At 41.0% G+C, this 72,089-nt stretch overlaps 3 pseudogenes; 2 read left to right on the forward strand and 1 right to left on the reverse strand.

Annotated features, from left to right (window-relative positions):
- The first annotated feature begins 600 nt into the window (after positions 1-600).
- LOC119231475 (tigger transposable element-derived protein 1-like) lies at positions 601-36,594 on the forward strand (annotated as a pseudogene).
- A 14,395-nt stretch (positions 36,595-50,989) lies between these two features.
- On the forward strand, positions 50,990-51,224 carry LOC119232578 (translation machinery-associated protein 7-like; annotated as a pseudogene).
- Positions 51,225-61,098: 9,874 nt separating this feature from the next.
- LOC119231476 (SH2B adapter protein 1-like) lies at positions 61,099-65,387 on the reverse strand (annotated as a pseudogene).
- Between the last annotated feature and the right edge of the window lie 6,702 nt (positions 65,388-72,089).

Here is a 72,089-nt window from a genome sequence, read left to right on the forward strand (position 1 = left end):
GCATTGTCCTGGTGTGACAGTGAGACAAAGCAGAGCAAGAATCACTTTAAACTTCAGGGCACATCTAAGCACCTGATTTGCTGAATGAGGCGGGTCAGTGCTGGGTCCAGTTCATTTTTCATATGCTTGAGCATTTCCTGGGGTACCCCATCCCTCTGGGGTTCAGTGGCCTGGTGACATTGTATTTGTCAGATAGGTCCCATCCCAGTGATAGCAGGGCCACCAGCTATGCAGGGGTGTGGGAGGGAGATCCATGCTACCCCGATGCCTCCTCCACCCTCAGGCCTCTTGGAGTGAGTGACTGTGTAACCAGATACCTCCCGTGACCCACCCAGCCCCCTTAATACCCTTCATGGACAGATGCCCCCACAACCTGGGGCAGAAGAGGCATCAGGGGCCCTAGAGGTGTCAGTAGCAACAGTCACAGCAGCCAAAGAGAGGATATAGAGACAGCGGGCAGTGGGAAGCTTCCAGGAAGAGCTGGTGCCTGTGGTTGAATTGGAGGAGGCACCTGGCACAAGCCCAGGGAGGCTCTGGCTGGGGTGGGAACCCCAGGATGAACCGGGAGGGTGCAGCTATAGAAGGTACCACCAGGGGGCGATGGAGAAGGGGCGATTCCACAGTCATTGGTATCCCGGAACAGCCTTTATGGGAGGCGCCTGTCCTGCCCTTTCTCACTCTTCTTGCTCCCAGCCCGCAGTTTGTGAGGCTGAGGCTGAGCAAGGACATGAGGAGTGGCAGGTGTCCCCTCCCACGTGCTTCCTGACCCTTGATGGCCACCAGCAAGTATGTTGGTACAAGGAAAGGTCCAAGGCCCTGTTAACTCCTCAGTTCATGCAGTGCAGGTGCCCTGTGCCCTGAGCAGGGATCCAGGCTTGGTGACTTCCCCGAGGTGCTCTTAAGGTGAGCCCCACCCCTGGGGGCCATTTCCCCACTGACTATCCTCCAGCCCAAAGAAGGGGAGAGGAAAGGGTTCCTGTTCATTAAGGTGGTGGTGGTGGTTTTTAACAAAATGGGAAGCACAAATAAAGGGTTTCTCTGAAAAAAAAAAAAAAAAAAAAAAAAAGAGTAAATATTCTTTGGGTCTGGTGAATACGCAAATGTGCTGACGCCTGACATTTCCATGCAGGGTGTGCTTGCGTCTCAGGTTGTCAGTGAATATGGAGACTATCTGGTGTCAGGTCCCGCCTGGATGTAGGGTCAGTGCTATGTAGACTAGGGCTGAGAAAATCCTCTAGTTAACTGGAGGGGAATGTGGCCCGGAATCACTCAGCGTTATAAATAAGAAAGCAAGCTTCCTTTCTAGGGTCCTGAAGGAAGACCTGGTATTTAAATTATACTAGAGTACAGAACATGGAAAGTATGTGATTTGAAACTTGCATAAAATGTTCCTTTCTCACGAGTGGATTCATATCATGGCCAGCTTTTTTCAAACATTATCCCAGGAATGATTGAGTCCCTCTCAACGTGAGACAGCTGCTCTCAATGTGTCCCTTTACAGCTGAGGTAACTTTGTTCCCCTTGGTTGAGGGGACTGGCTCCCAGCTTTCTCCACTCTGAAGTTAGTATTCTCCCTGTTGTTAATAAAGATCTTCAAGGGTTTTACTGAGAAATGTGCTTAAACTACCACATTTCATCTGGAATCTCCCCTGTATTCTGAGCTTCCGTTTACTTGCAGTTTTCATTTGAAAAGGAAATAGTGTTTCCTTTTGTTCAGGGGAAATAGTGGCTTTTTCTTCCAAAACTTACAAATTTATCAGTCCTTGACCATTTAAGTTCCCACTTTAGGGCCTCTTGGTGAAGTAGGGTTTAAGTCTCAGCATTACCACTGCTATGTCCTAAGTTTGATCCCCAGCCAGGGAGGTGACCCACGTGGCACAACCGACCTCTCCTGTCTTGCCTGCTTCTCCCCTCAGCAGTGTATTTCAGTAGATCCACCTGTTCTGCTCCCCATTCTGTCTCCAGTGAGTCTTCTCACCCCCTGCACATCTATCTACATCCCAGTCTTCTAGGCCAAAACAAAAAAACAAAGTTTCCACTTTATTCCACAGTCATGTCAAATATTTTATTACTTGTATTTTCAGAAATGGAAACAAGGAGTGTTTATGTTCAGCTATTTTTAAATCTATAATGTAACACAGTACAATTGAATAATGAAATTTAGGAAAAAATGAGGGGTTTGTGTAAAAAAGAAAATCTTCACAGTGTTTCCCTCTTGACATTAACCTTCCTGTTTCTTGAGGTGATCTGCTTCTTCCACTCTAAATTAGTGGTAATTCTAGAGAATCAGTGGAGTAACATTTCAAATATTTAAATCAGATCTGTTCCTCATTTTTGGTTCAGTAGTACTTTGACAGTACATTAAACATCTGCAGATTGCAAACACTCCAATGTGTTCTACAGGGCCTGTCAAAAAGACAGCATTTGGAGAAATGGTACTCCATAACCTTCTAGACTCTTCTAGCGTCTTCTCTGACAAGCACATACTGGATGGGAAATGGTAGAAACCCCAAATGATTCATCTTTCTTTTTATCATAAACAGGTCATGCAATCTCAGACCTGAGCCTGGTCACCTAATAGGAGCAAAGACAAGAACCCTGGCATGAGAAGAGAAAGGAGACCGTGTTTGTAACCCAGGTAGGTGGGGATTGATGCCTCCGATGACACAGATGAGCGGGTCAAGAGGAAGCCCCACCTCCATATGTGGTTTGGGGAGTTTTGCTTTGAAGGGATGATGTTGGGAAGTCTGGGGTTTAGTGATCTTGCTCTCAGAGTGGGACAACGGCCCCTTCCTAATCAAGCTCCCAAATCTTGTGAGGATTCTTCTCCTCCTCCAGTGAACTGTGGCATTCACCGTGAGAGCCAACAGCCTCCCCAGGTAGAGGTGAGTCTGTGTGATCTGACCCCTCGTCCATTGCTTGAAGAGGCTGCTCATGGAATTCCCCTATGGAGGAACCATGCAAGTTTCTTACTATCTTTAGGTCTCCTGGAGACATGCACAAGTTCCCCAACAATATTGGGGATGTAGGCTAGACTGACCCTCCCATCAAATCTTTTGTGAGCAGGTTCCCCTTAGGAAACCTCCAATGGACTAGTACCTGACTCAGTCATCAGGAAGTACTTGGAGCCTCACAGTGTTGGCCTTAATTAGCTCCAGGGTAGAATTTCCTAGTCACTTCATTAAGACATAATTGATGCTGGGCTCTACCAAAGACTAGCTGAATGTCTCTGTGGGTGAGACATAGGAAAGTGTGATTTCTGAAAACTATGCAAGTGATCTCAGTTTGAAGCCAAGGCTGGTTATTTTACACATTGCCAGTGAAGACACTAACAGCTTCTCCAAAGAGGACAGTCTGTTCATACTGGCAAGTTGAGAGGGCACTAGAGAAGGCAGTGGTGTCTGAACAAGGCTGTTTTGAGAAAACAACACATCTTGATCCATGAAAGCAAGGTTTACTGAGCACCTACTATGTGCTCACAGGTATGAGGACTCACTGTTTCCGGGGTACTGTTCTGGGAACTTCACATCTACTATGTGAGTTAATCCTTATACTCCCTCTGGGCTTGGGATTTCTGTGTTCCTCTTTCCCTGGGGTAACAGAGGCCGGCCTTGCCTTGTGTGAGTAGATTTTCTTTCTCTCCTTCATGATCACTGGTCATAAAATAACGTGGACACGATGGCACAAAAGTGAGTGGACAAGTGGGAGACAAAAAGGCGAGGTGGATTAGTGGTTCTGAAGGAATCTTGATGGGTTGTGTATTTGTATTCATCATGTTCATGGTTTTTTTTTTTAAGATTTATTTATTTTTATACAAGAGCTGGGTACAGACCAGAGGCGTGGGAGGGTGAGAGGATTCACCAGAGACAGAGTGGGGAGCAGAACAGGCAGAGCTACTGAAATACACTGCTGAGGGGAGCAGCGGGCGCAATAGGAGAGGTCTGCTGCGCCATGTGGGAATCTCCCTGCGCTGCAGAGGCTGCGGACAGCTTCAAAGTGCTGCGCTTAACCTGTTACGCCACCAGGGAGGCCCCATCATGTTCATTTTTAATATGTGCACAGCAGTGCGCCCTGGGCATGGAGGACATTGTGCTACTTGTTATTTTGGAAGTGCCATTTTAACCAGAAAGACACAAATTCACAGACAGAATCTTAAGATCTTTGATTTCCTTTATTTGATTAACAACATCAGAAATTTGCAATTGTGGATGCCAATTGGACTCCCGTAGCAGATGGCTAAGACTCTGATCTGTTCAGAGGGTTGGGTGTTGATGTGTTTATCAGGGCTATTTCTGGGCCTGAAAGTTCAGTTACACAAAATTGAAGATTTTCTATTAGTTTTGAAGCCCCGTTTAGGCACAGGGCCATATTCTGGATGCAAATTGTGGGGCAGTTTAGTCTGTACTCAGTTTTTGACCTGAAATATGAAATGTGGAGGGTGACAACCACCGGAGGTCACTGTACAGTCCACCGTGCCTGCACTGTGAACTCAGGTGTGTGCATTGGTTGAGGTGCAATCAAGGCTGGTTGTCCTGAGGCCAGTGACCGCAGAGTTTGCCCTGGGCAGCGTGGAGAAGTCCTCTGTGCACGTGTGCGGTGTTGGCGGGAACCTGGAGGTGCACGGGGCACCACGGTGAGCAAATACCGATGAAGTCTGTCCAGTGAGGGCAGAGGTGCTGATGTTCCATGTCATTGGGATGGGGGGAGTCAGCACAGAGTCCTCAGGTCACCCTGCACCTGTGCCATTGTCAGGGAACGAGATGTGCTCAGAGTGAAAGGTGCTGCTGAAGCACATTCTGATTTTCAGGGTTAATTTGAGTAGACATTCAAAAGGATGGTGATGAAGGAAACGTGGTTAGAACCGCAGCTACAGGAGCTGGAGCAGAGGTTTTGTGTGGAGGATGGGAAGCCACGTAAGGAAAGTATTTGATTTACTGTAACTTCAGGAAGTTGTTTTAGTGTTGAAAACTTGTTGACTGTTCTTAACAACTGTTCTTAATTTTACTTTCTCAGTTTGAGTGTGTTGACTCTGGATTACGTGCTGGTAGCCTACACAGGCTGCCAAGGCATTAGATAACCTCAGTCTAGTGGCCTCCTGTGTAATTACTGTAGCCCTGGAAGCACAGATGTAAATTGTCACAATTTTCTTTCATTTGTAAGCGTGATTTAGCAACTGTCCACCCAGGCTAGGAATGATGGTACAGGTGAGATGGTGCAGGTGTGATGGTACAGCAGTCTCGTGTCTCAAAACCACCCGATAATCAACATGCACAAATCATAGGTCCTCCTTCCATGATGCGTGCGATAGCAGGAGAGAGGCACATTCAGTGATGATGTAAATGTGTCGCTGGCGTGTTTCCACCAAGGTGCTCCACTCACAATGATAGTGGAATTTAATAATGTGTTTTAAGGAATGCAATACATCTGTTTCTTCTGGTGTAAAAACATGTTCACAGATTGGTTAAGGAAAACAGCTTAATTGACAGTAAATTAAATATTTATGCCAACGAGTTAAGTACACAATACCTTCTGAAATTGCTAAGAAGGAGCATCCAACTGAAGAAAAGTTTTACAACTGGAGCTCAAATTATTATTGATTGGAGGTCACTTAGGGGGATTTTTAGTTTATTTCAAATTTTATAATTTTACACTTGGTTCAAAAGCTAAATGTTTCTATATAATTGTTTCCTGTCATAACACATTTAACAGTCTAAACAAGCCTTCATTTCCTAAGTCAGAATTCCCTTGGGCTGGGCTGGGCTTTCTGTAAGTGTCTCACAAGCTCAGTCTCATGATTTCACAATCATGAACTCTGATCTGCAGCCGCTAGGGGAGAATCCACTTCCAGGTCCACTAAGTGGTTGGCACAATTCATTTCCTTATGGTGGTTTCCACATGAACCCCTCCTGGTTGTGCCTGGTGTCCTCCAAAGAAAGAAAATATTATTTACTCAACATTTTACCTCTGATGAATTATTATATATTCAACTGACGGGATCACCATGGCATTTTACATAATTTTCTTGTCTCATGGGCTCAAATTAATTATCCATTACAGAAGTTTAAATTGAATGCCATTCAGTGAATTAATGAATGATGATATCCAGTCTTTACCCTGCAACTTCCATCAACCACACCCCCATATCTCCCACTGTGATCTCAATCTCTCCACTCCTGTATTAGTTAATCACGAAGGATAATAGTAGGGAACTCTCTCCAAATCACTGGTTGGTTCTATAATGTCTATTCTATGCATTTATTTTCATTAAAGTAAAATTGGTTTACAACACCGTATACGATTTAGGGATATATATTCATACCTCTTTATATGTATGTGACAACAGCACGCCCAGTACCAAAGCACCCATAACCCTCCACCAGAGTCTTTGGCTCCCTCCCTGCTTTGCTGCCCTTCTCCTACCTCTGCTGCAGGGGCCTTGCTGCCCCAGCCAGGTAAGACACTGGCTAGCAGCTAAGAAAAGGGCCTCACACCGTGGGGCTGAATAAAAAGGGCCTCACACCCTGGGGCCAAAGACTTTTAAAGAGCCTCAGACCGTGGGGCTGAAGATTAAACATCCCTTTGTTTTTTGTTCTTGGTCATAAAAAGAAAAAACCTTATGGAATATACATTGGGCAATAAATTATACGTATAAGAATATTGTAAGTACATGGCACGGAGAATTAGTTACTTAAAAATTAAACATTGAATAATTTGGCCCACTTGACAATGGGAAATAATTACTGTGCTAGGGCATGTCTGATAAGCAACCCAGAGCTGGTCATAATAATATTCCTCATATGGAAGTTCCGTAGAGAAGCCTTGTAATGAATCACGAAGTTGATTACGCTAGGAGTTTCTAGGTAGAAAAGTTCTAACAACTGATTACCGGAAGCAACTGGTCTCTAGCTGTAAGCCATAGAGATAGAGGAGTCTCCTGATATTGTAGCCTTGGCGATGGGCGGTAACAAGGACTGTTAGCTGACCTAGGTAGTTGTTTAGGTGGGGGGCAGGGAAAGGAGGGCTTGGGGTAAAAATAAGGGGGTTGTAATTGTATGGGGAATATAAAAATAAAATTTAAATTAAAAAATAAAAAAATGCGTCTAAGTTTTAATTATCTATTAACTTTTTTTAATTTTATTTTTTAAATAAATTTTATTTTTATATTCCCCATACAATTTCAACCCCCTTATTTTGACCCCAATCCCTCCCCTCCCCACCCCCCACCCCCCATAGAGTGTCTCTGGTTCATAGTTGTTTGTTGATTTTGATTTTCACTTTCTTAGAGTTATTCATTTTCCTGGTCCCTTATTTAAGTTTTCTAGATTCCTGCTATTAACTTTTAAGGTCGTTTCTTCTCTTAAAAACATGTAGGCAACAAAATGTCTATGAGAAAAGAATGTGCTGATTGTTTTTGTTTTGCTTCTATGCATATGATGATGTAACCCATTGCTTGCCTTAAACGTATAAATAAAGACCCGCTGAGACCCTCAGCAGGAGATGCTTGCACCAATGTAACAGTGGATTGTATCTGCCTCACCTTCCCCTTTTCCCTTCCCTTCAGCCCCTAAGAAGTTTCTCCTAGGCCGTCTCATCCTTTCAGGGACACCTGACCCGACATTTTGCTGAAAGCTGGTCTTGGACATACCTCCACACTCCTCCCCCGCCTCATGGCTAGTTCTGTGGTCAGATTTCTAAGTGTTGTCATGGTTTAGCTTTGTCTGTTTTTTTTTTTTTGTTTGTTTGTTTTTCATCTTCCACATAAAGTTCTCTGCTCTTTATCTTTCTGCTTTCTTTTACTTGCTATTAGCCTTTCTAGATCCATCCATGTTGTTGCAAATGGAAGCGTTTCATTTTTTTAATAGCCGAGTCGTAGTCCACTGTGTCTGTCTACTACATCTACTTGCTCTGCTCCTCTATCAATGGGCGCTTGGGTTGTTTCAATATCTTTGCTATTGGAAATAGTAGCACAGTGAACAGAGGAGTGCATGTACACCTTTGATTTTTGTGTTTTGCATTCTTCAGCTAGACACCTAAGAGTGGAATTGCTAGGTCATATGGCAGTTCTATTTTTAATGTTTTGAGAAACCTTCATACTACTTTCCATAGGGGTTTGGCTGGTTTAAATTCCCACCAGTAAGTATATGAGGGCTCCTTTCCCCCACATCCCTGCCTATACTTGTTTCTGGTCTTCTGGTGTGGGCCATATGTATCAGTGTGAGATGGTATGTCGTTTTCATTTGCATTTTCCTGATAATAAATAATAAGCTTTTTAATATACCTGTTGGCCATTTGTATGTCTTCTTTTAAAAATGGTTAGATTTTTCTGCTCATTGTTTGATTGGGTTATTTCTTGTTGCGTTTAATGAGGGTTTTTTTTTTTTTTTTTTTGGTAGATCTTGAATGTTAGCCCCACATCAGAATGATGATGTGCAAATATTTCCTCCCATTTGGTAGGGTCTTTTTTGTTTTAATTGTAGTTTCTTTGTGCAAAAGCATTTTAGTTTGACATTTGTTTTACTTTTGTTTCCCTTGCCTTTGGATTTGAGGCCCCAAAGACCTCTGTGAAGCCAATGTTGTGGACTATCTTGCTTACATTTTCTTTGACTGCTTTATGGTTTCAGCTCTTATATTCATGTCTTTATTCCATTTTATATTAATTTTGTGTATGGCAGGAGATAATGGTATAGCTGCATTCTTTACATGGATAATTTTATTGTCTAGCTCTGGCTCCAAAAGCTATGGAAAATAGTAGGAAGGTATATATTGTACACCTCCTTTATTAAGTTTATTTCTAGGATTTAATTCTTTTTATACAATTACAAATGGTATTGTTTTCTTGATTTCCACCCCCCCAGCTCATTGTATAGAAATGTAGTGGATTTCTGTATATTGATTTTATAGCCTGCTTCTTTTAAAGAAAAAACATTTTCTTATTCCCCTTGTACCTCAAGAGAACACTTTGTGTGTGTGTGCGCGTGTGTGTGTATAAGAACTAGGGTGCAGGCCAGAGGTGTGGGGGGTGAGAGGATTTATCAGAGACAGAGTGGGGAGCAGAACAGGCTGATCCACTGAAATGCACTGCTGAGGGGAGCAGCAGGTGAGACAGGAGAGGTCTGTTGTGCCATGTGGGTTAGCTTAGTGGTGAGAGTGCTGAGACTTAACCCCTAGGCCACCAGGGAGGCCCCGTAGCTTGCTTTTTTACTGCTTTATTGTTTCCACTAGTGTTTTAAAGTGGAATTTTAGGATTTTCTATGTATACCATGTTGTCTGCAAATCTAGTTTTACTTCTTTTCTATTTGGATTCCTTTATATCTTTATGCTGCCTAATTGCTCTAGCTAGGTCTTCCAATTGAATGCTTGTGTGAGAGTAAACACATTCATCTTATACCTGATCTTAGAGGAAAAGTTTTCATTTTTTTCTTCATTGTGTGTGATGTTAGCTATGGGTTTGTCATATATGGTCTTTATTATATGAGGTATGTTTCTTCTACCCACATTTTAGTCAGACTTTTAAATCATAACTGGACACTTAAATGTTTTTTTTCCTGTCTGTTGATATGATCATATGTTTTTCATCTTTCCCTTTGTTGATGAGGTGAATTCCATTGATCTTGTGTGAAATCACTGTTGTATCCAGAGTAAATGTCATAGGTTATGTGGTATGTTCCTTTCAATGTCTTGCTGAATTCGGTTTGGTAAGATTTTGTTAAGGATTTTTGCAAGCTTTGATCATCATGGATATTGGTGTGAAGTGTATTTTTATTTTGGTGACATCCTTATCTGCTTTCGGTATCAATGTTGACCTCAGGTTTTTGGAGACATTTTCTCTTCCTCAATATTTTTCAGAAGTGTTTGAGAAGGGTAGGTATTAGTTTGTCCTTGAAGGTTTTTTAGTACTCACTAGTGAAACTATCTGGTCCTGGGCATTTGGGGTGGGGTAGGGGGTGGGGAGACTTTTGATCATTGTTTCAGTATCTTTGCTTATAAATGGTCTTTATAGGTTTTTTATTGTCCTGATTCACTCTTGGGAAGTTGTATTATTCTAAGAATTTTTCCGTTTCTTCTAGGTTATCTAATTGGCATAAGGATGTTTATATTAGTGTTTTATGACCCTCTGTATTTATGAATTTATGAACTTATTGACATTTGTTTTATGACCCAAAATGTGATGTATCCTTTAGAAAGTTCCATGTGCTTAGAAGTATATGTACTCATGTTTTTGCAGGGTGGAGTACCCTATAAAATGTTAAGCCCATGTGGTAATTCCTCTTTTAAGATTGTTGTTTCCTGTTGACTTTGTTTTATAATGTCCATTCATATATTTGGGTGTTGAAGTCTCCTCCTTTGAGCTTGCTTTCTATGCCTGATTTTAGATTTGTTATGATTTTGTTGAGGGTTTTTGGCATCTATGTTTACTAGAGATATTGGCCTTTGGTTTTCTCTTTTAGTTTCATCCTTGTTTGCTTTTGGGATCATAGTAATGTTGGCCTCATAAAATGTGTTAGGGAGATTTCCTCCCTCTTCAGTTTTTTTCCTAGAAGAGTTTGAATAGGTTAGGTATAGACCTCCTTTGAAGTTTCCTAGGATTCACTAGAGAAACCACCTGGTCCTGGGAGTCTTTTTATTACTCTTTCAATCTTTATGTTTGTGATTGGTCTATTTAAGCTCTCTTTTTCATCCTGGTTCAGTCTTGAAAGATTTTATGATTCTAAAAATTTGTCCATTTCTTCTAGATTGTCCAGATTTTTGCATATGAATGTTCTTATGATCATAGTAGGTCTTATGATCCTTTGTATTTTTGTAATTTGTTGAAATTTAACCTCTTTTATTTCTGATCCTATTTTTTTGTTTGTTTTCTGCTTAGTGAGACTAAGCTGTCCATTTTGTTTATACTTTCAAAGAACCAGCTCCTGGCTCCATTGATCTTTTGAAATTGTCTTTTTGTTTTCAATTTTTCTTCTAATTGTTATTACTAATTTTTAGTTTCATTTATTCTTTTTCTTTTAGTTGTAAAGTTAAATTATTTGAGATTTTCCTTGTTTTTTTTTTTTTTTTTTTTTTTTAATGTGTGTCTCAGTTGCTATGTCTTTCTCTCTTAATGCCAGTTTCAAAGTATCCCATAAGACCTGGTAGCTTGTCTTTCCATTCTTGTTAGTTTCCAGATACTTAATTTTTTCTTTGATTTCTTCATTGACTGAGGAGTTGTTTAAAAGCATTTTGCTTAAACTCTATATATTTGGTTTACTCTGGTAGTCCTCTTGTGATTGATTTCTAGCTTTATTTTTTTGTGATCATTAAAGGTGCTTGGCATACTTTCTATTTTCATGTAATTTTTGAGACATGCTTTGTGTCTCTGCATATAATCCCTGAGAATGTTCCATGTGCATTTGAGAATAATGTGTATTTGGTTCTTTTGGGATGCAAGACTCTAATTGCCTATTAAGTACATATGGTCCGATAATTCACTTAATGCCTTTATTTTCTTAACTTTCTGTCTGGATGTTCTATCCCTTGGTGTAATTGCAGTGCTGAGATCTCCCACTACTAATGTGGTTTTGTTAAAATTTTTAGGCCTATTAATAGTTGTTTTAGATAGTTAGGTGCCCCTGTGTTAGGTGCATAAATATAAATGATTTTATCTTCTTGATGAATTAGTTTCTTAATCATTATATATTAGCCATCTTTATCCCTGATTATCTATTTTGGTGGAAAGTCTAATAGTTCCTGCTTTTCTGTTACTGGTTTGAAGCACCCTGTTCCAGCCTTTCACTGTATATTTGTGCATGTCTTTGGGTTTTGAATGTTGTTTTTTTTGTAAGCAAAGTGTATCTGATTGAAATTTTTTGACCCAGTTTGCCCTTAATTGGTGAGTTCAGACCATTTACATGTAGTGTGATTATTACTCCATAAGGCCTACTTACCTGTCATTTCATCTTTAGTTTTTTTGTCTTTCTGTTGTTTCTTTCTCCATTTGTTTTTCTGTGATTTTTTTTTTTTTCTATTTGAATGCCTTTCTCTGGTGTTTCTCTCAGTTTCTTCATTTCTTCTTTGTGTCTCTTCTAGATTTTTGCTCTGTGGTTATCATAAGACTTATCACAAACTTTCTATATCTAAAAAAGTACTTTATGAACTGATAAGTACTGATAAGTACTAACTTATCATTTGACTATACAGATTATTTTTTAGTTTTGTTTTATACTTCTGATTCTGTGTCTGTATTGTCACTTTGCTCAAGGTTTTTTTTCCTTGTAGAATTCCTTTCAAGGTATCCTCTAATTCAGGTTTGGTGGTAGCAAACTCCATTTTTTTGTTAGGGGAAGTCTTTATTTTGCCTTCATATTTGAATACTAATTTTGTAGGACAGAGCATTTTTGGCTGGCAGTTTTTGTCTTTTAGGATTGTGGACACATCATTCACTGTTTTCTGGCCTGGAATGTATACTGTAAAATCTGAGAAATGGTTTTATTTGAGTACATCTGTATGTTTCTTTTTTTTTTCTACCTAGCAGTCTTATTTTTTCTTTGACTTTTGATAATTTAACAATGCTGTGCTTGGTGTGAGGGTCATTTTGCATTTAGAAAATTGGGTGTTCTTTTTGCTTCCTGAAAATCTATGTTTATCTCTTTCCTTAGGCTCAGGAAGTTCTCAGCTATTATTTTTTTGAAAAGGGTCTCTCTCTTCATACTTTTTGGAATTATTCATGTGCTTCCTCTTCTTATTGAGCCCAATATTTCTCATAGTTTCATTTTCCCCAGATCTTCATTCTCTTTTTCCATTTGTGTGATTTGTGCATTTGCGAGTTCTATTTCTGAAATTCCTTTTTTTACCAACTTAATTATATTGAAAACACTGTCCATATTTGTCCTCATTCCATTCAGAATCTTTTTGTGTTCTCTTAGTATCTTCGTCTCTTTAGTGAATTCTTTTTGTTCCTAGAGCTTTCTAAGACCCTTTACCTTCCTTTCAGCATTTGATTGCCCTTCCAGCACCTCGGTTAAAAAATTGCTATTCTTTGGGGTCTATGGAATCCCCTTAATGAATACCTTGATCTGGTTGTGGTGTCTCGTGAGTACCTTAGACATTCTTTATTTTTCCCTTATTTTTGTATTCCAATGTAGATGTTTTAAAATGAGTTGTCTTCAGTTTTATAATTCATTCTTCTGTTTGATCAAGACTTTTGTTGATCCTTCTAGTGAATTCTAAAATTCCGTTGTACTGTTCTGCATCCAATTTCTGCTTGATAATTTTTTAAACTTTTTGTATATTTTCATTTTCACCTGATTTCTTTAGTTGTTTCCCCTTTGATATAACTGAGCATCTTTTGATGGCTATTTTGAACTTTGTACTATTTCTTTTAGAGCCAATTCCTGAAGATATGTTTCATTGATTGGGCCATACTTTTCTATTCCTTAGGATGTCTTGTGATTTTTTTGTTACAGTAGGCTGCCAGTAAATACTGCTAATTGAGTAAGTGGACAAATTTGTCTTAAGTCAATATTGACCAATCCTTAACATGGTAAATGTTGATACTTGTGATACATTTTGAGACTTTTACATATTACTAAATTCATATATACCACTTTGATTTCTTTACTCAAGTCTCTTTAAATGGAGCAGTAATGATTTATATTTTATGGATAAAATGACATTGGAGCTGAGATGGTTTTTATTATGATTTCCTTGCTCATCTGTTTAGTTATAGGTAACTGTAGATGATCAGCCTAAGGATACTGAGTTTCAAATAACAGCTTCTTCGGTTAAGCAACCCAAATATATTATCCTGGCTGTCACTGCTGCTAATATAGAGTCGGGGAACACCAAAACACGTAATGTTTCAAGTGATGTATTTAGATCCAGATGCTAAGGGCAGATGCTAATGTTTAATAACAGGCTTGGTTAACAATGGCTAATCCATCCTGATAGGAATTTTTCTTTTCAAATGAATATACCCAGTTGTTAATACAGATTTTAAATGTAACACTTTCCTGGTTTGCTTATAATTTCAAATAGAAATTCTACTAGAAAATAAAATTTTAATGGCTACATTCTATACAGACTAGGCAAAAACAGTGCACATAGTGTTCATATTTTGTAATGGTTACCCAATGAAATTAAAATAACAATGATTTTGTAAAAAGTTTCTTGTACATGTAAATAAAATTATTTAGGTTTTCAAATGGTTAACTCCTAAGAGTAAATAACTCATAGTATATAATCATTGTAGATTATTATGGGATAGTAGATAATTAAGGTGTATACTTTTGGCAGAGGTAGAAAACACAGACATGGTTAAGGAAGAGATTTCTTAGAAATAAAGCTTATTTAATGAAGTATTTATAAACCTGGAATTAGTTTAGCTTGTGGGACAGTGTCTGATACTTGACTGTGCATCTTTTAGTGTGTATAAGGTGTCAGCTTGTAAGTCAGTGGTTATTGCTACTGATAAATGGATGCTATGCTCCATAAAGGAGTCCAGTTGTTTTGCCTGAGTATTTGGAGGGTCTGTGGATTGTATCTTGTTTCTCTTTTCCTGTTTTGAAAAGTCCAGTATCAAAGAATTAGAATCAACTTAATGGTGATGTCAATTAAGATAGTAATAGAATATAAAATCATTGAAACATTTTGAGTAATGTAGAAAACTGCTTATAATTGAAAAGCACATAGGTAAATTGGACAAAAATTAGACACTCTGCAGTGTGTGTGAAATTCACATATAGTGCTGGTGGTAATTATATAGCCACTTTAGGAAATGGTTTATCAGCTTCTTAAGTAGTTAGACCAGCAGTCCCTCTCCTAGGTATTTATCCACATTAAAATAAAAACCAGTGTTGCCGCAAATGGCATTATTTGTGGCGATAATGCTGTTGGGAGAACTACAGGAACTACATTGATATAAGAAAATAAAAAAATAAAAAAAACCTGTGTTATAAAAATCTGTATGCAAATATTTATAGTAGCATTGTTTGTTCTAAAACTGGAAACATCTTTTTCAAACTGGAGAATAAATAACAAAATCAAAGTATATCCATACCATGGAAGACTACTCTGCAACTTGAAGAAATGAATGACTGATACAGTAACAAGGAGCACTCTTAAGTGCATGATACCAAGTGAAAGAAGCCAGACCCGAAGGCTATGTCTATGATTCCATTTATGTAGCATTCTGGAAAAGGCAATGCTAGCAGGAGAAAATGGCTTTGTTGGGTATGATGAGAAAAGTCAGGGAGTCATGGGACTGTTTTGTGTGAGAGGTGGGGATGCATCTGTCAAAACTCATAGAATTGTACCATAAAACGGACTAAATTCTAACATATTAAAAAATGTTTACAAAATAAGCCTTAAGAGTTGCTAAAAATTGTGAAAAAAAAATTTTTTTTAAAGATTTTATTTATTTATTTATTTATACAAGCACTGGGTACAGTCAGAAGCGCGGGAGGGTGAGAGAATTCACCAGAGCCAGAGCGGGGAGCAGAGCAGGCAGAAGGACCGAAGTACACTGCTGAGGGGAGCAGCGGGCGGCAGGAGAGGTCTGCGCGCCATGTGGGACCCTCCTCCGGTGGCCGGGGAGCAGCCGGAGATCGAACTGGCGCTGCAGAGGCCGCGGGCAGCTTCGCAACCCAGCGCTCAACCGCTGCGCCACCGGGGAGGCCCAATTGTGAAAAATTTTGAAAAGCGTTATACAATGGTTAAAATTAGTTTTTAAAAAGTATTTGTAAGCAAAGATTAGAAAACCATTTGCAAGTTAATGACAGAGATAATGTTACTTGGATTATAGATATTTTCCTTTAGGAATACTTAGTGGTTTACTTTAATGTATTATTTTCCTTTTTGCATTTACGGGTCACAGAACCCCAGCTGAAATCACTGACCTTGATCTCCTGATGTGGGTACTGGGGCCATGACTGTATTGATAGTGTGAATTATTCCAGTCAAGCTTTGAATAATTGGAGTAGTTAACAGGTTAGAATTCACGAAAGGGATAAGAATGGAGCTTTCTCATTTCAAAGCAAATTTGAAGTTTTAAAATAACTGAAATGTGAATGTCCTCCTTCCTCCCTTTCCTATCACCTTTACTGTAATTGCTGAATGATTCATTGCTCTAAAGAGAGAAAAGAGATTCACTAAAGCCTCCTGTAGACATTTTTAATATGAAATGTTCTTAAAATAGTGTGTATTGCCACAAAATGGAAGATCATTTATAGTCAGACTTTAAAAATCCCTGACTTAGGAGGGCTCTGGATAAGAAAAAGTATTTAGTAACTTGCACTCAGTCAAGAGTTTGTTAAGGGGTAGGGTTTTAATAGACTGGTTTAACCCTTAGCATTAATAATTCTATGTATTTGACAGGATGTGACTTGGAGAGATTTATTTATACAACAACTGGGGTACAGGCCCGAGGCACAGGAGGGTGAGAGGATTCACCAGAGACAGAGCGGGGAGCAGAACAGAAATACACTGCTGAGGGGACCAGCGGGCGAGACAGGAGAGGTCTGCGTGCCATGTGGGTCTCTCCATGGCTGGCCGGGAATCGAACCCACACTGCAGAGGTTGTGGACAGCTTCACAGCTCTGTGCTCAACCTGCTGCGCCACTGGGGAGGCCCTACTTATGTTTTAGACACTACTGTGAACAATTTCCAATGGTATCTCTGATCCTCACAACATCCCTGTGAGGTAGGTGCTGTCTCTGTTTATAATCATAAAACTCAAGTGATAATATATTCTGATGACATGTGGCTGGTGAATGCAGAGCTGGATTCAAGTGAAGATCTGTTCTAGTCCTAGCTTGTTTCATAAACTTGACAGTGTGTATTTAAATGATACTTAACATCTTTTGATCTTAGACCTTTTAAAATGAAAATGCTTTGGAGTGACGTCAACATGGCAGCGAAGAGATGCTAGGATCAAGTTCTCCCATAAAAACATAATGGCGAGTCCCTAGCAGGGCCTGGGTGCATTAGACAAACTTGGCCACGCTGGTGATTCACCCAGACAGGAAAATAGGAACAACAGGGGAAGGGAAGAGAGAAAATCAGCAACCCTTCTCCCCTCCCCTACCCACTTCAGCTAGAAGAGAGAAAGTTTGGAGACCATGACACCTGGGGAGGCCTGAGACATGAATGGTCCGGACAGAGACAGGTGAGCAAACAGGGCCTCGGTGCTGTGTCTTCTAGAAGTCCACGTGCTTTGACACTCACTTCCCAGCAACCTCCTGCTGCTGAGGCTGAAGGTAAGGCTTGTGCTGATTTTCAAAGCCTGCATGCTTATTTACTTGATGCAATGCACTGAAGAACAGAATGTTAACACAGATATTGTGTTAAGGTCTCATTATTTTAATCTAATGGAAATTTAAAATCATAACAATATAAACTTCCTAAGTTATTCACAGGCTTTTTCTTGCAACATAGAAGATACAAAAAGTAATTTAGAGAGAATTATCCTGCATTTTGACTTTTAAGCCACTGGCATTTCAATTTTGCTTGTTAAACTGCATGTTAACATATCTTTTAACAAGATAATTCAGGACAGCAGAAGAGAAACTAAAAATGTGAGTCTCTTGCTTCAGCATAAAAATATCGGTACCTCTGGTTCTCACTGAAACACTGTCCTCACAAACGCTGCAATTCTGTCTGTAAGAGACTTCTAACTCATTGTGCTGTTTTCAATGGTCCTCTTACCTAACTAACCCTCCTAAGAGGTCAGAAATTCTGTTTTAACATTGTTTTAGAAAATAATAAGGGTTTTCCACTGCTTTTTTTTTTTTTTTTTTTTTGGTAAGGAAGATTCTAGAGGTAGACATGATATTTTTGGACATTCTCTTTGAATTGATAACTGTCCAGTACTAATGAATACCATCCTCTCGTGCTTCCATTCAGTTTGCACTTGTGGTCCTAAATAATGTAGCTTCACAGGTACCTCAACAACAAAACTTTCAAAACAAGTGGGGGCTGGGAGAGTTTGAGGCTGTTAATTCTCATTGCCCCTTTTAGAGGAAAATTATAGTCAAACACCTCATTTCTAGTTTTTCTGCCATTTAGCTCCTTTCTTTACCTACTGTCCAGATTTAAGGCTCTGAACCACAAAGCCTTAGCTTAAGTTTTCTAACAGACACTTAAAAACCTAATTGTTCCTTTTAAAAATTAGTATATGGTAAAAATAGAGTGCCTATACTTAGATATAACCCATCTTTCTAATTCTGACTAGAGTTTTGATTCAGAATGCTAACCAAAAACTGATATTTTTCTAACAAACATCCATTTTAAATTGCATTTAAGAGCATTTAAGAATATTAATGTTGATAAATTACTATTTCCCCCACTCTAAACAGCTGTTATTTAATTTTGGTCTTATTTACACTATTTTCTGACGATAATTTATTGCAGTAATACCTTTATAACACTAAAATTCAGAGGTACAGAGTAACACATTTTCAGATGTACATAATGACACCACAACCAAAGCACCCATAATCCTCCACCACAGTCCATTTGGCCTCATTCCCCTCCCCCCTCCCCTTCTGGAAGCCTCAATTGGACAATCAGATTTCTGGGCTTGGTTTTGGTTTAGTTTTGTATTCCTTATATTCCACATATAAGGGAAATGATCCGGTATTTGTCTTATTTCACTTAGCATAATCGCCTCCAGTTCCATGCATATTGTTGAAATGGCAAGGCTTTTTTTTTTTTTTAAATAGCTGAGTATATGTACCTCATCCTCTTAATCCACTCATCTGTCATTGGGCACTTAGGTTGTTTCCATAATCTGGCTATTGTAAACAGTGCTGCCATGTGCATATACCCCTTTGGATTAGGGTTGTTATATTCTTAGAATAGATCCTGAGGAATAGAATTGAGGGATCCTATGGACTAGGTATGATGAAGTGTCAAGCCTCTGGGGCTTGGGGAAAGCTCATTAACTCCACCTGCCACACCAGGGTAGGGATATTTCCACAAACTTAATCTTTTATAGTGGCAATCATCAAGGTAGGGGGTCTGCTGCTGCATGAATATACAGTACACCTCAGTCCTCCTCCTAAGAAATTAAGGACTCAAAGCAGGACAAGGCATTAGAAGTAGACACATTTCAGAACCTCTGCACAGAGAATGCAGTCAAGTCCACCTGCCACATCAGGATAGAGGAAAGACACCTGATCCCTAAATGGTAGGGTAAGGAATGACTGCCAGTCAGATATAATCAGCCCTACCCAGACAGACAGCCTGGGTCAGTCCTCCTGAAAGGGAATTAGAACACAGGGCAGGTAAGGCATCTAGAACTGGGTACAGTGGCCCTCTAGTGCTAGCATATGCTTAGTCAGGAGGACCCTGAGCAAAGAGAATGGAGGAAAAATTCTGAAATTGAGGTCACTGGTATGGTGGGCGGTTCCAGGCAATCCTGGAACATACAGAATCCGTTTCTCTCTGCTTCATAAGAAATTTGGTACTTTGGGCTAGGCATACAGGAAGGTACACATTCTGGGGCCTCTTGAGGAGGGAAAGCTCATTTGGTCTCCCTGCCATACACTTTTCCCTTATTCCCCCAACCAACTAGGCAGGGAAATTTCTCTGAAGCCTAAATCACCATTGCAGACAGACTTTATAGGAGGGTACTGGGTGACCCAACAGTAGATTGCATCCCAAGCCACCTCAGAGGGATCAGGCACAAAAAGCAACACAACCAGGGAACCCTGAACCCAGGGAAGGTTTAGGCAATTCCTCTTGTCATACAAGGAGAGGGGAAATGTCCTTAAATTTTTTTCCTTTGGTCTCATTTTTTAAATTTTATATATTTTTTTACATCGTTTTCATTTTTGCACAATGTATGCATTTTCATCTTGGTTATATTCCCCATACAATTCCCACTCCCCTTATTTTGACTCTAATCCCTCCTCCCCTTCCAACCCCCCCATAGTGTGTCTCTGGTTTATAGTTGCTTGTTACCTAAATAAGGGACCAGGAAAAAGACTAATTATAATAAAGTAAAAATCAAAATCAACAAGCAACTGTCCCTAAATTTTTAATTGATAACATTGGTTTATAATACTATATAGGCTTTAGAGTTATAGGATCTTCCCCTTCTGGTGTCTGTCACCCACCACCAAAGCACCTTTGTCCACCTTCTCCAAGTTATTTTGGCATACAACTGTTTCCATTTCTTTGAATTTATCATAGTATTTTTGAAAAGGTCTTCCATGTCTTTGTGGTTGGATTCTGGAGATTTATTCTTGAAATAGTCATACGAGGATTCAAGTTGCCTAGTGTTGAATTTTTGCATCTCCCCAATTTGTATCCTGTCGGTCTATTTTTTCAAGTGTCCGAAGGGTGTGGAATATTTACTTTTCCAGTAGGTGGCACTGTGGTTTTTAAAAAATAGCTTTCTCAGAAAAGGAACTCTCCTGCACTGCTGGTGGGAGTGCAAACTGGTCCAACCACTATGGAGAGCTGTGTGGAGATTTCTGGACCTACTAAACACAGAGCTTCCATATGATCCAGCAATTCCACTCCTAGGTATTTACCCAAAGGACACAGAAACATCAATTCCAAAGAGCACCTGCACCCCTATGTTTATAGCAGCACTGTTTACAATAGCTAAGCTTTGGAAACAGCCCAAATGCCCAAAAATAGATGACTGGATCAAGAAGATGTGGTACATATATACCATGGAATATTACTCAGCAATCAAAAAAGATAAACACATGCAATTTGCAGCAACACTATGGCAGTCACCAGAGGGGAAGGAGGGTGGAGGGAATAGCTTGGTGAGGAATGTGATTGCACTTTTGGTAGTGGGTGTGTGGAAATATACATTTGTTAGGGTAAAAAACTGTACACTGAACATCTACACAGAGTGTAAATTAAGGTTTATCAATTGAAAATAAATAAGTTTTCCCCAGACTGAACCACAGTCAGATCCTTGACACGAGGCCAGGGAAGGACAGGACAGGGCTGTGCTGTCCTCAGCAGCCCCCTGAACCTCCAAAAAAAGTAGCTTTCTCAGGTTTGGCATTTAATTATGTTGTATGTCAGAGAAGTGATCTGCAGCTGCTCGGGGAGGCTCCTGGAGAGGCTCAGTCACTGGGACAGTGGTATGACAAGAGGCATTGCTTGAACTTTCCTGTTTTCAGAAGTCCTTGTTTGTGTTGCTCTTGATGACGTAGTCCTGTTTTGTGTACCTGATCCCCTGAGGTGGCTTGTGTTTGGTACTGCTGATTACTTTCCTGTTGGGCTTCCAGATCTGCTTCTCTGCAGGCACCACTTTTACAGCGATCAGTTCGAGTTGTAAGGGGGAATGCAGATCTGTCCTCTTCACTGGGGACCCAAGCCACCTGGTACCTAGTTCCTCAGCATGTATCTCCCCTCAGTTAAGGAGGTGCTTTCACACTTATCAGCTCTCTCCTTTCCAGGGCTGCCAGACGGGCACAGGTTTGCACTCAAGGCTCCCACCATGGCTGCGCTCTCTAGGTACCTCTCTCCACCTACCTTTTGTTGAATTTCCTCAGTGTCCCTTCTGGTGTGGCCAGCATTGGTCTCCAGGCTCAGGATGTGGTCCCCAAGTCACAGGATCTTTGGTCCAGAGGGGCACCGGACTCCACTTTCATATTCTCCCAGAAATGAAGCAGGGAACCTCATTTTCATTATTGTTACAGTTGACCAGTGCTACCAGTCCTTCTCAACCCATCCCAGGTCCTCCTTATATATTCCCCCTCAGTCAAGCCACACTTTTTAGCTCTCCCCTCCTCTGGGTTCCTGGCGGATATGGCAGCCTCGAGATGTGAACACCCGGATGGACCACAGCCTTCCAATACTTCTCTGTACCCACCTCCTGTTCCCTGAAGTGTGACTTTCTTTTCTCTCCCTCCTTTTTCTGTGTTGATCTCTGATGTCCAACAGAGTTCCAGTGTTAAGAGATCATAGAGGCGATTATGCTAAGACCAGGATGGCATCACTTGTTTCACTCCTGTCTCTTAAGTTTTTGTCCTGTGTAAAAGCAGAGGCCTCCATTGGGGTGGGGGGGCAGGGATGGAAAGTCCCTCAATTACATTTGCTGATATTTTCCCCTTAAAACAAGACTAACAAATATATCAAAAAGACCACCCAATGACAAGTACTAGAGTGGATACAAAGAAAAAAAGAACCCTATTACACTGCTGGTGAGAGTGTGAACTGGTGAAACCATTATGGAAAGTGATCTGGATTTACCTTAAATTAAAAATACAAATACCATATGACCCAGTAACCCCACTCTTAGGCCTATAACAAAAGAATGAAATCATCAACAAAAATATCCATATGATTTATATTTACAGCAGCATTATTTATAGTAGCTAGGACATGGAAGCAGTCTAAATTTCCTTCAATGGATGAATGGATCAGAAAATCTTTCCTCCAGGGCCTCCTTGGTGGCGCAGGGGGTTAAGTCTCAGCACTATGAAGCTATCCACAGCCACTGCAGCATGAGTTCGATCCCCAGCATAATCCATAAGGCACAGCAGATCTTTCCTGTCTTGCCCGCTGATCCCCTCAGCAGTGTATTTCAGCCAATCCCCCTGTTCTGTTCCCCACTCTGTTACTCTGTTTCTGGTGAATCCTCTCACCCTCCCGCACCTCTGGCCTACACCCCAGCTCTTGTATGCATAAAGTAAATAATTTTTTTTAAAGATTTATCTATCCATGCATATGAGAGTTGGGGTACATGCCAGAGGTGGGGGTGTGTGTGTGAGAGGACCCACCAGAGACAGAGTGCGGAGCAGAACAGGGGTCTGACTGAAATACACTGCTGAGGGAGAAGCAGGCAAGACAGGAGAGGCCCACTGCTCCACGTGGGTTACATCCCTGGTCAGGGATTGAACTCGTGCTGTAGTAGCTGCAGATCTCCTCATAGTGCTGACGCTGAACCCCTTGTGCCACCAGGGAGTCCCCACATAAAGTAAATCTTTTTTAAAAAAAATCTTTCTTCCAGAGTATAGATTTGAGGAACTTGTGTTTAGTTTACATTTCACATTGTAAGGAGCTTAAAAGGCAATTGTGATTATAGTCCTGTTTCTTTTATTTAAAGCTTTTTCTACTTTTATTCATGCCATTTTTGTTGACTATTAGGAATGTAAACTAACTTGAGAAACAGATTAAGGGTACTTTGAAGAACTTACCTGAATGGAAGGTCTGGCTTTCCTTTGCTTTTAATGAGTAGTCGTAAGTACAGCTTAGGCTGGAGAATAGAAAACATTTTGAAAAGTTAGCAAATGACAATGAATAATGGAATTTTATTGGGCAGCCTTGCCAACAATTTACATCAGAACCTCTTATTTACACATCTGTCTGAAGAGATGATACTACAGATGGGGATTGGATGTGTGATCTCCTTGACTGTTAAAGAACATGAGTTTTGGTTAGCAAATGTCAGAATTCACATGGTTGGTATAGGTTTTGGAACTTTGTTTCCAGATTGCATCTGAAGATGGTGGGTTGGAGAAGCTGTTTAGGAACCAAAAATGAATGCTGAAAACTTAAGTTGAAGATTAATAACTGAGTAATAAGAGTAATTAGTTAAGGAATATTCAAAATCAATTCTAAATATGCCAGCCCACAAAAAGGACAAAGGCCTGGATATGAATGACCAAATTAGTTACTTCTACTTCCCTTTGTCTTGGAGCATCAAACACTTATTTAATTTTTTAATGTAAAATATTGCCATTTCAAAATGGCACAAAAAATAGTATTTTTCCCCCGCCCATTCAGCTGGTTCCTGTTGCATGAAAACTATCTGCCTGTGAACGGCGGGATTATGATGCTATTGGACGACTCATTCTATTTTCAAAACAGGTTAGTACCATGTAATATAAATCAGACTATAATGCTGCTGCATGATTTCATCTGTTTTGAAAAAACATGTGTTTAAAAAAATTTAGTATTCTAAATCAAATGGATTACCTGATTGTTTTGTTTTTCAGTGTGCCAAAGGCAGGAATGCCTTCTTTGGTTAATCATGTGAAGGATAAGCTTCAGAGTGAGTAGGCCTGCTATATAAATCATCCTTAGTAGAAAATCTTCTCAACAAATCTGAGAACATGGCATAGCACAGGAAGAAGCAGCCCATATGCTAAAAGTGTCTCTGTGAATTCTTTCACATTTTCATACTTGGGTTGTAGGTATAAACAGTCATTGCCTAAAGTGCATTCTGATCTTTAGAGATATATAGTACTGGAACCAATCCCCTGTGGATACGCAGGGATGAATGTATGTCTTCTTACTGTGATGGCTGGAGTGGACATTGATTGGTTTAAAACTGCCACATATAAACTGGAAAGACTGCCCACACAATTCAGATTCTTTGCTATCATAAATGCTTAGTACATTATCATTTTTTATCTAATTCAGGTACCACAGGAAGCTAAACTATTGCTGATATCTGAAAAAGACTTTAATGAAAAAGAAATATGTGATACTGAGATTTTTGTCAACTCAATTTTCTCATTACTGCCTATTTGAGAAAAATTTTAGGTATGAACGCCTATGTAATCTTCTCACGTAAAGACTGGTTATAAACAAAGTTTTACTCTATCTCAGAACAAACCACATTTAATCTAAATGGTCATTTCTGAAGTTTCCCAGTATTATAAAATGTATCAAGTTTGTCTTGTGACATTTTCATTTGAAGTTAAAAAGAATTGTTACTGTTCTAGTTGTACAAGCAGTTTTCTGTGAAGATAACCTGTGTAATCTGTTAGTAATCTTCAAGCCACTGCCTCCGTCCTTCAGGAAGAAAGACCTAGACAATGAGCCACACAGCTCTAAGATAAGCACTATGTAAGTGATATGGCTCAGATTAGTTTCTGTATTTCACTTTTCTTTCATTTATGGTTTCATTGAGCATCTCTGCAACCTTTGCGTTAGTAAGAAAACAATGTGCAGGAGGATCTGTGCCTGAAACCTTGACAATGATGTAATGTGCAGAATGTGTAGTTACGAAGCCCTTCCAGGCCATAGTCCACCTTGTTCTACTGAAAATATCTTTAATTCTTACTTTAAACCTGGACGTAGTAACTATATTTTTCTTCATTAAGCACAACCATCTAGACAGACCTGTTATCTATTACAGTTAAATTGGGTAATGATACTGTGCTCATTGCATTGTGTCTCATCTCTCTGATAAGCATCAGTTGGTAAGTTACTTTTGCCGCATACCAATTGGTTATTTAGCTGGACACACACACTCCTCACAGCCTACTAAATTGTATTCAGGGGCTACGGTTTAGAATATATACATATGCATTTTGTTAAAATTCCCCAGGTGAACATCTTTTTAGGATTCAGCACTCCAATATCTGGAGTATTAGGAAAACCAAAGTAACCAAAAGATGTGGGGAAAAAGGGAGTCCCAGAGGGGAAGCTGGCATCAGTGGAGGTTTCCTGCTTTGCTCCCGGAAGACACTGGACTCAGGATCCTGTGACTTAGGGAGAAACTAGAGTATACCTGGACATTGGAGACCAAAGTTAATTGTGTACAACAGAAGAGATGCTGAAGAAATTCAACTCCACATAACAAAAGGTGGGTGAGGCATGGCGAGAGGTGGGACTAAGTGTGCACCGAGTATGGGTGTGGTGTGACACCTGAAAGGGAGATCCTGTACCTCTTAATTACAGTGTTGTAAACCATGTTCCCTCAATAATAAAAAAATAACCCCCAGGTGACTCCTAAAATGAATTCATTATAAATATAAATGTATGAGTTGAATTTTTTAAGGCATCCAATTCCATCTCTAGCAGAAAACATCAAGTGATATTTCACAAATATTAAAATTCTGTATTTATGAAAAACTGTTGCAGGGAAAATATGAACATGTCTGTCAACTTTAACTGATGGTACCACTAAGAAACAACAGGCTTAGCAATAGCTTTCACATGTGAAAAACCAGATTCAGCATGACAGGATATGGTATCTCCTTATCTGTTAGGCTACAGAATAGAATATGCATTGCACTTCTTTTAGCGGTTACCCTTTAACAACTACTTAAAAAAACTTGTAGACTAGACCACATGCTACCAAAATGTTGCTTAGTAAACTTGAAAATCACTCTGCCATCATTCAAATTTACTTTTTCACAGTCACGAGACTACCATTTTTTTAGATTTTCGAATCTGTAAGAAAAGAAAAATCTCATATCTTTCTCCCCAAATTATCAGATTGCAAATGGAAAATGTTGGCTTTAAAGACATTCTTTGCTAGTGTTGTACACTGTGCACAAAGAGGCAAGAAACATGAAAAGAAAACCTTCCTTTGTTGCCCTTAAATTGAATGAAGTTCTAAGATGTAGAGATGATTCCTGACATGTGTAACAGATGTGTGTTCTTGCTATGTATAGAAAACTGCTAATGTGAAATGACATGAAAATTTGTTAATAAATGAGTTCTTCCTAATTGTATTCCCAGAGAAAGGTTTAGGTAGGTAAACTATAGCTTTTTTTTTTTTTTTTAAAGATTTATTTATTTATGCATACAAGAGCTGGGGTACAGGCCAGAGATGTGGCGGGGTGGGGGAGGTGAGAGGACTCACCAGAGACAGAGTGGGGAGCAGAACAGGCAGATTGACTGAAATACACTGCTGAGGGGAGCAGCGGGCCAGACAGGAGAGGTCTGCTGCACCATGTGGGTTGCTCCCTGTTTGGCCGGGATCGAACTTGTGCTGCAGAGGCTGTGGATTGCTTCATAGTGCTGTGCCTAACCCCTTGTGCCACCAGGGGAGTCCCCCCGCCTTTTTTTTTTGAACTATAACATTTTTAACATCTAAATCTGCTTTGGAATGTCATACAGCTTATATGAAGGTTTTAGGACTTATCTGCTATTAGATTCTCACTTTGTTGAGGTACTGTTAAATCTCCATTTTTGCATTTGAAGACAGTGACTTACTCCAGGTAGTTAAGTAGCTCGAATTTGAACACGAAAGCCATCCTTGGCTGCCAAGGTTTTCTAGAAGAAATAAGATTATGAACCATTTTGTGTGTTTCACTTGGTACTTAGGGAAAGAAGGTATACCATTATCTTTCCTTCCTTTCCAGATTGGAACCAACTTGCCTACTGTTTCCAGAACTTGATTATAAATCCTGTGAGTGTGACCTGAAAACTTCCTTTATCTGAATCATTTTCTTATAGTCTCACATTGGCATTTCACAATATTTGCCTCTTTTGTCTTTTTGGCTACTTTTCAGTTTATCTCAAATTGCAATCTGCTTGGAGACAAACTTAAAACCCAATTCAAATATTGTCACTACAGTGGCAATATTTACAAAACAAGGCTGTGAATAAATTATATGGAAACATAAGCAAGGGGAAACTGAACTAGAAATCATCTATAAAGTCAAGTACTGATTTTTATTCTTTTGAAAAATCATTTCTACTGCAACTATCATTTCATCTAACTTTTCTCCTTTAATGAGAACTATATTTGATTCCTAAACAATATATTCAGAAGTTTACAAAACTAGCTTCGGTATTTGTAACATGGACACTAGAGACACTGCTGGTGTTAGAACAGTAAGCTACAGACCTGAGAGAAAAGTATCCACAAGTCCTTCTACTTCTTAAGTATCCTTCCTCATCTCCAAAAAGAAGAGCAAGAAGCGTAGGATAGGAAAGAAAACATTTTTTTTTCATGAAATATCAATTTTAAAAAGAATTATGCTGAAAATTATGCTTTTCTATGCTAGTCCTTGAATATCCCATCATTACATAAATACCTTATAAACAACTTATATAAATGATGAAATTATAAGGAGGCCTAGAGTATCGTCCATTCTCTCTTGATTTGCATAAGTGCATAAATTCTGGAACCAATCTTTCAGATGTTTTGAGGATGAATGACAGGGAGTTTGAACAATCAGAAGGCCTTTCATCAGATCTGAAGTCACTTTATAAGGTAGAAATTCCTTTATAGATATAATGAAAGTCCATTCTTAATACGCTGTCAACAACTAAAACATACTCAAGATTTGTTACTTGCCTAAATTTAAACTGACTCCAACTTCTGTTATCTGATAACTGAAAACAGAAATGATCAGTAACTGGACAAGTCCAATCCCTGCAGAGCTCTCCCAGTAACACACATGTATCATTGTTTCACTTAAGTTTGAGGTTCTCTAATGGAAACATTTAGCATTGCTGATTTATCATGTGCCTGCCACCAGATTCTGTGTCCCTTTAATGTTCTTCTGAAGGATCAGAGTTAAGGAATAATGGGGTTTTGTTGTTGTTGTTGTTAATGGAAATCAAATATTTAGGCATCTCATAGCTCTTGACAGAATTTTTCAGTTGGCAGTGGTTTAGAAGTGAATAGGAATGGATCAGAAAGAAAAAGAAAAATACTGGATGGTCTTACTCATAGCAGGAATTTAGAAAACCTAAATAAGGGACCAGGAGAAAGACTAATTATAATAAAGTAAAAATCAAAATCAACAAGCAACTATAAGCCAGAGACACACTCCGGGGGGGAGAGGAGATAAGAGGGATTACGGTCAAAATAAGGGGGTGGGGTGGGAATTGTATGGGGACTATAACCAAGATGAAAAAGCATACATTGTGCAAAAATGAAAAATGATGTAAAAATATATAAAATAAAATATATTAAAAAAAGAGGTGACTCAGTTAAAAAAAAAGTGAATAGGAATGGAGGATCACTTTCTGGCAGGCGCCCCACCACCTTGGAAAAAATTAATAGAATGGAAGCTTCCAAAATTAAAGACTTTAATGAAACTACCAAAGAGGTATAAGTCATATCTACAGAAATTAGGAAACTTGCCTAGGAAATTGGAAAATATTTGCAGATTACATTCTATGACTGCAAATAATGGCAACTTTTCTTAAAAGAAAAGAAAAATTTTCTTAAAAAGGAATCTGGCTGATTTCAGAAATGGAAAATCAATAACTCATCCAATAAGTTCTAGGTTACTAAATATTTTGATAGCATATGAATAGATATTAGAATTATTTCCCATTCAATAAACAATTATAGAGCCCTTACTATGTACTAGATATACATAGTATTTACAAACTAGTGGAGAGAGCCAGATAAATGAACAATTACATGATAAAATGCTCAAGAGTTATAAGAGGTTGATCTAGGATCACAATGGGGGGAAGGGGGTTAGAAATCCTAAAAGGAGAGACACTTGAACTGGGAGCAAGCAGCAGGTATTGTCACTGGGACACAGAAGCTAGAAGAGGTTGGGATTCAAACCTTAAAAGGCCTTGGAAGACCTGATGAAAAGCAATGATGGTTTTCTCTTGTCTGAATACTTTACCAAGTGAAACTACTCTACATGGTATTATAAAACAGTACAAGGCTTTCTATTCAAGGACAGATTTGTCTTAGGAAGTGTTCCACTAGACTGAACAGTAATACTGACTTCACAGAAATTTTAAACTATTTTCAACAATACATCACCAGTTTTCACTTTATTTTCAAACTCAGCTAATGTTCTCAAGGGATGAGATGTTAAAACATTATCAGGAAATAGCCTATGTGGAAATGCATGTGGTCCAGTATAATATCTTGTGTTTAACACAGTGAGAATCTAAAACTGACAGTCTAGCCTTCTGGGACCACTTACAGTGGAATTTGTTTGGTGATATGTATCCACAATGGGGTCAAGAAAGATTTCAGAAAAAGAAACTTTAATTCTTTCAACTCTTGATCAGACATGATCTCTAGCAGATCTGTGCTAGAGGGCCTGTGTGAAACAATTGGAGAGCATGCTTTGTGAGTGCTGATCCAGCACCCATTGATGGACCACCTGCTCTGTTCCAGACACAAAAGTTTTGAAACACCAACATTTTATCTTGTAGGATTTATGACTGCGTCCAAAAAAAGTCTGTCTTTCCAATAAATACAGGCTGTTTGAAAGCAGTTAGCTCAAGGGAAAAGAGAAAGATGGCCTCAGAGGAGGTTCCTTGCTTTGTTCCCAAGAGGATCATCTAAGAATTAACCAGAGGGATACTACACCAGAGATCCCCACAAATTGGGGCAAAATGAGAACACCCCTTAGTCACTGGTGAGCTGCAGACTATGACAGAGCATGTACACTCAGAGGTGTACACTCAGAGGTGTTCCTTTCAAGCCCACGCTTCAGATCTTTCCTTTTTAAAAAGGTACAAATAGTGCAGATATGAATGAAGCCCTTCCCAAATTTTACTTCCTTTCTTGCCCCTAGAGATCAGACTAAAATGTGCCCACATCTTTCCCATGTGCTTTATGTGTATGTATTCATAAATAATATAGTTTAAGAAATCACTGGATGCATAAAATACATATTTTCCTGGTGAAAAACATCAAGAAGTACACAAATTACAAACAAGTAGTTCATGAATCAAAAAACAAACATGGATGTAGTATGTGTCTAGAAATACAATACCCCAGGGGAAACCTTAACAGAGCTCATCCCTGACCCACCCCCAAAGTTACCATTCCCTTTCTTTTCTGGCCATCACTTTCTGGGTTTTGTTTATATATTTACCAGTTCAGTCTGCCTGGACCATTAGCATCAATTTACCTGCTTTTCAGATTTTATTAATAAAATCATACAGAATGTACTTTTGTTTGGCTACTTTGGGGGCACAGTGTTATGTTTGGAAGATTCAGCCACACTAAAAATTCCCATAAGGTGTTTATTCTTTGGTTCCTTCTCTTGGACCATTGCTAAGGTGCTGTTATGCTAATCTCTGTACTCCTCTCTTGGTGCACATGCACACCCACTGTTGGGGAGGCAGCCAGGGGAGGATTTTAGGCTGTGTGGATCTAGAAGTGTAGCCTCATTGCCTGACATTTAACTTCTGATTGACGAGGTGGCCATTGCAAAAGACATCTGGCTCCAGATTTACATACTGCAGCTGTGTAACCCAGACACCAGCAAATCAACACATTAGAGACCAGGCTGTCCCCATGAAGGCCTCAGAAGTTCTTGGGTGACCTATAGGACTGATCACTTGAGTGACCCCACTTCTCCCTCTTGTTCCATTCCCACTTGGATGTTTTAAATTCACCAAGAAAGAACAAACTCACAAAACCCTAGGTACCACACCCTTCACCCTGATAAAGGCAGAGCCACAAGTCCATGTTCCCTTCTTTACCTGTGACTTTGCTGTGTGGCCCTGAGACATGCTGTGAACCCCTTGACCCTGTGAGCAATCTTGTTTTTCAAAGTTCCCAAATGGATGTTCTTGATCCAAATGGATCCTGCCATCATAGCAAGAACCATGGGCCACTCCAGCCACAAGGGTTCTGACCCTGCATACATCTATAGGGTTTCCCTCAGGAGTACAGGCCCAAGTGAACATAAGTTATTTTGAGTCACGTCACTGTCACAGGTTGAGAGGGCACAATAAGAGCAACTGGCTTAGCTGCCGAATGCATCAAACACCAGGCCTTTGCAAATTGCTCTGCTTTGTGTCCCATGAGCTGTCTCTCCCAAGTGTCACTGCTATCACAAGAACTGAATTATCCCCCAGAGCAGTGTGATCAAGACCATATGGTTCATTTTTGATTAGGTTACTAATTATAAAGCCCTTAACTGAAAATTAACTTATATGAGGGTCCTCATATATGCCTCAGGCCAAGGAGAGCAAAGGTGACCTGGATCACAGGCTATTTTTACTGCCCAAGGGGAGTTTTGGGCTAAAAAAATGGGGTCACGGTGCTCCTGGAGATGAGAAGCAGGGAGACCAACCCCTGTGACTGCTGACTTGGTGGGTCATGGGGAGACAGGTACCCGAAGCCAGATGTGTGGAACAACAGTAAATTCCTGGAAATGCAAAAGGGGAAATATGGCCAAGGCTTGCTGTTGCCTACAATTGCTGCTGTCACTCTTCATCCTCCAAACACAAAGGGAGAGTATGGGTCTATTCCCTGGGATAATGTTACAAAATAAATGGACAAGTAGAAATGTCCTGAACATCTGCCAGTGCCTCCTAAGACCAAGTGCATCTCCCTGGAAGCTTCCTGGGCATTCTGCTATGCTGGCACCAACATGCCAGGGCTCTGGCATCACACTCCAGGGTCCTGAGAGATTTCTCCAGGACCCTTGCCTGCTTCCTGAGAAAGTTGACATAAATGGGGCCATGTAAACATAGGACTGGAGTGGCCACTGCAGAAACAACACTTCGTTTGTTGACTTTTTAAATCAGGCCAGACCCTTTGACAGGGCCAAATTGCCAACACTCCCAGAAATCAACAAGAACAACTATATCTGTTTGAAAAGGACTGAAAAGTGAATGCTTACCCATATTTCCCTCGTGACTCTCCACTTGACCATTATCTCATCATCTTTCTCTTTATAAAACTCCCAACTCTTGTGCCTCCCTGGGACACATTTTTAAGTTTCTACCCAAATCTGTGCCTTCTGAATTGTAATTCTATGACTCCCAAATACACATGCTTTGTTTTTTAAAATAGCATCCTCAGTGAGGTTCATACATGCTAGTGCAGCAAACCCCAATCCTGGGGAGGTCAATGTGAATCCCAGGAAAGGGAAGTAGTGCATCTGAAGAGGGTTGGCCAACACACACAACAAAGAATATCATCCACAAATGTTTCTCCTAACAATAGTTTCGGTCAAGGTAACAGAAAATAAGGATGTGATCACTGAAATCAGAAATTATACCTAAAGTAAAATTCCAACCATACAGGTCTGTGTGGCAGAAAGGAGAGAAGTGGTGATGGACTTGTGCAAGTTTTTGGAAAGTGCCCTGGACTGTTACTCATGGCTGTGGAAATTCACCAACTGACCAATATCGCTGTAAACCCTAAAACCTACACCCTTTCCAGAGATCCTTTACATCTAATGCTCATTCCCTCTAAACCCCCAGACTCTCAGCACCCTGCAGGGAGCAAAACAAAGAAACATGGGCATGAGTCACCCTCCCAGCAAAGGAAGGCTGGCAGGGTTCTTCTTCTAAACCCCAGTGAGGTTTAATGGAGAGGGAGGCCCCCAAAGGCACTGATATTGTTAGGGGGAAAAGGATGTCCCAAAGCAAATTCCATATAGGCTTTGTGGACTCCACCCCCACCCCAGGTCAAAGCCAAAGACACTGGGAACTCCACATCCCATCACCCCCAAAGGGAAGGTGGCTGGGACCTGAGGGTGGGGTTAAGCAGCCAGGTGGATACAAAAGGCAGACACGTGGGCTTTGAGGGGCTCTCCATTTTTGGGCTCTCAGCCAGCTCGCAGCGTCCGGTCAGCTCTGAGAGTGACTTTGGGTTTCCAGGTCGTCGGATCGGGTAGGACGCATTAAAGACTTTATTTCCCTATTTTCTCCCTGAGTTGTACATTTTCCTTATTTCTTTTTCTCTTGTAAATAAACCTTTTATTAACCCTTTTGTGTGTGTCTGTAGTAGAGTATTCATAAGTCCCTTTAAAGCGCGCGGGTGAGGACCCACAGCCAGGAACCCATTTAATATCGGGGTTGCTCTATAACAATATGGCTACTAGGGTCCTCCTTCTCCTTACCAGGATATTACTACCTGGATTTGTGCTCCTCTTTTCATTGTGGTGATTACAGGCACACCTTACATTATTGCAGGGTTCACAGAGACTGCAGTTCTTACAAATTGAAGGTTTATGTAACCCTGCATTTTCCAAGTCTATGGGTGCCATTTTTTCAACAGCCTGAGCTCACTCCCTAGCTATGTTACATTTTGGTAATTCTCACAATATTTCATTATTATTAATGAAATATTGTTATGGTGAGCTATGATCAGTGATCTGTTATGTTTACAGTTGTTTTGAGATGCATATATGACTTAAATAATGTTGTGTGTGTTTGACTGCTCCAACAACTGGGCATTCCCCTGTCCCTTTCCCCCTCCTTGAACCTTTACTATTCCTTGAAACAACAATTTATCAATTTGACCAGTTAGTAAACCTATGCCACTTTTAAGCATTCAAGTGAAAGAAAGACTAGCATGTCTCTGAGGTTAAAAAGTTAGAAATGGCTAAGCTGAGTGAGGAAGGCAATGTTGAAAACTAAGATAGGTCAAAAGCTAGTCCATTTATGCCAAATAGTTAGCTGATTTGTGAGGGAAAAGGAAACGTTTTTGAAGGAAATGAGAAGTGTCAGTCCATTGAGGACAATGAATGATAAGAAAAAACAGCCTTACTGTTTATATGGAGAAAATCTGAGTAGTCTGGATAGGCGATCAAACCAGTCACAACATTCCCTGATGCCAAAGCCTAATCCAGAGGAGGCCCTAACTCTTTAATGCTATGAACGATGAGGTGAGGAAGCTACAGAAGAAAAGTCTGAAGCTAGTAGATGTCAGTTCAGAGGTTTAAGGAAAAAAGCTGTCTCCACAACATTAGAGTGCAGGGTGAAGCAGCAAGTGCTGATGGAGAAGCTGCAGCAATTTACCCAGAAGATGTAACTAAGGTCACTGAAAGTGAATACAGTGAAAAACAGATTTTCAATGTAATCAAAACACACTCTGCTAGAAGAAGTTGTCATCTAGGGCATTTCTAACTAGAGAGGAGATGTTAACACTTGGCTTCAAAACTTCAAAGGACTGACTTTCTTGTTAGGGACTGACACAGCTGGTGTTTGAAGCTAATGCTCATCTACCATTCCAAAAATCCTTAAGTAGTATGGAAAATCTATTCTGACTTGTGCTCTATAAATGGAACCACAAAGTCTGCATGATGAGCTCATATTTATGACACAATTAACTGAAGTTTTTAAGTCCACTATTGAGAACTTATGCCCAGAAAAGATTTCTTTAAAAATATTACCACTCACTGACAATGTACTTGGGTCACCCAAGAGCATTAATGGAAATTTTCAAAGAGGTAAGTGCCCCCAAACAGACTAGTGGATCAGGAAGATGTGCTATTTACATACAATGGCATACTACTAGATTATTAACAAAGAAACTCTTGCTTTGTGATAATGTTATAGGACAGGGAGAGGGGCAGCCCAAACCCCGCAAACCTGCCTATTCTAAATGGGTTCGGCCATCCGCCGCATCAACACAAAACACATGAGACTAATGGGAAGGATCTTTAATAAAACTAGGAAACAATACAGGTAAGGCAAAGAGTCTAGTTTCTAAATGAAGCACCCAAAGTTACCCGTCCCCTCGTGGGTAAAAGTCCATCCATATGGGATTGGCCCAGAGCAAAGCCCCAAAGACTGCCACAAGTCTAAAGCATCTTCCAGTGGGGACCCACAGCAAAGGGTCAGAAATAACCAGACAAGCCCGGAAGGAAAAGAGCAAAATCAACATCAAGATAAAAGCTGCCATTGTCACCTCCCCACGGGTCTCACCCACATCTGTGTCACCCAGTCCACGACCAAAAGACAAGCACAGTTTCTTTACGTGTCTCTAGGCTCCATGCGCCTCCTCCAGGTCTCCTTCTGGCTCCCTCCTGCTTCCTTCCTCAGTCTCTTCTTCAGCTTCATCTCTCCCTGCTCAGCTCCACCCTTCCTTGGGTGGGGCAAGGAACCTCCCCCTTTCCTGGGGACCACCCTGTTACAATAACATCAGTGGAGCTGGAGGGGATGATGCTAAGTGAAATATGTCAGAAAAGAAAGACAAATACCAGGTGGTGTCACCTATGTGTGGAATATAAAGAAACAAAACAAAGGGTCAGATAAAGCCAAACTAGTAACAAATGCTAGAGATCTGACTGTAGATCTGAGGTTTCCAGAAGGGGAGAGGAAGGGGCAAGAACAAAGTGGCAAGGGGGCACAATGGACTGTGGCGGAAGAATATGGGTGCTGTGGTGGGTGTGGTGTAGTAACACCTGAAGGGGGAGATCCTATACTTCTAAAACACAAGCAATGTTGTAAACCCATATGACCTGAATAAAATAAAGTGAAAAATTGAAATATTTTTCTTAAGGCTGTAACTGCCATAGATAAGGATTCTTTTGATGGGTCTGGGCAAAATAAATTAAAAACCTTATGGAAAGTATTTATCATCCTAGCTGCAATTAGATTATCAGTGATTCCTGGGAGGGGGTCAAAATAACTACTTAAACAGAAGTTTGGAAAAACAGGAGTCCAACCTTCATGGATGACTTTGAGGGGTTCAGGACTTCAATGGAGGAAAAAACTACAGATGTGGTAGAAACTGCAAGAGAACTATAATTACAAGTGGAATCTAGAGACTCCACTGAATTGCTTTATGAAACTTGAACAGATGAGTTGCTTCTTACAAATGAGCAAACTAAGTTGTTTCTAGAGATGGAATCTATTTCTGGTGAAAATGCTGAGAGTGTCGTCACAATGACAACAAAGGATTTAGAATGTGACATAAACTTAGCTGACAGAACAGTGGCAGGGTTTGAGAGGGTTGACTCTAATTTGGAAAGAAGTTCTCCTATGGGTAAGATGCTATCAAACAGCACTGCTTGCTACAGAGAAATCTTTTTCAAAAGAGCCTATCAATGCAACACACTTTATTGTTTTAAGAAATTGCCACAGCAACCCCAACCTTCAGCAACCTTCCTCCCCATCAGTCAGCAGCCATCAACACTGAGGCAAGACCCTCCATCGGCAAAATATTATGACTCACAGAATGGTCAGATCATGATGAACATCCTCAGCAATATTCTATTTTAAAATTAACATGTAAATTGGTCTTTCAGAAATACTTAATATACTATAGTGTAAAAATAACTTTTATATGGGCCGGGAAAACAAAAAAAAAATCACATGCTTTGCTGTATTGTGAATTCATTTTATTGTGGTGTCTGGAACGGAAATACAGTATCTCTGAGGTATCTTTACTCTAAGGCTCACAGTAATAAAACCATAAAAGGAGGCTCATCTCCTCCTGTGCAAACTACCACACATAGCCTCTTAGCTTTATTTCTATGACCAGAGTGACCCAACAGGGCCCCCCCCCTCACCCTGAAGATGATCCTTGGACCCTGAGTACAGAAAATTCTTTTTGGTGGGGGCAAGGTGCTTTCCTAATTACAGGTGTAGCTATCACATTTTATTGGAACCATTGAAATCATTCCAAAGTTGTTGACTTACCATTAGTGCCCCCTGAGGGCTCCCTGACTACATCTTCCTATGCTTCCTGGAGTCTCTAGAACACACATCAGTCTACCTCTTGTCCTGTGTAATTTTGTGCAAAGCACTTATCCCCAATGATAGCCCAGTATACTCTCCTTGAGCCCAAATTTTGACATCCTACTTGGCTTTTAGAAACTGAAGCCCCTATCAGTCTTGTCAGGTACTACGAGTTCCTCTACTGGCCTGAGTTAGATTCCTCACAGTGGAAGCCAGATACCTCCTTGCTAAAATGGAAAAGAACCATCAGGTAAGGCTAACCTGTTATCAAAGGCCTTTCCAAATGACAGGAAGAGAGGGCTTCCCACAGGCTCACTCCTTGCCCAAGTTCCTTTTGTATTTAGTAGGGGTGCCCAACCTCCTCCTCCTCTGGATGCTTAGGGAGCCCCTGGAGTCAAATGTTTGTGATGCACAGGAAGTTGGTGTCCTTCACCCACAGCAGTGCCACCAATGTTTGCAAGGCACCCACTGAGGATTGTGACCCCTAGACCCCTCTAGTAAGTAGGGCTCTCCTCACTCAGCCCAAACATCTTGCAGCTTAACAGCCCTTATAGAAGTCACAAAGGGATCTTTTCACAGACACCTCGGTTATTGCTGCTGGCCTTGTGGTTTGGTAGACCGTAAGCTAAGGGATGGTTTTCTCATACAAAACAATCCCATCTGGAATGCCTAGATATGGAAAGGATCCCTAATCCTACCATAGTGACTCATGTCTATGGTCATATTCAACATCGCAGACTTGCACATCAAACCCCCACACTGCTCTGGACAGACTTCTCAGGTGCTGTGCCTTCCCATTAGTACACGTGACAGGCCCAGACAACCTCTGGGCAGTGGGAAACTCATGTATTAACAACTTAGGCTCAAGAAAGGGCAGTTGTGAGAGTTAACACATGAACACATTTTCTGCTCCAAAACCAACCAGAGGCCTCCCAACGGGGACAGTTAAGGGGGCCAATCTACACCTGCATGAGATGATCTCATGGGTCCAGTTGCCCCTGCTCCTGGGATTGCTGACTCACTGCCACTAGCCTTATATTGACAGTAAATTCTTGATGGAATTTACTCTCATTCCCTTTGGATCACAGCCCCTACCACTTACTGATCTCTGGCCAGGGCACCAGCTTTCTCCCACATGACATTCTGTGGGACCACCATCTAGGCCAGTGTCCCAATGTCACTGCACTGAGCATCAGCATCACCACAGCCTCTTTAGTGACACTCTAGACTACTTTCAAGGAAGAGACCCTAGGCCTTCATCTTTCTCAGTTATCACTCCACCCGGATATTCGTGCCCCCCTCCCCCACATGTTGATTATTATACCTTTCCCTAATTCTACCTTTGATCATCTGTGGCAATCCTCAAATTTTTACCCTTGAAGACAAGACCCATTTATTTTAAAACTCTGACTCCTCTTCCAGTTTCTAATGATTTTTTGATCTTGTGTTTTACACTAGCAATCTGATGGAGGGCAGATGATCCAATATGGTCACCTCATACTGAATGTCCCCAGCGCCATGACCAAAACTCAACCAGACAGTCACCTTCTTCCTAGGTGGCCACCACTCCAGGATCCTCAGCCCCAAGTGAAATGGATCCATCTCTGGAGAGGATATTGCCTTAGATAACATCACCCAGTCCAAGAACTCGTCACTGGAGATGACCAATGGCCATCCTCCTCTGACAGAGATAATACCACAGGCACACAGCACCACCCCAGACAACTTACCTCTCTCCCAGACGGCATCCCCAAGTTCACCTCAAACATGACAAAAGACAACGGGGACTAAGACTTTCTGGGAACAATGAATTGAATGTACTGCCCTGATGGACTCAGCAGACTCAGGAATACTATTTTTCTGACTATGCCTAGGTTTTGCCAGCTGATGCCATCCTATACCAAGGTGCCTGTCAGAGTGTGCACATCCTCTGCCAGCTGCAGGGCAGCACTGCATCCTATTTCTCCTATGTAGTAGTCAAAACATGCAGTCAGAACCAGTCCCTGCCCAGACTATCAGTCATTTAAACTGCTTGTCCTTACCTGCTCCCCAACACCTTCCAATTGTGTGTGATTACATGGTGATTCCAAACCAGGGTCTCCACTGAACAATGCCAGTCCCTACACTACCATGGCATCTTCACTATATTCCTCCCCTACACTTTCCATGATGTTAGCAAGACATGTTACAAATAGTGCCCACCTCCATATCCAATAGACTGGGAGGCTCTGTACACATTGGGAATCACCAATTCTGTCATTTGGACTCCAGTCACTTGTAGCCCTCCTTAAATGTTTACCCTGGTGATATGGTCAAATAGATGACTCATTCATTTTCCACTCGAATTGTTTCTCAGGGTGTTGTGTCCTCCCCAGGAGCATTTGCTGCATGTACATCAATTCAGGATAAGTTCAAGCACACTTACAAGATGTTAAAATATTCTACAATATAACTCAATTATGTGAACAGATTTCTAGAGCCCCCCAAACCTCTGACCTATTTATATAGCTGGATCCTTCAAGCTGGGGACAATGACAACAGACTGAGTTTCAGATTATTGCTTGTATATTATTATAGGATTTGTTACTATATCCTATTCAGATGTCTATTGTCTTGGTTAGAATGCCCTACCCCTGATATGAACATATCCCCAACCCAACTATTAACATTCTTACTTTGAAATCTAGAGCCTCAGCAACAGGTTATAGTGTCAGAGTGTGACATTAAGCTTTTGATTGTTAAGGTGTCCACTGTAAACACATCTACCTTGAATAAACATACTGTCAGTTGTGTGACATACTACAAGCAAACCATGCTACCTCTCCTCCTCCCCTACAAAAGTCGGTCTCCTTTTAGAAAGCCCTTGATGATACAGATAACTGACCACTTAAGGACCCGCTTCTGTCTTTCTAGTCCCTAGTTCTGTTTATGTTTTAAATTTGTCAAAAAAGGGTGAACATAAAAAATCCTGGGTATCCTACCCTGACTCCAATAAAGGCAGAGCCCCAGATCCATATTCCCTCTCTGCTCATGAGCTTTGTTGTGTGACTCTCCAAGACCTCTTAGTAATGAATTTCTGCCCCCACTCCAAGCCCCTAATGATTGTTACTGAGATGCATTCTGCAATCATAGTGAGAACCACAGGGCTTGTGCTGTCACAACATTGGCTTCATCCAAGAAATGTCTATGGGGCCTCCCACAAATAGTGTGGGCACAAGTGAGTGCCTTAGGTACTTCTAGTCAGAAGCATCATGATCAATGGGTGAAATCAACATTCAATATGGTAACTCTTCTACCACCATGAAACATTCTTCCTAACATTTGGTATTACCAATTTTGTTTTGGAGAGGATATAAGTCTTTTATTGTGCCTTTATATTTCATTTTTCCTTCATTTAGCACTCCAGAGATATATGATCCAGCACAGCAGAAATGAGACCCTGGAATCCTTGCACTGAGGGCAAGAGGGAAGTATGCAGTGAAAAGCCAAGCAGACTCATTTGTATTGGGACCCAAAGCAATAACATGTACCTGTATAGCATCCGACACATAGGACAGATACATTCCTACAGTGTGGACCTGGGAGGCAAGAAACACAAGGGAATAATCCAGGGTCAGAATCACTGGAGGTGTCATCTTGGCAAATCCTTAAAATCTTGCTGAAACAGTGTTGTTGGGACCATAATGAACCTACCCACCATTCTACTAGACACTGAAGGCAAATCTTTGGTGGGAAATCCATCCACCTAAATACAGAAGTAGCCTTGTTAGATGGGGCTGAGAGACAATAATCAAGGGGCTCACACCAAGCAGGTAAACAGGCATAGCCCTTTCTAGCCACTACCTTCCTGCTGGTAAGCAAGTGACACCCCTAAAGTGTGACTGCTTCCAAGGCATATCTCTCAAGGCATACTTAGCTAGCAAATGGAGCCCACTGCCAGCTGTGCTCCCATCATCCCAACACCTGCCATACCTGACACCCCTGCTAGTCCCATGAATGTGTTCTGTCCCCTGCTAGGACCTCCGTGGGGACCCTTCCATATCCACAGCCTCTCACAGCACTGCTTCATCAGCCACCAGCTTCCACAGTGAGTAGTGCAGCTAACATTTCCAATTATGTCCTCCAACTCTAGTGCACATCCTTTAGCCTACTTAGTTGAGGACCATACCTCCAGCAGTTAGCTGCTACCTTCATAATACTGCAGGCTATTGTTAGCACTGCATACTGCTGCTTCCCCAGTGAGCATCAGTGCAGTAAATAGCTTAAACTCATGTATGCATATCGTGCAGCAAATGCAAGCAGCCACATAACAAGGCTAGGCCCACAGTTATCACCCAAGTACCACTGCTGCGTAGGGTCGACATCCCTACTTACATTTCTGCTTCAATCCATCAGGCAGGTGCATATAGTCCACAAAGGGGTCACATCTTGAACAACTAATTTGGGAAGCTGGGGAAAAGGTACTCTAGGATACCCCATGATAACACTTGCATAAGACCAAAGCCTCACTATTAAGACAGGTAGTTGTATTGTTGAAAACATAAACACAGAGGACCAGAAAAAGTGTGGGGAAAGAGAGAATGCCCCCAAAGAGCAGAACAAAACTGGGAAAGATCATAAAGAAATGGAGATAAAATACCCAAGGAAGAATTCCAGTAATGATTATAAAGATGCTCACCAATCTCAGAAGACTGGATGAGCTAGAAAAAAATTAAGAGACAGCCAAAGAAGAAGTCATAGAGCTGAAAAATAAAATAATAGCACTAAAAATACAATAAAGGTTTCCAACAATAACCTGACCAAGGAACAAATAAGTTGGAAGAAAAAACAACAGAAGTTACCCACACAGAGCTAAAAATGAAAAAGAATTAAAAAAATAATGGGGCCTCCCCTGGTGGCACAGGCGGTTGAGCACTGCTCTGTGAAGTTGTCCGCAGCCTCTGCAGTGCAGGTTTGATCCCGGCCAGCTGGTGAGGGTCCCACATGGTGCGGCAGACCTCTCCTGTCACACCTGCTGCTCCCCCCCAGCAGTGTATTTGTCAGTCTGCCTGTTCTGTTCCCTGCTCTGTCTCTGGTGAATCCTCTCGCCCTCCTGCGAATCTGGCCTGTATCCTGGTTCTTGTATAAATAAATAAATAAATCTTAAAAAAATATATACCCTTAGAGACCTCTTGGACAATATGAAGAGGAATAATATTTGCTTCATATAAGTACCAGAAGAAAAGAAAGGGTCAGAAAAAACACTTGAGGAAATAATCACTGAACATTTTGCCTAATTTGGAAATGGAACCATAAAACCATTTACAAAAAGTTCAGAGAATTCTAAATAAGAGGATCCAAGAGACCCCACAAAGACACATTATAACTAAAATGGTAAAAAATTAAGATAGGGCCTCCCCAGTGGTGCAGCAGTTGAGCGCTGGGTTGCAAAGCTGCCCACAGCCTCTGCAGCACTGGTTCGATCCCCGGCTGCTCCCCGGCCACCGGAGGAGGGTCCCACATGGCGCGCAGACCTCTCCTGCTGTGCGCTGCTCCCCTCAGCAGTGTACTTCGGTCCTTCTGCCTGCTCTGCTCCCTGCTCTGGCTCTGGTGAATTCTTTCACCCTCCCGCGCTTCTGACTGCGCCCAGTGCTTGTATAAACAAATAAATAAATAAATCTTAAAAAAAATTAAGATAAAGAAAGGATCATAAAAGCAGCAAGAGATAAACAGCTAGTCACATACCAGAGGAACCCCATAAGGTTATCACAGCAGACTTTTCAACAGAAACTTGTGCAGGCCAGAAGAGAGTGGCATGACATATTCAAAGTGCTGGTAGGCCAAAACTTGCAATCAAGAACTCTATACCCAACAAGATTGTCATTCAAATTTAAAGGAGGAATCAAGAGCTTTCCAGACAGGCAAAAAGTTAAAGTTCAATCACTACTAAACCAATGTTGCAAAAAATGCTAAAAGGACTCATGTAGACATAAAAGACACTAAATAAAGCAAGAAAACATACAAAAGTGAAAAACCTCTTTGAAAGATATACTTAGAGTAAAAATAATGGATCAACCACATTAGCACTGCTAAAGCATTACTACAAGGGAAGTTTATAGCAATATAGGCTCATCTCCAGAAACAAGAATGATCTTAAACAATCTAATCTTATAGCTAAAAGACCAAGAAAAAGAACAACAAATGAGGCCCAAAATCAGAAGGTGGAAACTCTAAAAATCACAGTGGAAATAAATGAAACAGTTAAACAAAATAAAATCAACAAAATCAACAAACTGTTGACTAAACTCATTAAGAAAAAAAGAAAACACTCAAGTAAACCAGAAATAAAAGACATTACTATGGATACTACATATATGCAAAGGATTATAGAGACTACTATAAACACCCATGTACCAAATTGGATAACCAGAAATGGATTAATTCCTTGATTTGTACAACCTCCAAAGACTGATTTTAAGGAAATAGAGAATCTGGACCACACACACAGGAAAGAGCTTCTCTGACTCGCCATTTTAGAACAGGGACCTTCCTTCAATAAAGACTGCTTGAAACCGGCAGAAGGCTCCCCGTGGAGCCAGAGGTGAGCTAGGAAACACCCCCACATGAGGCCCCTTCTGGCCAGCAGACTGAGCCCAGAGAGGGAGCAGGCATCCACGGCTGGGGCAGACTGCGCAGGCAGGAGAGTGCGACTTAGACTTGACATTTTAGAACAGGGAACTTCCTTCAATAAAAACTGCTTGAAACAGGCAAAAGGCTCCCAGCAGAGCCAGAGGTGAGCTGGGAAGCACCCCCACACCAGGCCTCTTCTGGCCAGCAGTCCGAGCCCAGATTGGGAGTGGGCATCCATGGCCGGGGCAGACCGCGCACAGGAAAGTGCATCTCTGACTCGCCATTTTAGAATAGGGACCTTCCTTCAATAAAGACTGCTTTATTGAGAAGGCTCCCAGAGCAGCCAGAGATGAGCTGAAGGCCCAAACAAGCCTGGTTCTGCCTGGCAGAAAGTTGGAGCCCAGAGGGGGATCCAGCGATTTAGAGCCCAGAGTGCAATCCAGCCGCCACAACTCCAGGGAAGTCTGTGGGACTTCAAGACACACCTTTGGAATTAAACACAGAAGGAGGAGATATTCTGTGACAGTGACCATTAACATACTCAAAGTACTACTGCCTCACCGGACTTCTAGCACAACAGTATTTGACTTGTTTGGACCACCAGGTTCCGAAATTCCAGAAAGAACACACCAAACAGATGCCGGCCAGTAATACTGACACAGTGTCCCAACACATAGGGCAAATTAGAAAACAGGCAGCAGGGAGAAGAAAAACTACATGCAATCTAGCAACTCCTCAGGAAAAAGACACACCACAAAAAGAAAACCACCCACCAGATTGCAATGACAGAGACTTGGAAGAACTTCTGAGCCTCCAGAAAGAGAATTTAAAATTGCCATGATGAAAAAACTGACGGAACTCATTAAGGAAAACAACACTCAGAAGAATGAAATTGAGTCCCTAAAGAGGGAAGTGAAGGAAATGAAGGAGATCAAAGGATTAACGGAAGAGCTAAAGAATGCTGGGAAAAGCAGTGATAACAGAACAGATGAAATGGAAGAACAAATAAGCACTCTCAAAGACACAGAAATAAAAAGAACCAAAACAGAAAAGGAAAGAGAAGTATGAATGAAAAAGACTGAAGAAAGACTTTGGGAAAAACCTGACTCCATGAGGAAAGAAAATATAAGAGCTATAGGAATCCCAGAAGGAGAGGAGAGAGACCTAGGAACAGAGAAAATATTCAAGGAAATAATTGAAGAGAACTTCCCAAACATGAAGAAGGAGCTGAAAATAAACATACAAGAAGCAAGAACACCAAACTTCCATGATGAAAGGAAAAATACAGCAAGACACATAATAGTAAAGCTCCCAAGAATCCAAGACAAGGAAAAAATAATGAAACTGACAAGAGGGAAGAAACAGATAACATACAAAGGAAAACCAATAAGACTGATGTCAGACTTCTCTGAAGAAACACTACGGGCAAGGAGAGAGTGGAGGGACATAGTCAACAGACTCCAAGATAACAAATGCCAACCAAGAATACTGTATCCTGCAAAGCTTTCCTTCCTCTATGAAGAAAGAATAAGGACCTTCCCAGACAAACAGAAACTCTGGAATTTCATTACGACTATACCCCCACTCCAAAAAATATTACAAGGGGTCTTAAAGCTAGAACCAGAGGGATGAATAACAACAAAAGAAGGCCAAAAAAAAAGTTATTAAAAGAATAAATAAAATCAAAGGAAAGACAAGCACAATGGCAAATACAGAAGCTAACATATCAAAATTAACCCTAAATGTAAATGGACTAAATGTTCAATAAAAAGACAGAGTCGCAGGCTGGATTAAGCAACAAAACCCAACCTTTTGCTGTCTCCAGGAAACACATTGAGCTACAAAAGATAAAAATAGACTCGAAGTTAAAGGATGGAAAACAATCCTACAAGCAAATGGACCAAAAAAGAAAGCAGGAACAGCTATACTTATATCAGATAAAACAGATTTCAAACTCAAAAAGATAAAAAGAGACCCCAACGGTCACTACATTATGATCAAGGGGACAATACTTCAAGAAGAAATAACACTCATTAACACATACTCACCAAATGAAGGAGCACCAAAATATATCAGACAACTATTATCATCTCTGAAAACAGACATCAAACACATATGTAGTAGGAGACTTCAACACACCACTATCAACAATGGATAGATAAACAAGATAAAAAATAAGTAAGGACACTAAAGCTCTAAATAAGGATCTAGAGCTCATGGGCTTAACAGACATGTACAGCACACTAAATCCAAAAAAATCTGAGTACACAATTTTCTCAAGCGCACATGGATCATTCTCCAGGATCAATCACATACTGGGACACAAGACAAACATCAACAGATACACCAAGACTGAAATCACACCAACCATCTTCTCTGACCATGAATGCTTCAAACTAGAAATAAAACATAAAAAGAAGGCAAGGAACTCTCCTACCTCATGAAGATTGAAACCCACACTACTGGAAGACTACTGGATTAATGAGGAGATCAAAGAAGAAATTAAAAAATACTTTGAGTTGAATGACAAAGAGGACACCACTTTCCAGAATGTATGGGATGCAGCAAAAGCAGACATAAGAGGAAAATATATAGCAATAGAGGCTCACATCAAGAAACAAGAAAGAACTCAAAGAAACAACCTAATCTCAAAGCTCAACGAACTAGAAAAACAACAAAAAAACCCCAAAACCAGTAGAAGAAAAGAAATAATAAAAATCAAAGCAGAGGGCCTCCCCGGTGGCACAGCGGTTGAGTGCTGGGTTGCGAAGCTGCCCGCAGCCTCTGCAGCACTGGTTCGATCCCCGGCTGCTCCCCGGCCACCGGAGGAGGGTCCCACATGGCATGCAGACCTCTCCTGCCACCCGCTGCTCCCTTCAGCAGTGTACTTCGGTCTTTCCGCCTGCTCTGCTCCCCGCTCTGGCTCTGGTGAATTCTCCCACATCCCATGCTTCTGACTGTACCCAGTGCTTGTATAAATAAATAAATAAAAAAAATCTTAAAAAAAAATCAAAGCAGAAATAAATGAAATTGAAACTAAAAAAAAAAAAAAATCCAAAAGATCAATGAAACCAAAAGCTGGTACTTTGAAAATAAATAAAATAGACAAACCCCTAGCCAGGCTCACAAAGGAAAAACGGGAGAAAGCACAAATAAATAGGATCACAAGTGAATGAGGAGAAATTATAACAGACACAGCAGAAATCAAAAGAATAATCAGAAACTACTATAAACAGTTATATGCAAACAAGTTCAACAATCTAGAAGAGATGGACAAATTCCTACAACTCTACAATCACCCAAAGCTAGATAAAGAAGAAGTAGAATAACGAAACAGACCAATTACAAGCAGCAGAATGGAAATGGTAATCAAAAACCTCCCCAAAACAAAAGCCCAGGACCTGATGGATTTACAAATGAATTCTACCAAACATTCAGAAACGAATTAGTGCCTATCCTTCACAAACTCTTTCAAAAAATTGAGAAGGAAGGGATAATACCGAACACGGATGCGAAAGTCCTCAATAACATTTTAGCTATCAGAATCCAACAATGTATCCATAAGATAATTCACCACGACCAAGTAGGATTTATTCCAGGGACACAAGCATGGTTCGACATCCGAAAATCAATCACTGTTATCCAACACATCAACAAAAGAAATATAAAAACCATATGATAATATCAATAGATGCTGAGAAAGCTTTCGACAAAGAACAACACTCATTCATGATAAAAGCCCTTGAAATTCTTGGGATACAAGGAACATATCTCAACATCATAAAGGCCATATATGACAAGCCAACAGCTAGTATCATTCTCAATGGCGAAAAGCTGAAAGAATTTCCACAAAGATCTGGAACAAGACAGGGATTTCCACTCTCACTACTGCTTTTCAATATAATACTGGAAGTCCTAGTCAGAGCAATAAGACAAGAGAAAAATATACAAGGAATCCAAATAGGAAAAGAAGAAGTTAAACTATCATTATTCACAGATGATATAATATACATAGAGAACCCCAAAAACTCCACAGAAAAACTAATTCAACTAATCAATCAGTTTAGTAAAGTGGCAGGATACGAAATCAACACACAAAAATCAGTAGCATTCCTACACACAAACAATAAATCTGAAGAAGAAGAAATAAAAAAAACCATCCCTTTTATTACTGAAACAAAAAAAAAATCAAATACTTGGGAATATATCTAACAAAAGAGGTAAAGGACCTATACAAAGAAAACTATAAAACACTGTTAAAAGAAATAGAAGAAGACACAAAGAAATGGAAAGACATCCCCTGCTCATGGATTGGGAGAATAAACATTATTAAAATGGCCATCCTACCAAAAGCAATATACAGATTCAATGCTATTCCAATAAAAATTTCAATGACATTCTTCAAAAAAATAGAACAATTATTGATGAAATTCATATGGAATCACCAAAAACCCCGAATAGCCAAAGCTGTACTGAAAAAAAAAGAAGGAAATGGAGGCATCACACTCCCAGACTTCAAACTATACTACAAAGCCATAATCATCAAAACTGCATGGTATTGGAGCAAGAACAGACACACGGACCAATGAAATCAAATAGAAAACCCAGAAATAAACCCACAGATTTATGGTCAACTAATCCTTGACAAAGGAGCAAAGAATATGCACTGGAGCAAAGAAAGTTTGTTCAATAAATGATGCTGGGAAAACTGGGTCACTACATGCAAAATAATGAAGCTTGACTACTACCTCACACCATGCACAAAAACCAACTCAAAATGGGTTAAAGAACAAGACATAAGACCTGAAACCATAAAATAAATAGAAGGAAATATAGGCAAAACACTACATGACATGCACCTCAGACATCTTTACAGACACATCACCCAAGGCAGTGATAGTGAAGGTAAAGATAAACAGCTGGGACTACATCAAATTAAAGAGCTTCTGCACAGCAAAAGAGACAATAACCAAAACAAAGAGAAACCCCACCGACTGGGAGAACATTTTTGCACACAACACCAATGATAAAGGACTGATCACAAAAATCTGCAAAATGCTGATGAGACTCAACAAAAACAAAGAAAATAATCCAGTCCAAAAATGGGCAGAAGAGCTAAAAAGAAACTTCTCCAAAGAGGAAATGCAAATGGCCAACAGGCATATGAAAAAATGTTCAACATCACTTGTAATCAGGGAAATGCAAATCAAAACTACAATGAGATACCATCTTACACCAGTGAGAATGGCACATGTTAAAAAAACTAGCAACAACAAATGTTGGCGAGGATGTGGAGAAAAAGGAACTCTCCTGCACTGTTGGTGGGAGTGCAAACTGGTCCAGCCACTATGGAGAGCTGTGTGGAGATTTCTTGACCTACTAAAGATAGCGCTTCCATACGATCCAGCAATTCCACTCTTAGGTATTTACCCAAAGGACACAGAAACATTAATTCCAAAGAACACCTGCACCCCTATGTTTATAGCAGCACTATTTACAATAGCTAAGCTATGGAAACAACCCAAATGCCCAAAAATAGATGACTGGATCAAGAAGATTTGGTACATATACACAATGGAATATTACTCAGCATTCAAAATAGATAAACACATGCAATTTGCAGCAACATGGATGGAGCTGGAAGGGATCATGCTCAGCGAAATAAGTCAGAAAGAAAAAGAAAAATACCAGATGGTCTCACTCATAGCAGGAATCTAGAAAACCTAAATAAGAGACCAGGAAAAAGACTAATCAATACAAAGTAAAAATCAAAATCAACAAGCAACTATAAACCAGAGACACACTACGGGGTGGGGGTGGGGAGAGGAAGGACTAGGGTCCAAATAAGGGGGAGGTGCAATTGTATGGGGAATATAAACAAAATGAAAATGTATACATTGTGCAAAAATGAAAAATGATGTAATTATATAAAGTATTAAAAAATAAAGAAATAGAAAATCTGAACAGCCCAATCACAAGAAAAGAAATTGAAACAGTAGTCAAAAACTTCACCCAAAACAAAAGTCCAGGACCACATGGTTTCAATGGTAAATTCTACCAAAGATTCAAATATATCGCTCATATGCATCCTGCTCAATTTTCAAAAAAAAAAAAAGAGGAAATGCTTCTTAATTCCTTCATGAGTGCAATACATTGTTGATACCAAAACCAGACAAAGACAGCACAAAAAAGAAAATTGCAGGCCAATTATCTCTGGTTAACAGAAATTCAAAATTATTCAACAAATTAATAAAATAAATTCAATACATTAAAAAGATCACATACCACAATCAAGTGGAATTTATTCCAGGGATGCAAGGGTTGTTCAATATATGCAAATCCATAAATGTAATACATCAAATCAATAAAAGACAAAAATCATATGACCATCTAAGGTGCATTAACATTTGATAAGCTGCACCATTCATTTAAGATTAAAAACTTTCATAAGATGGGTAGAGAAAAAACATACCTGAAGATAATAGAGCCCATGTATGAAAAATCTATAGCTACCATTACAACTAAAGAGGAGGAAAAGAAAGCTTTTCCTTCAACATCAGGAAAAAAACATGGATAATAATTCTTACCACTATCATTTAACACAGTATTGGAATCCTGGCTACAGTAATTAAGCAAGAAACATAAAACATCTAAATTGGAAAGGAAGAAATAAAAGTGTCACTATCTGAAAATGACATACAGAGAATTAAAGATACCATCAAAAACTTATAATAAATACAGAAAATTTTCAGGTTTCAAAATCAATATACAAAACTGGTTATACTTATATGCAAACATTTAATAAGCAGAAATAGAAATGAAAAATACCATTTATTTTACAATTGCATAAAAAATACCTCAGAATAAATTTAACTGAGGAGGTGAAAAAACATGAACACTGAAACCTAAAAGACACTGTTGAAAGAAACTGAAACAAAGTAATAGAAAGATATTCTGTTTGTGAGTCAGAAGAATAGTCTCAAAATGACCTTTTTACTTAAATTATTAGACGAATATAACATAGTTCTCATTAAGATCCTGATGGCATTTGTCTCAGAAATAGAACAAAAAGTTCTAAAATTTATATAGAACCACAAAAGACCTTGAGTAACCTAATGGTCCTTAGAAAAAAGGAAAAAAGTGAAATTATCATGCTGTCTGACTTCAAACTATACAAAGCTCAGTAATCAAAACAGTATGGTATTGGAACAAAAAAGGCACACAGATCAATGGAATAGACTTTAGAGCCAGAAATAAAACTACACATATGTGATCAATTTATAACACAGGAACCAAGGAAAAGTCTCTCAAGAAGTAGTAGGGGTGAGGGGCGGTGGCGCCATGTCCGGCCGCGAAGGTGGCAAGAAGAAGCCCTTGAAGCAGCTCAAGAAGCAGGCCAAGGAGATGGACGAGATAAGGCATTCAAGCAGAAGCAGAAAGAGGAACAGAAGAAACTCGAGGAGCTAAAAGTGAAGGCTGCGGGGAAAGGCCCACTGGCCACAGGTGGAATTAAGAAATCTGGCAAAAAGTAAGATGTTCCTTGTGCCTGAGGCAATGGTGGTCCTTAACTCCTTTCGTATTTCAACATGTGGATTCTCTGCCATAGTATCATTTGACGCCAATAGCTAGAATGAAGTGTCTTGGAGCCTGTTGTACATCTAAGAATAAACTTTTGTAAAAAAAAAAAATAAGAAAATAAGAAGTCATACACTAGCTCATCTTTAGTTCTTCTCACTTAGCCATTTCTACCTTACCTGTTAGGTCAGAGAAAACCCAGTGTAGAATCCTGCCAAAGTGTGCTCATCTTCATCTTTGTTCTATCTTGAATTCTGTACTACCTGGAATTAAACCAACTCATTTGAAATGACTAAAAAAAAAAAAAAAAAAAAAGTAGTAGAAAAACTGGATAGCCACATTCAAAAGAATGAAACTAGATCGCTATCTTATACCATATCTTTATCTTCATATATGCTAAATTGAATTCAAAATGGATTAAGGACCTGAACATAAAATCTCTAAGCATAAAATGCATGGAAGAAAACATAGGTGATAAGTTCTGTGACACTGGCCTTAGTGATCTTTGTGGACTCATCTCTACCAGCAAGAGAAATAAAAAATATAAACAAATGGGACTTCACCAAACAAAAAAAGTTTTACATTCTGAAGGAAACCATCATTAAAATGAAAAGGCAGCCTACCAAATGGGAGATCTGACAAAAGATTACTATCCAAAGTATATAAACAGCTAACCCAATTCAACAACAAAAATATACAACTCAATTAAAAAATGGGCAGAGGAACTATATAGATCAAAGAAAATATACAGATGGCAATTGAAAAATGAAAAGATGTCCTATATAACTTAGTATTAGGAGAATGCATATCAAAATAAAAAATGAAATTTCACCTTATATGGTTAGAATGGCTATGACCAAAAAGTGAAAAAACAAGAAGTGTTGATGAGGTTGTAGAGAAAAAGAAGTTAAGAAGAAAATAATAACTGTAAGGGTGGAAGTAAATTACAGAGAAGAAAAAAATAGAAGGGATTAATAAAACTAAGAGTTGGTTTTCAAAAAGCCAAATAAAATTGGTAAGTTTTCAGACAAAGAACAAAAGAGGATTCCAAAAAAATTAGAAATGAAAGAAATTAGAATATTTAAATTGACACCACAGAAATACATATGATCTTAACATACTACTAAGAACAACTGCATGCCAACAAATTTGATAACACAGAATAGGCAAATTTCTAGAAACATACAACCAAGGTGACTCTAGAACAAACACAACATCTGAACAAAACAATAATGAGCAAAGAGACTGAATTAGAAATTAAAAACCTGCCCAAATCACACGATCTTCTCAACAGATGCAGGAGATGCAGCTGACAAAATGCAGCATCCTTTCACTGATAAAAGTCCTCAAATAATCAAGTATTGAGGGAGCATAACATAATAAAAGCCATATATAACAAGCCCAGAGCTAACATCATACTCAACAGTGAAAACCTGAAAACTATTCATTTAAGATAGGAAAAATAGAAGGGTGCCCACTTCAGCATTTTTATTCAACATAGTTCTGGAAATTCTAGTTAGAGCAACAAGGCAAGACAGAAATGAAAGGGATCTAGATCAGAAAGAAAGATGTAAAATTTAATAGATGAAGATATGATCTTATATATAGAAAATCACAAGGATTCAAATGAAACATTTATAACTAATCAACAAATTCAATAAAGTCACAGAATACAGAATCAACAGACTGAAAATAGCTGCATTTTTATAGACTAATGAATAAACATCTGGAAGGAAAATAAAGACATCTATCTCATACACAATAGTATCAGTAACAGTAAAATTCTTAGAAAGGTGAGCAGGAAAGCATTGGCCTACGCAAGGCAGCTGGAGGCTGGGAACCTCATGCCCCTCTTTTGGAACTAAGCAGAAGAGAGGGAGGATTCCTCCATCAAGGTGAACTGTGGGTCCCAGGAAAGTGCAGACCTGCCTGTGGGCTGTTAGAAGCCAAAAACTCCTGATCCCCTTCTGGAACTGAGTAAAGACAGAGGGAGGGCTCTGCAAACAAAGATGGGGCATGTAGGGGAAGAGACCAGCAGTGTCCAGACTCGGTGATCTTCAGGGACAGCATCCATCAACCCACCCACAGCATCACTATCCTTGTGGAGTCTACTGTAACAGTGTCAGACTTGGTCTGGCCACCAGTTCCCGACCTCCTAATAGGAGAACCCTAAAGAGATGCCTGCCTGTACCAGTGGCACAGTGGCCCAATGCATAGAATAAATTAGAAAACAAACAACTGGGAGAAGGAAAAATACAAATAACCAAGCAAGCCCTCTGGGGAAGGACATACCACAAAAAGAAAATCAGCCCCCAGAACTCAACAATGACATGGAAGAACTTCTCTGCCTGCCACCAGATAGAGAATTTAGAATTACCATGATTAAAAAACATGAAGATGAAAAGGAAAAGAATGATATGAGAAAAATAATTAATGAACTGAAGAATGAAATTAAGTCTTTAAAGAAGGGAATGTAGAAAACACAGGATATTGAAAGATTAATGGAGGCACTAAAAAACTCTGGGAAAAATAACATGGCCAGAATTGATGAAATGGAAGAACAAATCAGTACTCTTGAAGATATGGACATACAAAGAACCAAAAAAAAAAAAAAAAAAAAAAAAAAAAAAGGAAAGAGAAGTACAAAGGACAAAGAATGAAGCCCCACTTTGAGAACTGACATCACGAGGAAAGGAAATATAAGAGTTATAGGAATCCCAGAAGGTGAGGAACTGAGAAGCTATTCAAGGAGATCATTGAAGAGAACTTCACAAGCATGAAGAAAGAGATGAAAATAAATCTACAGAAAGCTAGAACAACACTAGATTACCACAATGAAATGAAAACTACAGCAAGACATATAATAGTACAAGAGTCTAAGCCAAGGTAAAAATAATGAAGCTGATGAGGGAGAACAAACAGATAAACTATGAAGGAAAACCAATCAGGCTGACATCAGACTTCTACAAAGAAACACTAAAGGCAAGAAGAGAATGGAGGGACATATTCAACAAACTCCAAGTCAACAAATGCCAACCAAGAATACATTGTCCCACAAAACTCTCCTTCCTCTATGAAGGAAAACCAATCAGGCTGACATCAGACTTCTACAAAGAAACACTAAAGGCAAGAAGAGAATGGAGGGACATATTCAACAAACTCCAAGTCAACAAATGCCAACCAAGAATACATTGTCCCACAAAACTCTCCTTCCTCTATGAAGAAAAAATAAGGACCTTTTCAGACAAAAAGAATCCCCAGAAATGCATTACTAGTAAACCCCCACTCCAAAAAATATTACAGGATGAAATTTTGCCATTTGTGACAATGTGGATGGATCTGGAAGGGATTAAGCCAAGTGAAGTAAGTCAGACAAAAAGCAAACAACTTCACCTATGTGAATATAAAAAACAGACAAACCATGATAAACCTTAGAAATCTGAGTGCAGAATTAAGGCTACTAGAGGGGGAGGGTGAGAAAAGGGGCAGCAAAATAGAGAGGGGTCCCAATGGACATTGGTGGAGGATTTAGTATTTAGTATTTAGTTGGTGTATGATGACATACATCTGCAGAAATCTAAACATATACTTCTAAGTCATATAACAGTGTTTAAACAAATTTTACCTAAAAAATAACTCAAAAGATATAAAAATAAATGCACAGAATAGACATGGGAGAGAACTGAATGGTCATTTGGAGATGGATATGTATGTTTCCTTAAAGAATAATGTTAACAGAGGTGAAGAGGTTGAGGTTATAATGGGTGATATGGGAGTAGGAGCAATGGAAGTTGCAGGGTGAGGGTTGGACCTGACTAATTTATTCTCCAATGCATTAATTCACTGATTTGCATTTAATTTAAACCTCTGTTGTGGACAGTTTCTAATTTGAGCCCAAGAGACAAAAATTATGTAAAATACCATGGTGATCTCTTCAGTTGAATAAATAATAATTCATCAGAGGTAAAATGTTGAGTAAACAATACACCAGGCACAACCAGGAGGGGTTCATGTGGAAACCACAATAAGGAAATGAATTGTGCCAATCAGTGGACCTAGAAGTGGATTCTCCCCTAGTGGCTGCAGATCAGAGTTCATGATTGTGAAACCTTGAGAATGTGCTTGTGAGACTCTTACAGAAAACCCAACCCAGCCCAAGGTAATTTTGATTTATTAAATGAGGATTCGTTTAAACTCTTGAATGTGTGGACATTTGTTATGGATAACAATTGCACAGAAACATTTAATTTGAAAATAATAAGCATAGAGACAGATGGGGTATGGACACAGGTAGTTTGGTGGAGGTTAAAAAAATTATAAAATATTTAAACAAAATATTTTGTAATTTTATAAAATTTATAATTATGTAAAATTATAAAATATTTAAACAAAAATTTTAAATTTAAACAAAAATTTAAAAAAATCCATAAATGATCTCTGATCAGCAATAGGTCTCCAGATATAAAAGTTTTCTTAAGATAGATGTGTATCCTCCTTGGCCATTTGAGTTTATGTGAAATTGCATTACACACACACACTAAAGTATTGTCTAATATTAAACTTGCTGTTAATTAAATTCTTATTCTTATGTGATAGTGATGTATTGATAGCCTGAGAAAGATCTATTGCATCACTTAAAACATAACATTAAATTTCACTATAATATTGCATGAAACACTTCCACTCCAGTGGACACATTTACATCACTGAATGTGTCTTTCTCCTGCTATTGCATGCATCATGGAAGAAGGAACTATGATTTGTACATGTTGATTTTCTGGTGGTTTTGAAACCCAAGACTGCTGTACCATCTTGACTGAACATTCTTAGCTTGGGTGGACAGTTGCTAAATCGGCCTTGCAAATGAAAGAAAATTATGACAATTTACATCTGTGCTTCCAGGGCTACAGTAATTACACAGGAGGCCACTAGACTGAGGTTATCTAATGCCTTGGCAGCCTGTGTAGGCTACCAGCATGTAATCCAGAGTCAACACACTCAAACTGAGAAAGTAAAATTAAGAACAGTTGTTAAGAACAGTCAACAAATTTTCAACACTAAAACAACTTCCTGAAGTTACAGTAAATCAAATACTTTCCTTACATGGCTTCCTGTCCTCCACACAAAACCTCTGCTCCAGCTCCTGTAGCTGCAGTTCTAACCACGTTTCCTTCATCACCATCCTTTTGAATGTCTACTCAAATTAACCTTGAAAATCAGAATGTGCTTCAGCAGCACCTTTCACTCTGAGCACATCTCATTCCCTGACAATGGCACAGGTGCAGGGTGACCTGAGGACTCTGTGCTGACTCCCCCCCATACCCCAATGACATGGAACATCAGCACCTCTGCCTTCACTGGACAGACTTCATCGGTATTTGCTCACCATAGCTCCCGTGCAGCTCCAGGTTCCCGCCAACACCGCACATGTGCACAAAGGACTTCTCCACGCTGCCCCTCCTGGGCAAATTCTGCAGTCACTGGCCTCAGGACCACCAGCCTTGATTGCACCTCAACCAATGCACACATCTGAGTTCACAGTGCAGGCACGGTGGGCTGCACAGTGACCTCCGGTGGTTGTCACCCTCCACATTTCATATTTCAGGTCAAAAACTGAGTACAGACTAAACTGCCCCACAATTTGCATCCAGAATATGGCCCTGTGCCTAAACAGGGCTTGCAAAACTAATAGAAAATCTTTGCTTTTGTATAACTGACCTTGTAGGCCTAGAAATTGCCCTGATACACACCTCAAAACCCAACCCATATTTCTCCTCTCTGAACAGATCAGAGAAGAGAGTCCTGGCAATCTGCCTTTGGGAGTCCAGTGATGGCACTCACAATTGCAATTTTCTCATGTTCTTAATCAAATAAAGAAAGCCAAAAGTCTTATGATTCAGTCAGTGAATCTCTCTTTCTGGTTAAAATGGCACTTCCAAAGTAACAAGTAGCACAATGTCCTCCACACCCAGGGCATACTGTTATGCACACATATAAAAATGAACATAATGAATACAAATCTACAACCCATTGAGATTCCCTCAAAACCACTAATCCACCTTGTTGTTTTGTCTCCCACTCATCCAACTACTTTTGTAGCATTGTGTCCACAATTATTTTATGATCAGTGATCATGAAAGAGAAAAACCAAATCTCTGTTTACACATGGCAACACCAGCCTCTAAATAGCCTAGAAGAGGAACAGAGAAATCCCAATCCCAGGGGGATTATAAAGAGTAACTCACATAATATATATCAGGTTCCTATAACAGTGTCCTGTAATAGTGCATCCGCATACCTATGTGCACAGAGTAGGTGCTCAGTAAACACATCCTGACGACCCAGTCAGGGACTGGTCCATTGGTGGTGTCCTAAGGGGGACCTGCTCACGTAAGATTTGATAGAGAAGGGTCAGTTCAGTCTACATCTCCAGTGTTGTAGAACTTGTACATGCACCTATGAGGCAAACTACCTAAAGATAGTAAGAAACTTGCATGGTTCCTCCATACAGGAATTCCACGAGCAGCTCCTCCAGGCAATGCAAGAGGGGTCAGATCAAACAGACCCACCTCTAACAGGGAGCTCTTTACCTCTCACGGTGAATGCCACAGAAGGTCACTGGAAGAGGAGGATCCTCACAAGATTTGGGAGTTTGATTAGGGAGGGGCAGATGTTCCACTGTGAGAGCAAGATAACCAAACCCAGACTTCCCATCATCATCCCTTCAAAGCAAAACTCCCCAAACCACATATTAAGGTGGGGCTTCCTCTGGACCTGCTCATCTGTGTCATCGGCGGCATCAATCCCCACCTACCTGGGTTACAAACACTGTCTCCTTTCTCTTCTCATGCCAGGGTTCTTGTCTTTGCTCCAAAAGGTGACTAGCCTTGGGTTTGAGATCACAGGACCTGTTTATGATAAAAAGGAAGATGAATCATTTGGTGTTTCTACCATTTCCCATCCAGTATGTGCTCATCAGAGAAGACTCTAGAAGAGTCTACAAGGTTATGGAGTACCATTTCTCCAAATGCTGTCTTTTTGACAGGCCCTGTAGAACACATTGGAAGTGTTTGCAATCTTCAGACATTTAATGTACTTTCAAAGTGCTACTGAACTGAAAATGAGGAACAGATCTATAATTTAAAAATTTGAAATGTTACTCCACTGATTCTCTAGAATTACCACTAATTTAGAGTGGAAGAAGCAGATCACCTCAAGAAACAGGAAGGTTAATGTCAAGAGGGAAACACTGCGAAGATTTTCTTTTTTATACAAACAAATCCCTAATTTTTTCCTTAATTTCATTATTCAATTGTACTGTGTTACATTATAGATTTAAAAATAGCTGAACATAAACACTCCTTGTTTCCATTTTTGAAAATACAAGTAATAAAATATTTGACATGACTGAGGAATAAAGTGGAAACTTTTTTTTTGTATAGAAGAAATGGGACGTAGGTCAGAAGTGCATGGGGTGTGATGATTCTCTGGAGACAGAGTGGGGAGCAGAATAGGCAGATCTACTGAAATACACTGTGCCAGGTGCCTCTTCCAATTCAGCCACAGGGACCGCTTATAGGAGCAGTGGGTTAGAGAGGAGAGGTCTATTATGCCATATGTGGGTTAGTCCTTGGCCTGGGATAGAACTTACGCCATAGCAGTGATAGCACTGAGACTTAAATCCTACATCACCAAGAGGCCCTAAAGTGGGAACTTAAATGGTCAAGGACTGATAAATTTGTAAATTTTGGGCTATTTCCAAAAAAGCACTATTTCCCCTGAACAAAGGAAAACCTCCATTTTTCAAATGAAAACTGCAAGTAAACGGAAGCTCAGAATACAGGGGAGATTCCAGATGAAATGTGGTAGTTTAAGCACATTTCTCAGTAAAACCCTTGAAGATCTTTATTAACAACAGGGAGAATACTAACTTCAGAGTGGAGAAAGCTGGGAGCCAGTCCCCTCAACCAAGGGGAACAAAGTTACCTCAGCTGTAAAGGGACACATTGAGAGCAGCTGTCTCACGTTGAGAGGGACTCAATCATTCCTGGGATAATGTTTGAAAAAAGCTGGCCATGATATGAATCCACTCGTGAGAAAGGAACATTTTATGCAAGTTTCAAATCACATAGTTTCCATGTTCTGTACTCTAGTATAATTTAAATACCAGGTCTTCCTTCAGGACCCTAGAAAGGAAGCTTGCTTTCTTATTTATAACGCTGAGTGATTCCGGGCCACATTCCCCTCCAGTTAACTAGAGGATTTTCTCAGCCCTAGTCTACATAGCACTGACCCTACATCCAGGCGGGACCTGACACCAGATAGTCTCCATATTCACTGACAACCTGAGACGCAAGCACACCCTGCATGGAAATATCAGGTGTCAGCACATTTGCGTATTCACCAGACCCAAAGAATATTTACTTTTTTTTTTTTTCAGAGAAACCCTTTATTTATGCTTCCCATTTTGTTAAAAACCACCACCACCACCTTAATGAACAGGAACCCTTTCCTCTCCCCTTCTTTGCGCTGGAGGGTAGTCAGTGGGGAAATGGCCCCCAGGGGTGGGGCTGACCTTAAGAGCACCTCGGGGAAGTCACCAAGCCTGGATCCCTGCTCAGGGCACAGGGCACCTGCACTGCATGAACTGAGGAGTTAACAGGGCCTTGGACCTTTCCTTGTACCAACATACTAGCTGGTGGCCATCAAAGGTCAGTGTAGGGTCAGGAATGGCCACTGAGCAGGTTTTCTGATCCAGCAGACCGGGTAAAGGAGGAGTCAGAGTCCTCAGTGGTTTTGCAGGTTTTTATTGGGATTTACCTGGTACACAGGCAAGGGTGCTGGGGGGGCCGGGAGGCTGGCAGTCCTCCTAGCCCCCAGCAAATCTTCACTCTATCTGGGCTCTCCGGCCTTCTCTGCTTCTTTCTCGGCTTCTACTGGCGTCCCCGTGACGCCGCCCTTAAAAGCCCAGTCTCAGCCCAGGTGAATCCCACCTACCTATGCCCACACCCTACTCCAGGTGCCCGCCATCAGGCATGCATTCAGGACCGCAAGGATCCATCATCTATCCTGATGGCGGGAGGGCAGAAAAGCCTGACATTTTTCCTTACCCTACAGTCAGGAAGCACGTGGGAGGGGACACCTGCCGCTCCTCCATGTCCTGCCTCAGCCTCACAAACTGCGGGCTGGGAGCAAGAAGAATGAGAAAGGGCAGGACAGGCGCCTCCCATAAAGGCTGTTCCGGGATACCAATGACTGTGGAATCGCCCCTTCTCCATCGCCCCCTGGTGGTACCTTCTATAGCTGCACCCTCCCGGTTCATCCTGGGGTTCCCACCCCAGCCAGAGCCTCCCTGGGCTTGTGCCAGGTGCCTCCTCCAATTCAACCACAGGCACCAGCTCTTCCTGGAAGCTTCCCACTGCCCGCTGTCTCTATATCCTCTCTTTGGCTGCTGTGACTGTTGCTACTGACACCTCTAGGGCCCCTGATGCCTCTTCTGCCCCAGGATGTGGGGGCATCTGTCCATGAAGGGTATTAAGGGGGCTGGGTGGGTCACGGGAGGTATCTGGTTACACAGTTATTCACTCCAAGAGGCCTGAGGGTGGAGGAGGCATCGGGGTAGCATGGATCTCCCTCCCACACCCCTGCATAGCTGGTGGCCCTGCTATCACTGGGATGGGACCTATCTGACAAATACAATGTCACCAGGCCACTGAACCCCAGAGGGATGGGGTACCCCAGGAAATGCTCAAGCATATGAAAAATGAACTGGACCCAGCACTGACCCGCCTCATTCAGCAAATCAAGTGCTTAGACTTGCCCTGAAGTTTAAAGTGATACTACTTCTGTTTTGTCTCATTGTCACACCAGGACAATGCCATGGGAGCCGGTACCTCCAACCAGCACTCGCTGGGTAGCCTTGTGTGGAGAGACCATCCCATGGAAGGACATCTGAAAGGGGCTCATCCCCCTCACCTCCCTCTAACTCCCTCTGCAGTGGAAATGACCCTGTTGTTTTCGAAGTGTCCGGGGGTGGAGAGGGGTCAGAGGGTATGCACTGTCCCTGCTGGGGGGCCTCTATAATGGGCATGAGTGGGGGGAGAAATCTCTGGGCGTAGTTTCACTGAGCTAAGTTGGGAGTTGGCAGTGGAGGCGGAAATGGGGGAGACAGTGGAGAGGCCATCTGAGAGTGCCCCATATGTCCCGATGACAGGAGGTCATTGATCTCCCTGGGGCCCAGCAGCAGATCCAGCAGGGCAGACTCCCCGAATCAGTGAAGCAGGGCAGCTCCAGGCTGTGTGCTCATCCTGGTAAGGAATGAGGTCCCAGGGAAGAGGAGGGTCATGGGACATGGACTGGTAACATGGCAGGGTCCTGGGCCCAGGCCTTCACATATAGAGAGGCAGCTGTCCCAGGATCTATTCGGAGGGGCCTTCCCACTTCAAGCACGAGTGTGTTCTCTGGTCAGGCATCGCCAGGGCTGTAGTTGTCTGCATTTGGTGATGGCAGAGCAGGGAGCTAAGCTGAGGTGGACACCTTGGGTGATACAAAGAACTCCAGGTGACCACTTCCTCTTCTTCCTCCTTCACTGCTAAATAGCAAAGCCTCATTTCTGCCCCTGAGGTAGTCTTCCTCTCTTCCCCCCACCCCCCAGTCAGGCCAGGGCTGCCTCTTCAGCCCCTATGAAACTCAGCAGCTCTTCTCCCTGTACCATCCCTGCTGCATCCTTCAAGGTCCCAACTCCCAGGCTGTTTCCCAACACAGTGGACTCATCTGTCCCCAGGAGATGTTCACTAACCAGTCCCCTGCCAATGGCTCCAGTCAAACCAGAAGAGTTGGATTTGCTGTTTCCACCTACTACTGGGGGACGTGATGAGGTCTATAGGGGCTCCCAACACTGGCAGAATGTCATGGACTGAACCACAGAAGGAGAAGCGTTTCTCTAGGTTTGGCATGGAGGAGGTCGGAGAAGAGGAAGAGCCTGAGGAAGGGAGGGGGCTGGCCTGGTCCTAGGATGATGGAGAAGGGCCCAGCTCAGCCACCCTACAGCTCTCAAAGTCATGTGGTGAGGTCTCCACACCAGGACTCAGGGGAGCCAGGAAGCATGGTGAGAGGGAGCAGAGGGCAGGGCACCTTGGCTTCAAAGTGCTGCAGGAAGAGATCAATAAGACAAAGGGAGCAAACAGCCTCAGTGCCCTGCATAGTAAAGGTGGGAGGCCAGGGAGAGGTGAAAATTGTGGGCAATGTCCCGGCACACCCCAGAATGGGAATGGCAAGTAGGGGGAGGGGGCAATGAGAAGGGGGGAGGCCCATCCTCCTGGGAAGTCGCACCATTCTTTAAGTTCTCCAGGAGATGGGGAGGAGGAGCCTATAGGGAGGGGAAGCAGAGGGAAGCAACCAGAAGACATGGGCTGGTGGGGAGTGGGTTCAGGAAGAACACCAAACTTCCTCCCTCCCCCAGGCCCTCACACCCACAGGTCCCAGCCAACTAACTCCCCATGACTTCCCTGCACCTAATCTGCTGCCACCACACTCCCTGGCATTGGTTCCAGGAGCCCTAGACAGAGGGGAGGAGCACCTTCCTCTGAAAAGCAATCTTTTCACCACACCTCACTTCCCTAGACTATACCCTCACACATTTACTGCATGCTCCCCATGTGCTGCTTACCTTTCCTGTGAGAGGATTTAATAACTGCTGTGACAGATGAGATCAAAGCTCAGAAAAGCTTCGGAACACTAAGTCTACTGATTTCCCACTGCATCGTCCCTGCCCCCCAGGGACTGGCTGGACCAGCCTCCGTCTTGGTCCCTCACTGCCCTGGCATGGGGTGCTCTTGGGGCATTGGGCCTGCAGAGCTTACAGGCCTTTCCTCATGCATCCTGCAGTCCAGCCTAGGAGGGAGTCACTCATTAAAGGAGGGTGGTTGGATGATGGACTAAAAACAGCAACTGTCTTGAAAGCTGATCCCAGGGCCCAGCACCCAAGCACCCTGTGAGGGGGACTTGGAATGGCTCTTGGGGGCCCAGAGGTGACAACAGCAGGCAAGGAAAGATCAGGGCAAGTCCTTGCTCACCACAAAATAAAATATCACAGGGAGCTGGGACCCTAGGAGCTGTCACCACCTCCCTGCTCTCCCACTGGGGAGTTCCCTTAAAGGCTAGCTAGCATAGTAGTGAGGCCATGGTTTCTGGAGTCAGACTTGGGATGAATATCCATCTCTGCCACCCTTTAGCAGAACTGTGATCTTAAATTATGTCCTTTTGAGTGTCAGTTTTCATAGCTGTAAAACAGAGCTAACAATCCCTAGCCCCTAGAATTGCTGGCAGAATTAAATGGATATGTCAGTGCTTGCCACAAAGCCCACAATAAGTGGCTGCCATTATTCCTCGTTATAGACTCCAATTTTCTGAGAGAAAAATAAAGAAGCCTCCCAAGGTCTTCCAACTACAAAGTGGGGGAGCTGGGCATGGAAAGTAGAGCCTGTGGCTCTTTCCCCATGTTGCACTGGAAGATGACTGGCAGGACTGGGGTGAGGGCAGCTCAGGAAAATCTCCCTAAATCCTCAGGACCTCAGACTACAGCTCAGACCCAGTCATGGATGCCTCCCCCCACCCTCCTGGCCTAGGACCCTCCACGCACAGGTGGTTCCAATCACAGGGATCACTCCCCACCAGTGAGAAAACGCCAGGACCTGCGAGATCCACGGTGCACCGGGAAGCCCAATCAAGAGGTGCACAGAGCATAGACCAACTTTCATGCCAGGCCATCCCAGCTCATACCAGCCCAGCCCCCTTCAGGCCCAGTGACTGCGGGCCCTGAGCTGGTGACTCAGTTTCTCTTCTCTCAAGCAGGACTCAGACATCTTTTCCTGGTGCATCTGAATCTTGGCTCAGTTCTGATTTCCCAAAGGGTGGGCGTTGGGGTGTTCAGCTGCCATTCCTAGCTCGACACTCCAGGTCTAGCAGTCAGTTCGCTCAGACCCCATCCTACTCCCAGGACACCCTCTAAACACCCACTCCCTGGGGCCACAGCCCCTTCAGGACCAGCCCTGCCGGTTGCCCCCCTGGGCCAGAGACGCTCTTGCATCTCGCCCCCCATTCCCAACCCACCAGGGCCTCCTCTCCCGCCAATGTTTTTAAGATTGGCAGGTCATGAATTCAGGGCAAAAATCATTCATGCTCTGTAGGGAGCCAAGACAGAGAGAACAGAGAGAAGGTTCTGAGATCTATGATAGGGACAGCCCAAGACACTCCAAGAGCTGCGCCCAACAGTCATAAGGGGAGAAATAAAAGTCTCTGAAAGCAAATTCCTGAGGCGGGAGGGAGAGAAGGAAACGTCTGCAGGTCCTGAGAGGGCGGCATTGCAGTAAGACAAAGAGGACACTTACCTGAGGGCCTGCTGCTCCCCTCCTCACCCTCCTCCGGCTTCTTCCTCCGCCGCTCATGGAGAGACATCACCCCTGCGCGTCCTCAGATGCTCCGCACAGCCCTGGCAGCTGCTGTCCTCACGCTCCCAGGAGCTTCTAACACAGAGATCCCCAGACTATGAGTCCCGTGTGGAGCCAGACCTCTGATTTTCCGCTTTTCTTCAGGGGCCTCCCCTCCCACAGACGCGCACACGTCCCGGACAGACGGAGAATGTGGGCTGCGCTGACCTCTCCTGCCAAGCGGACAAGGCCAGGCTGGCCCTCCTGAGGCGAGAGCCGCACTCAGCTCTCCCGAGTGCCCCGCAGCCCTCGTGCTGCTCCCGGGCTCACTTAGAATCACCTGGAGCGGGACTGAGGCCCACCCGGATGCTCCGCCCGGCCCCACAGCACGTGCGCGGGAGGGCGCAGGTGATGGTTGTTCTTCACACTCGCGCTCTGCTGTTACTGGAAGCCTGGGCTGAGGCCCCGATGTAACTTGTATTCAACTTTGAATGTGAATAAATCATTTCATATTCCAGGCACCATCAGAAAAAAAATGAATGTGCAGGTCTGGACAGGGCCCATCAGCTGGCATCTTTATCAAGGTCCCTGCCCGTGCTGAGGCTCCTGCCTGTTCACTAGCCCTGCGGTGTGGAAAGCGGACAAGGCTCACCTGAGCACCTTCCACCCATCAGGTCCTTCCAGCGCAGTCACTGGTGCTCCCCACAAGCCCGCCGTCGCCATGCTGCTGAGCCCAGGCTTTGTTAATGCGTTAAGGTTTACAGAAGGTTGGTGGAGGCTGTGATTTCTGAGGCAAGCTCAATTCAGAAAACCACGTGTGTTTATTGAGCATCTACTACGTGTCCACGTGGAGGCTGCGCTGTGCTGCGCTGGGAGTTGGGCACCTGTAATTACTGTACCACTGGAAGCACAGATGTAAATTATCATAATTTTCTCTCGTTTGAAAGGGTGATTTCGCAACTGTCCACCGAAGCTGAGAATGTTCAGTCAAGATGGTACAGCAGTCTTGTGTTTCAAAACCACCAGATAATCAACATGTGTATAAGTCATAGTTCCTCATACCATGATGTGTGCTATAGCAGGAGAGATGCATTCAGTGATGCAAATGTGTCCACTGGAGTGAAGGTATTTCATTGACAGTTACAGTGAAATTTAATGTGTTTTAAGTGATGCAACAGATCTCATACATACATCACTATCACATAACAATTTAATTGACAGCAAGTTTAATACTACACAGTACTTTAGTGTTTGTGTGTGTGTGTAATGCAATTTCAGATAAACGCAAATGACTAAGGAGGATACACATCTAAAAAAAGTTTTATATCAGGAGATCTATCACTGATCAGAGATAATTTATGGATTTTTAAAAATTTTTGTTTAAATATTTTATAACTTTACACTAATTTTGTTTTTTTTATTTCCACAAAACTACTTGTGTCCATACCCCATGTGCCTCTATGCTTTTTTCAAATTGAATGTTTCTGTACAATTGTTATCCATAACAAATGTCCACACATGCAACAGTTTGAACAAACCCTGGTCTGGGTTTTCATGATTTCACAATCATGAACTCTGATCTGCAGCCACTAGGGGAGAATACACTTCCAGGTCCACTAAGTGGTGGGCACAATTCATTTCCTTATTGTGGTTTCCACATGAACCCCTCCTGGTTGTGCTTGGTGTCCTCCAAAGAAAGAAAATATTGTTTACTCAACATATTATATATTCAACTGAAGAGATCACCATGGTATTTTACATAATTTTTGTCTCTTGGGCTCAAATTAGAAACTGTCCACAACAGAGGTTTAAATTAAATGCAAATCAGTGAATTAATGCATTGGAGAATAAATTAGTCCGGTCCAACCCTCATCCTGCAACTTCCATTGCTCATACTCCCATATCTCCCATTATAACCTCAACCTCTTCACCTCTGTTAACATTATTCTTTAAGGAAACATACATATCCATTTCCAAATGACCATTCAGTTCTCTCCCATGTCTATCTATTCTGTGCATTTATTTTCATATCTTTTGTTATTTTTAGGTAAAAGTTGTTTTCAACACTGTATATGATTTAGAAGTATATGTTTATATTCCTTCAGATATATGTCATTACACCACACCAACTACCAAAATACTAAATCCTCCATAATATCCATTGGGACCCCTGTGGCTACAAACTTCCCATTTGCGGAGGAGGAGTGAAGGCCACATGACTAGGACCCTTTATGACATCTGAGTTGACTCCCCAGGTACAATCATGGATGTTGGAGAGAGAGGCTTTATGACACAGTTATCAAGGAATATATAGCCAGCAACTACACAAAACCCCAAGAGGAAAGTAGAATTACATGTCATTTTATCAGTGAAAAAAAAAGGTGAATTGTACTACCTAAAGTCAATCATAGAGGTAGTGGCAAAAGTGATATTCAAAGTTGGCCTGAAAACAGTGTGAAAGAAATACTCTCCCTTCTAATAATGGTTATCCTTGGACCCTTATGCAGAAAAACAGTGAGGAAGAAGCAGTTTTGATTTTGTGATTTCAGTTCCGAGTTTTCCACCTCTGACGTGTATGTGCGCGCGCATGTCTTTAGTTCCTGCATTGATTATACTAACCTCTTATGCTATTAAGCCTATTATCTTAGGAACTACAGCTCTCCTGCACTCCCACATTCAACAGTGCATAGTAACAAGCCCCATCAGAAAATTACATTATTTCACTGTCAAAGCACTGGTGAGTCGTAGCACTCAGAGAACATTTCTTTGATCTTTTCTGCTACCCCTTATACTAAGGGGAAGCACTGGCCGCCTTCTGCTCCCCTCTGCATCACACTCATGTAACAGATATCTCAAAGTACAAACACTATCCAGGAAAATAAGTTTTAGTCGCTTAACATTGCCTGGAACTCTGGCTTAAGTTAATTCCAATGAACCCAAGATTCTACTCTGCCTCTACCTGGATCTTCTGCCTACACCTTGGATCCTTTCCTTGGGGCCATATGGTTCTTTTACTTCTCTCTCCAAGGTGTAATATAAATCACCTCTCTCCTTGACTTCTAACATTGCAAATCCTGAAGTCTCTGTACTTAAAAACTTCTCTAACTCCCACTGTCTTTAGTTCCTGCATTGATTATGCTAACCTCTTATCCTTTATTTTTCTTCCATTCTTTGACTCTTATCCCCTTGTGCTTGTCCATGCAACAGATTGTTATTTAAAATGTTGCCTTACTCATTGGTCATTTTATATGCCCAAATGCCTATGTTTGTATTAAACAAATGGTTACATAACTGCATCAGAAAGGGTCATGCAATACGTATATTAATTTTTATTGTGTAATGAATAAAGTTCTTCGACCTTATGTTGACTCAAAGTTCTCAACAAAATAACCAAAACTTCTCTTCCAGACTGATCTCACTTTTATGTGATTTCTGCATTGTCCCCTGACGACCCAAGATGAAGGGAGGGAAAGTGTAGATGACTGTTTTAGGACAGAAATTTTGGGAGGGTGCATGACCCTGGGTAGCATGTTGGTGAGAGATCAAAGTGCCAGAACTGAGCCTATGATTTTGTCAAAATATCATAATGACAAAGAGAATAAAATAATAAAAAATTATCCTCTAGACTTACAAATGTGTGCCCCATTTTTTTTTTAAAGTATCATAGGTACTTGAATTTCCTTTGTTCCCATCAAATCTTATTTTTCCCTTTTAGATCAGAAATAACCAATTTTCTAGATGTGGTATTCAGTATTTATAGTTTTACTACATACATATGTATTATTTTATGAATTAAAACATGCATATATTGTGTGATACAGGATATATCTTCCATTAATTTGCTTTCTTCTGTCACATTTGTTTTATATGTGTTTGTGTGAATTCATTCATTTTACTGTTGTGCTGAATTCATTAAGAAAATGGTAAAATTTACTTATTATTCCTCCATGAGTAGGCCATTTCTAAGTTTTCTATATGATAATATACATCTTTGTGGATGTCTTCATAGCACACATGCTAAAGTTTCTCTAAATTCTAACATAGAAATAGAATTGCTGGATCAGAGGTGGTATGAATTCAATTGTCCTAGAGACAGGCTAACTGTTCTTCAAATAATACTAATCTTTACCACTTCTTCCCAACATTTAAATTGTGAGACTTTTATATTTTTATATGCTCCAAGATAAGGGATATTAAATTAAATTTTGTTTTAATTTGAACATCTTTTGTTTATAGCCACACCAGTTATTCTATGACTTGCTTATTCTAGCATTTTGTTCATTATTTCCCACTGTAGTTTTGGTCCTTTTATTATCAATTGTAGGTCTCTCATACGTTCTGAATTCTGATCCTTTATGGATCACGTATGTAGCAGAAACCTCTTTGTACTTGACTCCATGACTTGTCTTTCCCCTTCCTTTCTATTGTCTTTTTCAAACAAATGTTTTAAATTTAAAGTAGACAAGGTTTAATACATTGTTCTTATCTTTAGCTTTTTAAAAATCCTCATTTAGGGCCTCCCTGGTGGCGCAGCGGTTGAGCGCTGGGTTGCAAAGCTTCCCGCAGCCTCTGCGGTGCCTGTTTGATCCCCGGCTGCTCTCCGGCCACCGGAGGAGGGTCCCACATGGCGCGCAGACCTCTCCTCCCGCCCGCTGCTCCCCTCAGCAGTGTACTTTGGTTCTTCTGCCTGCTCTGTTCCCTGCTCTGGCTCTGGTGAATTCTCTCACCCTCCCGTGCTTCTGACTGTACCCAGTGCTTGTATAAATAAATAAATAAATAAATAAATAAATAAATAAATAAATAAATCTTAAAAAAAAACTTTAAAAAAAATCCTCATTTAATAAGCCAATTCCTTCCCTGATATCATAAACATATTTTCCTATACATTTTTTTCCACCCTCATTGAGCTATAATGGGCATACAATGTGTAACTTTAAGGTGTACAACATGTTGATTAATATGCTTACATACATCTCTAAATTTCTTGAAGATTTAGTTTTCACAATCTTTTAGGAATTATTTTTGTATTATTATTCATATATGGGTGTCCCACTGCTACACCATTTTTTTTAAGGATTTTATTTATTTATAAATATAAGAGTTGGGGTACAGGCCAGAGATGCAGGGAGTGAGAGGATTCACCAGAGACAGAATGGGGAACAGAACAGGCTGACTGATTGAAATACACTGCTGAGGGGAGCAGCAGGCCAGGCAGGAGAGGTCTGCTGTGCCATGTATGTTGCTCCCTGGCCGGCTGGGGATAGAACTTATGCTTCAGAAGCTGCGGATTGCTTCATAGTGCAGTGCTTAACCCCTTGCGCCACCAGGGAGGCCCAAGCTACAACATTCTTTAATAAATAGTCAATTCATCCTTTCCCTGCCAATTTCTGAACCAACCTGTTATATACCAAATTCTGATAAATGTTTGATCTGTGTCTGGATTCTCTATTCTTTTATATAGGTCTATTTTTCATTTTCTATACTAGTGCTATGCCACTGTTTTAATTACCATAACAAATCATTTTGATACTAAAGGGATAATCCCTTCCTCCTATTCTCTATCCTCACATTATCTCTCTCTTTAATATCTCCTACTCTCCTGCATGCAAGATTCTATGTTTAAAAGAAACCTGTGATGTTTTTATTGAGAGTGCATCAAATTCATAGATTAATTCAAGGAAAACTGACATTGTTACCGCAATGATCTTGCCATTAAACTTGCTTATCTTTTTTTATAATAAATTTTATTTTTATATTCCCCATACAATTTCAACCCCCCATTTTGACCCCAATCCCTCCCCTCCCTCCACCCACCCCCCCAAAAGTGTCTCTGGTTCATAGATTTTTGTTGATTTTGATTTTCACTTTCTTATAGTTATTCATTTTCCTGGTCCCTTATTTAAGTTTTCTAGATTCCTGCTATGAGTGAGACCATCCGGTATTTTTCTTTTTCTTTCTGGCTTATTTCGCTAAGCATGATCCCTTCCAGCGCCATCCATGTTGCTGCAAATTGCATGTGTTTATCTTTTTTGAATGCTGAGTAATATTCCATGGTATATATGTACCACATCTTCTTGATCCAGTCATCTATTTTTGGGCATTTGGGCTGTTTCCAAAGCTTAGCTATTGTAAATAGTGCTGCTATAAACATAGGGGTGCAGGTGTTCTTTGGAATGGATGTTTCTGTGTCCTTTGGGTAAATACCTAGGAGTGGAATTGCTGGATCATATGGAAACTCTATGTTTAGTAGGTCCAGATATCTCCACACAGCTCTCCATAGTGGTTGGACCAGTTTGCACTCCCACCAGCAGTGCAGAAGAGTTCCTTTTTCTCCACACCCTCGCCAGCATTTGTTGTTGCTATAAACTTGCTTATCTTTTCTATTTTTTTAGATATTCTTTTTCTGTCCTTCAGTAAGTTTTTATATTTTTAAACCACTTGGGCCTGTTTTGTTAGGTTTATTTCTGTTAATATTATTGTAATTCATATACTATTTTAAGTCTTTAAAAATTACATTTTCTAATTTATTTAAATCTAGAAACAGTGCTGACTGTTGTCAATAGTGGTTTATATCAAACTTGCTGATAGCCTTGGAGATTCCCTTGGGGATTCATGACCTAGCTAAAGATTCCCTTGGGTTTTTCTTTGTAGACAATCACATTTTTCATGAATTCCATCCTTTTGTTCTATCCTTTACAATTCTGACCAAAAAAATTAGTGTCTACTTCACCAAGAGGGCAACAAATGTTTTATGCAGAAAACTCAAATTAGGGCCTCCCTGGTAGCGCAGCGGTTGAGCGCTAGGTTGCGAAGCTGCCCACAGCTTCTGCAGCGTCGGTTCAATCCCTGGCCACTGGGCTAGGGTCCCACATGGTGTGCAGACCTCTCCTGCCGCCCATTGCTCCCCTCAGCAGTGTACTTCATCGGTCTGCCTGTTCTGTTCCCCGCTCCGGCTCTGGTGAATTCTCTCACCCTCCTGTGCTTCTGACTGTACCCAGTGCTTGTGTAAATAAATACATAAATCTTTAAAAAAAACCCAAAAAACTCAAATTAGTCTTTTCATGAAGATTTGTTACACATTTCCAGTACAAAAAGACCCCAGCCTTTAGGGTTTTATTTGTTGTCAGAAAGCCCAAGGGGCCAAAACAGCATCAGCTATAACTTACAACTCTTACTCTGCATTTTCTTTCTATTATTTATACCTAGGTTGCCCCACTTCTTTTAGGTTTGCTTATGTTCATTTTTTATTCATTTATAAATTGATCGAGAATTTATTTGTCTTTTTATTGGAATGAGAACTGTTGATATTAACTTAGTTCTCCATGTTGCAAAGAACCACACCTCTAAAATATACTTCTACATCATATAAACTAACCAGCCATAGTCTCAGCCCTTTAGTTTTGTCAAACCCCCTCAACCCTGAGA

Source organism: Talpa occidentalis, unplaced genomic scaffold (assembly GCF_014898055.3).
Source record: "Talpa occidentalis isolate TD23 unplaced genomic scaffold, MPIMG_talOcc4v2.1 talOcc4.7, whole genome shotgun sequence".
Classification (NCBI taxonomy): domain Eukaryota; kingdom Metazoa; phylum Chordata; class Mammalia; order Eulipotyphla; family Talpidae; genus Talpa; species Talpa occidentalis.